A 70,603-nucleotide genomic window follows, 5' to 3' on the forward strand; every position below is an offset into this window, starting at 1 on the left:
CCTAACGTTATCCCTACCCCTACTCCACACCTCTAACCCTAAGTCATAAACTGAACCCTAACCGTACCCTAACCCTAACCGGGGGGACCGTTGGGGAGGAAGGGGGGGCTGAGCAGTCCTTACAGGTGGAGACATAGATGGCGGTGCAGATTGGGGTGAGCTGGGAAGGTGTTGGACAGAGATGGGAGCTGAGGGGTCCCATGAGCAGAGGGATGAACTGAGGGAGATGGGGTGCAGGATGGGGAAGGTCGTGATGGGCTGGGGGGTGTTGGGGAGGGAGGAAGCTGAGGGGCCCTATAGGAGGCAGCATGGATGGGGGAAGGGTAGAGATAGGGTGCAGGTCGGGGTGGCCTAGGGGGTGTTGGAGGGAGAAGAAAGGAGGACAGAGAGGCCCAACAGATGGGGGGATAGATGGGGTGGTTAGGATTGGGGTGGGGTGAGTAGGGATGGGGGACTAGGCATGGGGTGCAAGTTGTGATGGGCTGGGGGTTGAGGGTTGGGGAAGGTTGGGGCGGGCTGGGGGCACTGGCTGAGACGTGTCAGTGCCAAACATACCTCAAAACTACAACTCCCAGGATGCGTCGCTCATGACGGGAGCGACTCGCACAGAACGAAGCCGAATCCCCTGGTGTATCGCTGTTAGCATCCTGACCGCTGATGTGACTTCCTTTTCCAACAACTTCCGTTTCCGGCCCCCTCTCCGCAAACGGAAGCTGTAACGCCAAAAGTGCCTCCCGCCCAAACAGAAGGCAGCGGGCACTGCCATGGCCGCTAGGAATAGCGGGCACCGGACACTCCCTCTCCCACGGTTCCGCTGGCCCTGCGGTGGCTGATGGGAGATGTAGCCCGGTGCACACTACATCTCCCAGAAGCCACTGCGGCACGACTCCTTTCCTCCGCCCCCTTCCCAGCCCCAGCGGGCCTTAGCTGAGCACACGGCAATGGTGGGGGCTGTGGATGTACTTGTAGCACCTTAGAGGCTGACTGGCCACTCAACGTCACTGCCGCTCAAAAGGAGACACGCGGTGTAATACCCTGACTGGCCATTTGGTGTCACTACTTCTCCATGGAAAACACGCTCTGTGCATTACCTAACCTGGACACCAGGTGTCACTACTGCTCCAAGGGAAACACGCTCTGTGCATTGCCCTACCTTGCCACTGGGTGTCACTGCTGCTCCAAGGGAAACGCCCTGTTGCTGCAAGGGAAGCACACTCTGTGCAAGACCCCGACTGGCCACTGGGTGTCACTGCTGCTCGAAGAAAACCTGCTCTGTGCATCACCCATTTTGGCAGGAGACACACTGGGCACACAGTGTGGGGGGGGGGAGATGGTGGTCACCGTTCCAATTGGCGGAGCAGCACACAGGGTAGTCCCCCAGCTGGCCAGCAGGGGTCACTGCCTCAATATGGGTGGATGAGGGAGCGGGCACTGCCTCACTTAGACCACCCATGCAGTGTGTGTGTGTGTGTTTTTGTGCGCATGTGTGGTGCCGTCAGGTGGGACAGTGCCGTGTGTGTATTCGTCCATTCCCACCCCCTCCCCCATTTGGTCAGTGACCCCTAGTGGCTATTTCACACTTTCAAAAAAGAGTCAAATACCACTGTCATGGAGTAATTTTATTTAACATAGAGCATTTTTCATTAGCAATGTAGAACCCTCACCTTGCCAAGCATCTGCCCAAGCTGGTGCAGTCACTGATGACAGCAAACACCCCAGAACATACAGATCCAAAGGGAAGCAGTTTTAATGTGAAGCAATGAGATGCCATCTGAAGAATGTAGTGAGGGGCTGTGGGGAAGCAGATAAAGTGCAACTAACTTCAATGGGGAAAATCATAATCCACCAGGGCGAAAAACTGACTCCACTGGAGTGATATATACCAATGTGATATATACCATCATGTGCCAGCAATTCCCCTGTGCCATGTACATTGGCCAAACTGGACAGTCTCTACGCAGAAGAATAAATGGACACAAATCAGATGGCAAGAATTATAACATTCAAAAAACAGTCGGAGAACACTTCAACCTCCCTGGACACTCAATAACAGACTTAAAAGTGGCAATTCTTCAACAAAAAAACTTCAAAAACAGACTCAATTGAGAAACCACAGAACTGGAATTAACTTGCAAACTGGACACAATCAAATTAGGCCTGAATAAAGACTGGGAGTGGATGGGTCATTACACAAACTAAAAACTAATTTCCCCATGCTAATTTTTCTCCCTGCTCTTACTTACACCTTCTTGTCAACTGTTTGAAATGGGCCACCCTAATTACCACTACAAAAGTGATTTTTTCCTCCTGTTGATAATAGCCCACTTTAATTGAATTGTCTTGTTAGAATTAGTAAGGCAACCCCATCTTTTCATGTACTATGTGTATATATATATCTTCCTACTGTATTTTCCACTCCATGCATCTGATGAAGTGGGTTTTAGCCCATGAAAGCTTGTGCCCAAATAAATTTGTTAGTTTCTAAGGTGCCACATGTACTTCTCATTATTTTTGCTGACTCCACTGGGAAATCAAACCAGCTCCAGCAAGCCTGAGATTTCCAGAAATTCAGGATTGGAGCAAGAATTCTCCCCCTCCCATTCATTGTCTGGCAATTTCCAAGGAAGGGCAAGGTTAGAGAGCCCTGCATGAACACTCCAGCCCACTGTGACCAAATGCACCCCTGTATTCACACCCTACACATTATTGTAACAATCTTTGGAAAAAATATGCCTTATGAGGTGGCATTTGAAACTCACCGATCAATACTATCATGGTGAAATGGCTGTAGCAACAGTCTGTGTATTGTTATGAACTACCAGCCCCCCCCAGGGTGTGAAAGGCACAAGTTCCAAGTAGCCTGATTAGGTGGAACTGGTCAAGCAGGCCTGTCCTAAAGAAAGGGGTCTGTGTTTGCCTCAATTTTCATATCAGCTGTAAACAGATTCCACAGAGGACAAGAGGAGGAAGACTGAAGCAGTATACACAGGTGAAAAGAAACAGCACAAAACCTCCTTCCTCCACCAAACTCCACGTTTCCTTGCTTTCAGCAAGAAAGAACTTTACCTTAGGTGAACACTCGGGAAAAATACTTTTCAAAGGGTGACCAAACTATAAAAGTGAATGGCAAAAACACACAAGTTCTCTCTTCCTACCCATCTCCCTTTCACCTAAGATGATCAGAGAAACAGCTGTTGGGTCCTGGAAGCAGATCCTGACCTGACAGTTTGGGCAGCCATATTACTGGAACCTGTGGGAAGGAACTTCACAAGCCTAGTTTGTTAAGTTTAGAAATGATTTTATCTTTATTTTTTTTGTAACCATTTCTTATTTGTGACAGACCCAGACCAGTGGGGTACAGAAGTCTGGTAGAAAGCAAATATACTGGCCACTGAATGAATAGTTTTCTGTTCCCTGAGTGACCAGAGAAGGGGCTGCGCTAGAGCAATCAGGAACCTGCTAGAACCAATTAAGACAGGCAAGCTAATTAATACACCTGGAGCCAATTAAGAACATACTAGAATCAATTATGGCAGGTAGACTAATCAGGACACCTGGTTTAAAAAGGATCTCCCATCAGTTAGTAGAGGGTATGCAAGGAGTAGGGAGTGAGAAGGCATACTGCTGGAGGACTGAGGAGTACAAGTGTGATCAGGCTTCAGGAAGATGATCCTGTGGTGAGGATAAAGAGGGTGCTGGGGGGAGGCTATGGGGAGGTAGCCTAGGGAGTTGTAGCTGTCACACAGCTGATACAGGAGACATTGTAGACAGCTGCTAACCACAGGGTCCTGGGCTGGAACCCGGTGTAGAGGGCAGGCCTTGGTTCCCCCCAACTCCTGATTGGACACAGGAGGAGTTGACCTGGTCTATGAGCAACACTAGAAGGGAAGGTCTAATCTGGAAAGGGATCTGGCCGGTCCCCCGACTTCCTAGGTAGGACAACAGAGACTGCGGAGATAGTTCTCTGTTTCCCCCATGCTGTCCAGTGATGAGGTTGGCTGAGTGAATGGCAGGCTTGAGCCTTTAGCAGAAGAGGCCAAACTGAGGGCTGCTGTGAACCTCTGAGGTGAACAAATCTGCCAAAAAGCACAGGACCCACCAAAGCAGAAGAGGAACTTTGTCACACATTTTAATGCCTCATTACTTTTATTCACTTAACCTCTCTTTATACTTGTTTTATTCTTGAACCAAAACTAATACAGGGTTATGAATTGTAAATTTAATTATCCACTAAGTGGCAGATTTGTGTGTATTGACCTCCTAGAGGTACAACAGACCTAATCTATCTGGCCTGTCCCGGAGAAGGCTGGACTGCGCACAGCATGTTTGGGAGTAAAGGTCAGGACAGGGTGTGTTGGGATCACCCTGCATGTAGTAGCCCAGGTCTGATGGCAGCCAAAGTGTGACTGGTGAGTGCTGACAAGCTGCTGGGATCAAAGTTGTAGCCATACACAGACACGTGGGGGAGCTGCATGCTGACAGGCTGTTTGTGAGCTACCCAAGTCAGAGGCTACAACAGTGAAACATGGTGAGGCACCCCCATTGCAGGTCGGGTGACACAGCCCCACACAAGTCAAGATTACACCCTGGAACATCATACCTGGCTTATAGTAAGAGCCCCCCCACCCCACTATTGTAGTGTTATAAACGCTCCTCATCAGAATCTGTTACTTTGCTGTTGAGGGCACTGGAGTGAGCTGACCATGTACAGTAACAGGGGCAAAAGGAAGGCAGGACTGAGGCTAGGAGACGGCACTCAGGGGTCAACAGCCAGGTCTAGGGGTCGGAGCATGCAGCCAGGGATTGGAGCCTGAACTGAAGCCCTGTGACCGAAGGCCTGGGTTGCCTGGCCAGAGCTGGGGATCAGTGCCCAAAACAACGCAGCTGGAGCCTGGTGTTGGTTCCCTAAGCCCCATGGCTGGAGCCCTGGTCCACACCGCCAGGTTCCCTAAGTCCCACTGCTGGACCCTGCCTCACAACCAACCCAGGGCTGAAGCCCAAGCTGCCCCCTCCCACCCCACATAGGTAGAGAACTCGTGTTGCTCCTGCAGCGTTGTGTCCCACCTGTCTCAAGGGGCAGTGCAGGGCTGTGCATCCAGGAGCCATAGGAAGTGGGGGGAGGGGCCGATGCTTTGCCATCCCCTCCTCCCGTCACCGCTCAGGAGGCTGTCGTGACTGTAGGAAAAACCTGTGGTGGCTGCATGCGGCCACAATGGCCACATTTGAGAACTAACTGGACAATTATCTCAAGAATGTTGGTAACTGCTCTATTCCCAGATGGATTGCTGTTGCTTGGAGTCATTTATGCCCAACAGGGCCTGGCTTCTATCTCTCAGGTCTGCTCAGATCCCCCCAGAAAACAAGTCATGAAAGGAAAGTCTGCAATGGCATGGGTTCATGGTCTCGTTTCCCTAACACTGTCTGTCCAGCGCCTCAGAAGACAATCCCCCATACAGGCATAGCTACAATGAAAGGTACAACAATAGAAAACCAAGACAGGGCTGATTGTCCATCAGAGAGGACAATGAACTGTGAAAAGGCTTGGCCTTCCTGCGGACCCTCCATACTGCCCCTGACTCATGGACACTGTGATACCTACAGAGTCAGGTTGTCTTGTCACCTGATACTAAATATTCCCTGGGACTTCTAACTTTCCACTGCAAGGGAAGGGTGTGTCTGTGTGTCAAGTTTGGGAAACAAAGGATTCCCACCTTATGTAAATCCTATTTAAGGGTGGGGAGGAAGGCAAATAGAACGCCTCCTCTCCATTAACTGTCTGCCCAAGAAGAGAGACTGCAAAAGCCACCTGAAGGGAAGGCAAGAGGAGAGTCCAGACTGAGACCAGGGTCCAGTCTGAAAAGGAATATAACTGGAATTCTGAACCACAGAAACTTTGCAACCTGTCTAAAATAACATTTAGTTGAGAATTTACATTTTGTAACCTGTTTCTTCAGTATATTGAGCTTAGCTTGCATATTTTACTTTAATTTGGCCAGTAATCTGCTTTGTTCTGTCTGTTATCTATTAAGGCTTGTCTACGCTGCAAAGTTCTTGACAAAACTGTTGTCTTTCACTGGTACTTAAAAAAGCCCCCCTGCAAAAGACAAGCTTTGCCAACGCAAGTGGCAGTGTGAACGCAGCTTTGTCGGCAGGAGCATTCTTCTGCTGACAAAGCTAACACCGCTCATGGGGCTGGAAGTATTTTGTCGGCAAAAGTGCCGACAAAGTACCGACTGAGCATTTACACATGCTGCCTTTTTAGCAACAAGGCTGTGTCGACACAGCCTTGTCGCTAAAAGCTGTGTGGTGTAGAGAAGTCCTCATATTCACTTAAAATTCACCTTTTGTAGTTAATAAACTTATTTCTGTTTATAATATAACCCAGATCATGTAACTTCTAACGGTGGGGAGGGCAAGAAGTTGGGCATATCTCCCTCCACATTGAGGGAGGGGGCAAATTTCATAAAACCTTTGGGTTTGTACCCCTTAAAGGCAGTGGGCACCAGAGTGTTTGGGAAAGTCTCTAAGGCTGAATCTTTCCAGAGCAGATCGATCTGTCTGTTGGATGTGGCCCTGCCTGCGTGCTTGTCTGGAAGAGGCTTGTGAGCCTAACCCAGCAAGGCCAGGTAAAGGGGACCCAGGCTGGCAGAACAGGCTGACTCAGTGGCATCCCAGCACAGCAGGAGACACCCCCAAAGGGCCCAAATCCATCACAACAGTTACACAATTTTTAGCCAAGCTTTTTAATTCAAAGAGATATTTTAAGCCCCACGGTGGCTGCCAGTTAAATCTAGGGTAACTACTGTTTGAAATGTATAAATATTAGAGCTTTGGCTTTTGCCTGAAGAAAAGATTAATTTGAAAGATATTTTACAAACAATGTGTTAATAATTTGGCACATCCCTCAAAGTTTTTATTACTGGGGGAATGAATAATTATCAATAAAAAGTTTTTGTTTTAATTTCAACTGTTACTTTCCACATTATTATCCTCACTCATGAGGACTTTTGGCTGCTTGTTTATACGTTTACTATGAAACAAGTTTTTTAATGTCCTTATGGTGTATTTGTAAGCCTTTCCATGGAGGTAAAGCTATTGAAATAGAAAAGCAAACAGGGTGAGCCAGTGAAATTGTTGAGTATGCCATAAAGCCTCTATCACACACACCAGTAAATGGCTATTGGAAAAAATCCTTTGCGTGGTTCCCCATCTGTAATATGGGGATGATCACACACTTCTTCCTTTGAATCTGTGAGTGAAAAGCCCTGCCAAGAACTTAATCAAGCTAGTCTGATTATGTAAATTCTTGACCCCAGTTCTCAGACACACCTTCAAAGTCTATTTGCCTTGGTACAGGTAGAAACATCAAATACTAATTCACATTTACTGGAAAACTTGTTTATTCTGCAGACTTCCTGTTCAGTGATTCCAAAGAGGTCTGATTTATAAAGGTAGAAATCTGTGCTTTACACAACCAGGCCCATAAAGTATTTGGCCCTGTTCCAGCAAACACTGGCGCACATGAGCAGCACTAAACACACATATGCAGTCGTTGGGTGTTTCCAGGCCCATCTCCTGCAGCTGGGCAACCCACAGGCAGATGTTCACATGGTAATGTTACCAGGGAAGGCTGCAGCTGGCAGGGAGTGAGTCTAGGCCTCAGCTGGAGTGTGCAACACCCAAAATAACCCAAAACTGCCACTGGCAATCAGCAGGCTGGGCAGAAGGTGGAGACTGCAACTACCATGATACACTGGGACCCAATGGGGTGCAGCAGACAGGTTTACGTTAATCTGCTTACATTAAACTATGGGCACATCCTGTCCCAGCAATCTCCAGTACCCCACTTACCATCCTAACAACTGTGGAACTGGAAGTGAACAAAAGTTAAATTGCCAGATCAAAGCTCTCATAGTGGTAAATTAAAAACAGTGACTATAAATTGTTTGCCCCAGCACTGAGTCTAATATTGTTTGCCTGTGCACAGTAACTGGAAGTAACTTGCCCTGGTAACTACTGTCCTATGTGGGATAGGTTTCAGAGTAGCAGCCGTGTTAGTCTGTATTCACAAAAAGAAAAGGAGTACTTGTGGCACCTTAGAGACTAACAAATTTATTAGAGCATAAGCTTTCATGAGCTATAGCTCACTTCATCGGATACAATGCATCCGATGAAGTGAGCTGTAGCTCACGAAAGCTTATGCTCTAATAAATTTGTTAGTCTCTAAGGTGCCACAAGTACTCCTTTTCTTTCTATGTGGGATAGTGACTGGAAGCCATTTGTGCTGTTGTGTGCTCTAAAAGTATTCCTCCGGCTGTAATTTGCACTAGTTCGTGCTCTAATAGTGTCCCCTGGATAACTGTGACCAAAAATTATTTGCCCCGGTACATGCTCTGTTTCACTAGGAACAGTACCAGAAGTTTTAGCCCTGTTACCTGCTCTAATAATGTGCCATCAACAACAGTTACTGGAAATTTCCATGGTCATTGAGCAGAAGCTGTCCTGGCTCTAGTGCTGGGGCTATTGGGATGGGGGAAGTAATGGAGATTCCCTGGGGAGGGCTAGAGGGTATTGGAGGCATTGAGAATGGGGGTGGGGGTTGAGAGTGGATTGGTGAGGGTGGGCCTGGGAAGGTCAGCAAGCCACAGAATACACCTCCCATGGTGCAGAGAGGGCTAGTATGGCGCAGCTCCCTGAGCAGAGCACTGAGACTAGGCCCATGCGGCCAGGAGCGGGACACACATACAAAGGGTGACCAGATGCTAAATTCAAAATACTGGGACCGCCGCGGGGGGGAGGGGGGGGCTTTTCAATTGTTGCACTCATCCGGCACGTTTGGCAGTGGGAAATAAATCTTGCTGACGAAGAAAGAAGTACCTGCCGCCAAAGTGCCACCAAAGACCCAGACATGCCAGGTGAGTGTAACAATTGAAAAGGCGCTCCCCCTGCTGCACCCAAAACAAAATATTGGGACAAATGGCGTCCCAACCATCCTTCGGTTGGCACACGGGACAAACTGGTCAATATTGGGACAGTCCCGACTTTATTGGGATGTCTGGTCACCCTACACACACACATCCCCTACATTGTGAGATCATCACCTCATCTACAGCACGGAGAAGCCATCCGCTCCTCTGACCTTCTTGTGATGGCAATGCCTAACTCTATCTTAACACTAATCCTTAACCCTAACCCTTAACTCCAACCCCTCATGCTAATCCAACCATAACCCTAACCCCTACAGCCTAACCCTCTAACTGTAAAGCCTCACCCTAAACCATAACACTCACCTCTCATCCAACCATAATCCCCTAACAATAACCCTAACCTAACCACCTACCCCTCACCCTACCTCTGACCTCTAAGCCTGACTCACCCTAACCTAACACTAACCCTAACCGCAGACCTTGACCCTATCTACCTAACGCTAATCTCACTCTCAACCTACCCTAACCCTGACCCTAACTCCTCCCCACTAACCCTAAATGCTAATCCCCACAACCCTAATACAAACCCCATCCCCCCACCCCTCACTATAATCCTTGATAATGTCCCTGACCCTAATCCTAACAGTAACCCTAACTTTCACCATGCCAATGTCCCTGACACTAAATCTTAACCTTACCTCTATCCTACCCCTACCCCCTAATCTTAACCTTCACCCCGATGCTGTCCCTAAACCCTGACCCTTAACCGTAACACTACCACTGACCCTCATCCTATACCTACCGTTAACTAAACCCTAACATTAACCTTAAACCTAACCCCTACCCCCAGGGCCGTCCTTAGGCTTTATGGGGCCCTACGCAGTATTATTAAACTGGTGCCCCTATGCCCCACAGCAGCCCAAGCTCACAGCCCAGTGGCAGGGCAGAGGGAGGCAGCAAAGGATAACAAAATGCCTGGCCCACCTCACAGTGGCGGAGAGTCACAGTTCCTCGCAGAGACCCCCCCGTACCCTCTCCCTCACGCAGAACAGATATGCAGAAGGTACCTAATTAAAAGTACTAAACTTGGGAACAAAAAATGTCAGACACAGGTTTTTTGATATGCCCCGAGGTTTGTCAGACATTTGTTTGCAAAAACTTTGTAGTAAGGGTGAATCAGCTGTCCTGCTGAATACAACATTAAATATTATGGAATACATGATGCAGCTCTTCTTTTTTTCTTTTTTTTTTTTTTTTTTTTTTTTACATTTTCTTAATCAGTATCTCTAAGCTGATTTTATATTTTAAATGTACTCTTAAGCCTTCATAAAGTAATCATTCAAGATTACTACATATTTAACTAGCTGAAACAAAGACATTATTTTAAATTAATCAGTCATGGAGATTTAGTGTGTTCATAACAATGTTCATTGTTTTTAGAAAAAGGAACACTAATTTACTTTGTGTGATCTCCATAACAATAGACAGGTTTATGAAATTTCACCAACTTTAAAAAACGTTTCCAAAGATTTTTGGTATAACAAAGGATTTTATATCTTACTAAGGTACTGATTTTGCTGGAGGATTCTCTTAAAACTACTTCATCAGATAGAAGTAAAGAAAGGGAAACTCTTTGTCCAGCTATCTGGAAGGAAAGGGTGGTTGTCCCTTAAAGGGACCTCTTCAATGGGGGGGGGGGGGGGTGAACAGAGAAAGGGATGGACAGGAAGACTTTGGAAGCACAGGTTTGTTTTTGTTTTTATTATAGTAATTAGAATGTGTATTTTAGATAAGAGGTTTGTGTGGTGTTTTTTTTTTTTTTAACACACAAATCCTTCAAAAGACCACTATGTGTGAAGAGGCAAGCATTTAAGGCTAAAGAGGATTGTGCATCTAAAAATCTATACAAGGATTTTTTTAGAGATGTGATTTTATAATCTTCACCAACACACTAAAAATATTTTTAAAGCAAATTTTAAACTAAGGTCCTGTAGACTGACATGTTCTGAGTAAATTAATGCACAACTGTTTTTTTGTCAGTAAAGTCAGAAACTGATAGTATATACCTGGGGTTTGGCAAATGCCTGTTAAATGGCTTCATTACCCCTTGAATGGCTCTTTAACAGTTTCAGTGTTGTGCTAATAGGTCTGGCAGGCTGCCACAAGTACTCCTTTTCTTTTCACTTTTAACTACTAGATCCCATTCTGAGGAAGACTCACCAGGCTGCAGCAGCCAGCTGTGGGAGCCTGCCGGAAGGGACAGAAAGCTAGATGGGTGGACGCTAAGACCCAGTGGCGCCCCAAATTTTCAGGTGCCCTACGTAGCTGCGTATGCCTAAAGACAGCCCTGCCTACCCCTCACCCCATCCTAATCCTAACCTAACCCGATCCCTAATCTTAATCCCTATCCCGACCCTTTCCCTCAACCCGACATTGCACCCGAAACCTCAGAATGCATATTTTATACAATGGTTATTAGACTATGGTGTATGATTTGCATACATGGGTATGTCACAGGGAATTTAGCGACCAATGAACGGCAAGTTGGAGGCTGGAAGACAAAACTAACTGCATCAACCATTTAGTGTCAAATTGTTTAGGACTGTGGGAAATGGGAGCAGAAAGTGTAAAAGTATAAATATTTATCCCAGTTCCACCTGCCTTTCCCTTTTCTCCAACTCTTCCCCCATTCATAATGGTCATTTGTTTAAACCTCTGTGCCTGTGACAGGTTTCAGAGTAGCAGCCGTGTTAGTCTGTATTCGCAAAAAGAAAAGGAGTACTTGTGGCACCTTAGAGACTAACAAATTTATTAGAGCATAAGTTTTCGTGAGCTACAGCTCACTTGCATCCGATGAAGTGAGCTGTAGCTCACGAAAACTTATGCTCTAATAAATTTGTTAGTCTCTAAGGTGCCACAAGTACTCCTTTTCTTTGTGCCTGTGAGTGATTACAAACTTGCTTGGCAAAGGCACCCAGAGCAAGTTCCCATATTAGTGAGTTGGGGGCTCAAGCCAAAATTAAAGAGAATCTTGTAAAAGACGGATCCCACCTGGGATGTTAGCAGAAGGATTAGCTCACCCGCCCCTTAAAAATATCTCACTTGAGTAGATGGAGGAAACCCAAACACAGCAACACTGGGTTTAGCATAGGAGGATCAGGAAGCAAAACTGACCAAACTAGTTTCAGGGTTTGGTTTGCTTCCTTGTTTTCTTGTGATGAAAGCTGTGCTTGCATTTTTCACACTTCAAATGGTTTCATTTCTCCTTACCACTACCACCCACCACTTCTACTTATAGATATTTCCCAAAGTTCAGGCAGGTTTGGATCTTAAGTTTTGATTTGGCTTTATATATGCAGAAAAGGTTGCAGCATTGTCGCTACAATGATGCCAGTGGTGCAGTAGTGTGCCAGGACCCACAAGATTATGGGAACCCAACCAACTGGAGCAGCACTCCAGCACTTTGCCTGGTGTCACAATGCTATTCACTCAAATTTGGCCCCACCACCTCTATTATGATAGGGGGCAGTGGGGCTAAATTTGCCTGAGTGGATTTGCAAGTTGGGCATGGAGTCACAGTGCCACTCAAATTTGGCCCAGCTGCCCTTAATTATGATGAAGAGTCCAGGCCAAACTTGAGGGCACTGCAAGCCCGTGTATTAGGTGACAATGCCATTCATCACTCAAATTTGGGGGCTGGCCATGGGCATGTGCAGAACCTCTGGATAGCTAGGAGCAGGAGAAACTGCCCAAGTCCAGGATGAGAGTAAAGTGCTGGGTGTGGGGTGAGTGGGGGATGAGTGGCCAGGAAAATCCCAGGGCTGGTGGCTGAGGAGCTGGTGGGATGAGTTCTGGCTGAGCTTTGGGGAGTGGGGGGGGGAGGCTGGGGAGTGAGTGTTTGGGGGAGAGGGTGTTATTGGGGGGGATGGGTGAATGAGTTGAGGAGAAACAGGATGTTGGGACAGGGGGTAGGCTGGGGGCTGGGATGTTAGGGTGCCTGGGGGCTTTTGAGGACTATGACCTGGAATTGCGATGGGGTCCCTAAGCTATTCTTGCATCAGTGCACTTTGGGGTCTTATTACACCAGTGATTCTGAGAAATATAACCATGCAAATTCTTGAGGATGGGTGATATGACTCAGAAAATAGAAATGCCAAGATTGAGGATGTAATGGATTAGTCTGGTTAGGTGATGCTGAAGACAAATGTCTTACAAACTTTATTATGTTATTACTTAAAACCAAACACAAGGTTTTTTTTTTTTTTTTTTTTCAAAGTTTCTCATCAGGTCTTTCCTGATCACTAGGGCCCTACCAAATTCATATCCATTCTTGTCCATTTCACAGACAGAGGGTTTTTTAATTGGTCAATTTCACGATTTCTGATGTTTATATCTGAAATTTCATGGTGTTGTAACTGTGGAGGTCCTGACCCCAAATGGGATCATGAGGGGGTTGCAAAGTTGTTGTAGGGGGGGTCCCAAGATTGTCACCCTCACTTCTGTGCTACCTTTAGAGCTGAGCTCTAAGGTAGCACCCTCCCAGCTTCATGCAGTTAGAGGAGCTTCCTGAAGGTGGAGGTGGGTAGGATCTCCCCCATGCTGCAGGGAGTGTCCCAGCCAGGGGCTCCTAGCTATTAGTCCAGGCCAGGGACAGATTAAGGCAGGGGCCCCTGGCCAATTTGGGGGGCCCCCAGGAAAAAATAGGTGCCCCAGCCCCAGAGAAGCCCCAGGGCAGAAGCCCCTACTGGGTCACCCCGAGCCCTGGCAGAAGCTGCAAGGGAAGAAGCCCCAAGCCCAAGCTGCCCTGGCTGAGGGGTAGAAGCCCCAAGCCCCAGCTGCCCTTGCTCTGGCTGCAGCCACCAGGAGGAAGCCCTGGGTTTGGTGCCTGAGCCATGGCAGGAGCTGCAAAGGGGGGGGTGTGGGGGGGGGAGATGCAAAGGCCAGAGCCCAGGCTGCTCCAGCTGCAGGAGGAAGCCGCACCTGAACCTGGAGCTGTGGCAGGAGCTGCTGGGGAAATGGAAGGCCACAGTCCAGCTCCTGGGCTGCTGCAGCACAGAAGTGAGGGAATACCACCTTCATTTCTGTGCTACTTCCGGAGGTAGGTCTGATCTCCCCACCAAGAATAGCCATTCAGGAGAAGGACAATTCTTGTCCCTCCCCAGCATGGCTGGACTAGTAGTTAGGATTCCCGGGCTCCCAACAGCAGGGGAGATCAGATTTCACGGGGCAGGGTTGATTTCACAGTCTGTGACAGGTTTTTCATGGCTGTGAAATTGGTAGGGCCGTACTGATCACTAGCTCCAGATTCCATCAAAGGCATCATGGGAGTTGCAATCTCTGTGTTCTGCACCTCCAGAACGCTGCTCCCCACCAGTCCCCAAGCATTGTGGGAGTTGCAATCTCTAGCTTGCAATCTTCCCCCCCCAACCTCCTGCAGCTACCTCATCCTGCTCCCCCACCATTCCCTGGTTCACCCCACAACCCCCCCAGACCCCCACATTCTCCTGGGCTCCCCAGTCCCTCCCAACCAACCAGGCACCCCCTCCTGAGTCCCAGCCCAGCCCCTCCCAGTCCTCCTTGCTCCCCCAGCCCAGGAATACCCACTCATCCCAAGGGAACTCCACCCTCCCAAGCACCCCATCCTGAACATCCCCAGGCCCCTCCATCTCCCTCTCCCCTGCTATTCTTATACCTCTCACTGCTCCACCACTCCAACTTGCCTGGGTCCATCCTTAATTCCCTCAACCACACCATCCCACCTCACTGCCCCATACCTTCCTGGTCAGCCTGCTTCTTAATGCCCTACCCAGGCACCCCCCACCATATTTCCCTCAGGGTTCCCCCAATCATCAAACCCATCCACCCTCCTGCCCCACCATGAACCTCCACTTATAAAATCTCCCACCTACTTGAGCCCCCCCATTCCCAGGCAACCCATTTCAAGCCCTCCCCAATATCCACAAGGCTCCCCCATCCATATGGTCCCTCCCACCCCACTCCCTCACCCAAGTCCCCACTATCTTCTCCTCTGTCCATTCCCAAACCCCAGAAACCCTGTGGTGGGGGTTGGGGGAGGGTGTGCACTCATCTTGGTCTGTGTGTGAAATTCCAGGGTCCCCACAGGAGTTCGTCTGCCCTGCCTATATTACACTAAGATGACAACCCAGCAATGGAACACACACTCATTTCTGAGGTTCAGAAACTGAGTTAAGTCTAGTACTGGGAGCTAAGACCCTGAGAAAGTGGGGGGTGGGGAGGGGTGAGGGAGGAGCATTGATGTGTGCTGAACTGGGTAGGTATGACGCACTCCTTCACTGAAGAATTTCCAGGTTCTGGATTTCCTGGTCCTGCCCAACTTTACAAACTTACTTATTTACATAGTGTTTCCTCAAATATTCTCCAGTAAAAAGGAGCTCCAGCATTAGAAATGCCCTCTGTCCCTCTCACTGTTGGGCTCATGAGAGGATGTGGAAGGAGGTGTTGTCTGTGACCTTTTATCGGGCTGTTTTCTCAGAGTTCCTAGCCACCTCCATCTACGTCTTCTTTGGCCTGGGCTCAGCCCTCCGCTGGCCCTCAGCCCTCCCCACAATCTTACAGATCTCTATTACCTTCAACTTGGCTGCAGCTACTGTGGTCCAGATTGCCTGGCACGTCAGTGGTGCTCATGTCAACCCAGCTGTGACTATGGCCTTCCTGCTTGGCTCTCGTATCTCTTTGGCAAGAGCTGCTTGCTATATGGTTGCCCAGCTGGCTGGAGGTATCGCTGGAGCAGCCACGCTGTATGGAGTGACGCCTGCAGAGGTCCAAGGAAGCTTGGGCATTAACACGGTGAGTTCTTCACCTCTCTTTTTGGTAGTGCTGATGAAAGTGAATGACCATTAACATTGCTGTGAGCCAGACATGTGCAAGCTTCCCAACCACACCTCTTTCGGTCCCCTCACTCTTGACCTATGTGGCAACCCAAGGCTGGACTAGCAGGGGTAATATGTAGCTATATGTAGTGACAGATAGCAATGTCAATGCCCCTCAATCCTGACCTAAACCCTGCTGCAGGAGGAGAAACTGCCAACCATGCTGAATTATGTTGTAATTCTAAATTAAGGAGGCCAGTGCTGTGGTAGGTATGAATTGAGGGGGATCTGTGGTAAAAATCACTGCCATCTGCTCAAGATGGAAACATAAATGGGCTGATCTTTACAGTGAAACCTGCCCAGTGACCAGCTAGAAATGAATGCTCAGTACAGGCAGGTTTTTAAATACAGGTCAAACAAAACTATACTAGATACCTCATGGATCTGTACCTATTTAAGTCAACCCAAAGAAGTGGCTAGTGGAAGTGCTTACCCTTAGTAAAGGTTTCTGCATGTACTAAGCATTTATTACTGTGACTATCGCACTTTTTACAGATGAGAAGTGAGGCTCAGAACGAGGAAGAGACTCACCCAAGATATCAGAACAACTTAATGGACTCCACAGATAGGACCTACAGCTGAGCATTCCTGCTGTTTACATATGTTTCAAATAATTTCCACGCATTTCCAGCTAAGTGGATTTTAGTTGCATGAGTACTTGCTGCCTCTCTGCTTTTTCATGCTCCCAGCAACATAGTACCTAAGCCATAAGGAATAGATTTTCAAAAGAGCTCTGCACCCTAGAGCCCCCATGGTTCTCAATTGATGTGCATGTGTAGAATTCTCTGTTGTTCTCAATGAGAGCTGCTGGATGCTGAGCGATTCTGAAAATCTGTCCCCTATAGCCTACAAAAACTGGTTACTACTGTTCCAAAATCTGCCATCGATGCCTGATCTGTACATTCTGTGCTTATCACTCCTACACTCGGTCAGTTGGTACTGCATGGCTCCAAAATTAAGGATACAAACCATGAAAGATCCCCTTAGCCCCACTGTTATACTTAAGTCTCCCAGGAGCTTGTGTCCCTGCAGATGCCTGCTTTTGAGGTGGATTGTGTGAGGCAGCAGCATTACCTAGTGTGGCTGGTGGGCAGAAGCTGATGGGCTGCTGTGGTCTCCTAAGAAGTCCCTTTGCCATCCCTTTCCCCAGGTGCGGAGCAACATCACTTCTGGACAAGCAGTAGCTGTTGAGCTCATTCTCACCTTTCAGCTGGTTCTTTGTTATTTTGCTTCCACCGACAGACACAGAAATGCCAACTCCCCAGGCACATTCATTGGCCTGTCTGTTGGTCTGGGACACCTGATTGGGGTAAGCTTGTTAGGCACTGCATAAAACATGGAGGAGGTTGTACCTAATGGTTAATTAGAAACAAATAAAAAGTATGCACTCTAATTCTGAACACCCTGCCTCCCAAAAGCGCTGCTTAGAGGAGGGCAGGAGTGCTGGCTGTGGGGAAAGCTTATTGTTATGCCAGGCCCAGTCTCTCCCAGTACAAGATGCTCGCTGTGGGAGGAACTCCCAACTAGGCCAATTCTATGCATCTCCCATCATACAGCAATAATGACTAAACTATAAATCAGTAGAGAGAGATTTGTAACTGTCTAACTACCTGAACTACAACCAGAAACATATGACAAATCAAACATGAGGTTCATTTGGACTTCATTCATCTTTAGATCGTGTCATTCTCCTAATACTTTCTTCCCCATTTCTGTTTACTAGATCTACTTCACTGGCTGCTCCATGAATCCTGCAAGATCCTTTGGCCCTGCTGTCATAGTCAATAAGTTTACTGTTCACTGGGTAATATCATTTATGTCCTTTCCCTTTCTGTCCCAGGGGTCACTACCATCTCCAAAATACCTTGGGTGAGATGTTGAAATTTGGCCTTATTGCACCCCAGGTTTCTAGGAGCTCCTTATATCAATGTACTGAGACCCAACAGTGAGTAACATGGGTTGAGCTTTATCAATTATGTCTGCACTGAATGTGATCAATCCAGCACTTACTAAATCCCCAACTCCTTCCCCAGCAGGCACTGGGCTCAGTGTAAAGTCTGGGAAGGACGCATAGGAGTCAGTCTCCTCTTTAGGTTTCAGAGTAGCAGCCGTGTTAGTCTGTATCCGCAAAAAGAAAAGGAGTACTTGTGACATAAGCTTTCGTGAGCTACAGCTCACTTCATCCGATGAAGTGAGTTGTAGCTCATGAAAGCTTATGCTCAAATAAATTTGTCAGCCTCTAAGGTGCCACAAGTACTCCTTTTCTTTCTCCTCTTTAGATGTTCCAAAGGCCTGGAAGGGAAGGTCCCCAGGAGTCTGAGTTAGCTGGGTGTACCACTTTGCAGGCAGGGACCAAGTTGTTTACATCTTCTTGTAATCGGTCAGTGTTTCACTGTTAAAGGGCTAGCTACACCTTTTCCCCCTCCCACTATCTGGTCTGTGAGTGTACCACCTCTTGCCTTCACTTCTCTTGGGGGTGAAAGCTTGTGATTCTTCTACTCTTAGCTTGGGGTCCCTTGTATACCAACTGCTTATTGTCACATAGGCCTAGTTCAGTTTAATCACCTGCTTGTGCCTCCCTTCAGGAACCCATGATCAGTGACATTGACCAACAGGCCTCTTAAAACAAAGTATTTTTATATAGCAGTTGGAACAAACATAAGAACAGCCATACTGGGTCAGACCTATGGTCCATCTAGCCCAGTATCCTGTATCTGACAATGCCAGGTGCTCCAGATGGAATGAACAGAACAAGTGATCTCTCTCCTGTTGCCCATTCCCAGCTTCTGACAAACAGAGGCTAGGGACACCATCCCTGCCCATCCTGTCTAGTAGTCATTGATGGACCTATCCTCCATCAATGTATCTAGTTCTTTTTTTTTTTTTTTTTTGAACCCTGTTATAGTCTTGGCCTTCATAATATCCTCTGGCAAAGAGTTCCACAGATTAACAGTGCATTGTAAGTAAGAAATACTTCCGTTTGTTTGTTTGTTTGTTAAACCTGATGCCTATTTCATTTGGTGACGCCTAGTTCTTGTGGTGTTTACTTTTGCCACACCCATCATGATTTTATAGGCCTCTATCATATCCCCCCAGTAGTTGAAGGTAAATCGTGATACTGGAGAGGGCTCCAGTTCCAGTGCCTCCACATTTCTTGGTACCAGTTAGCTAGCCTCTCACCCGCAGCTGTAGCTGCCAGTGTCTTGGCATCCTCTTTAGTTTGTCAAGAGCTTCTTCCTCCAACTAGTTATTCCTATTGAATGTTCCAAGCTGTTCTTGTTTTCAGTATGGGGAGCACTTATCCATTTTGACTGGGAAGGAAAAGGGGATGGAGCCAGGAGTCTTTGCAACAAGGTTTTCGGTACTGAGGTTGACATGGTCAGTGTGATGGATTCCACACGGGGTGCCACCTGGAACTGGGGTACCACTGAGCCCTCTGACCCACCAGCCTGGGCTCCTTCTACCACTGTGCTGCTGTAACAAGCTGCAAAGCCCTCCAAGCTTGCACTTTCACCAGCATTTACACAGGTAGGGACACACCCAGCTGCAGTTACATGCAGGCTCTCTAACCACCAGCCTAGGACCCCAGAGCAGTACCATCCTGCTCTGGTCAAAATCTGGCCAATATATGGGTTTAACACCTGGTCTTCACATTGAGGGAGAGGCAGAGGACCATGCACACTTGTGGTAACCAAGATGAGATTTTCCCGACTCCTTAGTCAAATGCACACTGGTTTGGATTAAAACATAAGTTTAAGTGTTTATAAGAGATTACCTAGTAAATAAACAGAACCACAAACTGATTTTAACATACTAGATAAGTAGGATATGAATTAGCAAATTCTCACCATAAGTGATAAACAGGCTGTCAGATTCTTAAGGCACAAGCTGCCTTTGCTTTGCAGCTTGGGTTTCCCAGGTTTTCATATACAGACTGTATAGTCTGTTAGTCTATAAGGAGGTGGCACAGGACTCTTTGCAACTTTTACAGATCCAGACTAAATGGCTACCCTGCTGATACTATATACAAACTGAAAGAAAAGGACTACTTGTGGCACCTTTAGAGACTAACAAATTTATTTGAGCATAAGCTTTCATGAGCTACAGCTCACTTCATCGGATGCATTCAGTGGAAAAATACAGTGGGGAGATTTATATACATAGAGAACATGAAACAATGGGTGTTACCATACACACTGTAACCAGAGTGATCACTTAAGGTGAGCTATTACCAGCAGGAGAGCCCAGGGGGATGAGGGGGAACCTTTTGTAGTGATAATCAAGGTGGGCCATTTCTGGCAGTTGACAAGAACATCCGAGGAACGGTGGGGGTGGGGATAAACATAGTTTTACTTTGTGTAATGACCCATCCACTCCGTCTCTATTCAAGCCTAAATTAATTGTATCCAGTTTGCAAATTAATTCCAATTTAGCAGTCTCTTCTTGGAGTCTGGTTTTTTTGAAGTTTTATTTGTTGAAATATTGACACTTTTAGGTCTGTGATCGAGTGACCAGAGAGATTGAAGTGTTCTCCAAGTGGTTTTTGAATGTTATAATTCTTGATGTCTGATTTGTCCATTTATTCTTTTACATAGACTGTCCAGTTTGACCAGTGTACATGGCAGAGGGGCATTGCTGGCTCATGATGGCATATATCACATTGGTAGATGTGCAGGTGAACGAGCCTCTGATAGTGTGGCTGATGTGATTAGGCCCTATGATGATGTCCCCTGAATAGATATGTGAACATAGTTGGCAACGGGTTTGTTGCAAGGATAGGTTCCTGGGTTAGTGGTTCTGTTGTGTGGTGTGTGGTTGCTGGTGAGTATTTGCTACAGGACAGGCCCAACAAAGAAAATAACAGAACGTCACTAGCCATCACCTTCAGCCCCCAACTAAAACCTCTCCAACGCATCATCAAGGATCTACAACCTATCCTGAAGGACGACCCATCACTCTCACAGATCTTGGGAGACAGGCCAGTCCTTGCTTACAGACAGCCCCCCAACCTGAAGCAAATACTCACCAGCAACCACACATCAGAACCACTAACCCAGGAACCTATCCCTGCAACAAAGCCTGTTGCCCCCTGCACTCCTGCTGCTAATAGTTCACTTTAAGTGATCGCTCTGGTTACAGTGTGTATGGTAACACCCATTGTTTCATGTTTTCTATGTATATAAATCTCCCCACTGTATTTTCCACTGCATGCATCTAATAAAGTGAGCTGTAGCTCACGAAAGCTTATGCTCAAATAAATTTTAGTCTCTAAGGTGCCACAAGTACTCCTTTTTCTTTTTGCAAATACAGAGTAACACAGCTGCTACTCTGAAACCTGTTATATACAGGCTGGGTTCTCTGCTGTCAGGACCTCAGTTGCGTACTAAATGCAGGTACTTTGAGGACAGTGGGGTATACATTGACTAAATATTGTACTTGAGGTCCATATTTTTGAGATTTGCCTGTTGGGAACCCACCTGGGCAGACCCAAGACAATGAAAGTGTGGGAGGGTCACTCTGATGACAATGCATATTTACTGAGGTGGGGTAAGAGGCCCTCACAAAAGCTGAGGAGCAAAAGCAGAGATATTGTATGTTGCTGTGTTATTGTGGGGCCTTTTTTTGTGATAAGGCATCTGAGGGGATCATAAGTTCTAGCTGAAAAGGCTATGGGGAAGTAAGAAGTGTGATTCTAGACAGTGATTTCACATGGAAATAGAAAACAGAGCCAAGCAGCAGCTCTAGTTACCTGAGCAACAGGCAGAGTAAAGCAACCCTTGGGTTCACCCCGCAGGCTACAGTTTGTAGCAGAATAACAGCAAAGTAAGGGCGATTGCATGCACCAGGCTGGGAGCAGAGGAACTCACACCAACCCTGTGTGTCAGAGTAGATGTTAAAAGTGTAATTATTTATCCCAACCTGCCTTTCCCTTTTCTCCAATTACTCCCCCACATAAAGGTCATTGGTTTAAATCTTTGTGCTTGTGAGTACAGACTTGCCTGGCAAAGACACCCAGAGTGATTACAGATGCCTAGAATATTGGGTTGGGGGCTTAAACCAAAACTGAAGAGATGGCCCTAAAATAAGGACCCAGGCTTTGTCACTGCTGGTACATTGCAGAAACGTTACAAACCCCATGGCCTTTGAATCCACCATAACTAGCAGTTGGCACAAAACAACTCACTCCACTATACAGAGGGGCATAAAAGGCCCCTCCTGTCTGTCCAACCTGCCTTTTTAATTAATTAATTTTATTTATTGGGAGGAAATGGCCACCTCTCAAAAAAAAATCAATAAAAAAAGTGAAGATGTAACTTCACCAATTTAAAACGCTAGAAGTCTGTCAGTCACAGTGAAGATGCAGTCTTGCTATCACAGGTGGTAAGAGGAACTGAAGGAAGGGCAGGCTTGCTTCACCTTTTAATCCTTTGCACAGGAGCATGAGGAGGCAAAAGGTGCATTTGCAGCCTTGCCAGACACTGAAACTTTTCAAGCTTATACACATGGAATACAGGCATACCAACATATTCAAAGAATAAGTTATTTGGGGCTACAATTATTACCTAGCACAATGGAGTCCTGGCTTCTAGGCACTATCACTATACAATTAATAATAATATGCTATTTGTCTCCCTCTCCTTATCTCTGCAGATTTTCTGGGTGGGCCCCATGACAGGCGCGATCCTTGCTTCTCTGATGTATAATGTACTTCTCTATCCTGACCTGAAGAGTATCTCGCAGAGGCTGGCAATTCTAAAAGGCACCTTTGACAGGGAGGCAGAAGATATGGAGGAAGCAAAGCAGAACAGGCAGCCTGTGTCATTGATCAATGTCGTACAAAGGGTTTAATCACACAGCATCCCAGAGACAAGTGGGTATCTTCTGAATAGGCCTGCATTCTAGAGTCGGCCAGGTACCAGCCCATGAGCTGGCAGAGCACGATGATATTTGATGGTATCTGGTGAGTGCAGGATCATGGTAGGAAGAGACCTAAGCACAGACAACTTGTGCTTTCTGATGGGGGGGGGGGATGTAAAGGGGAGGACACATGATCACCCCACATGTCTCCTCTGGGAGAAACTTCCAGCCCCATCTCCCTGGTCCAGGGCAGCCAATCCTGCCAGCTCCTGTGGGGGTTGGGGCCACAGCAGCAGGGAGCACATGCCTTTGGAGAGGCCAGGGAATCTGCTCCCAGCACCTTCCCCAGTGACCCCTGAGCCCAGTCCAGGGGCCACCGCGCTCTCCCCACCTCACCCGTGTAACCTTCTGTCCTTCTCCTGCTCTGCCTCTCCCCCACCCCAGCACATTCATCCGCTGTCCCTGGCAGCAGGGCACGGGCGGGGAGTGGGACAAAGCTGCTTCTCACATGGCTGAAGGTGGCTGCTCAGGGTCACTGCTCTGTGCAGTGCAGCAGCTGCCTAAGAGAGCCTGGCTGGGGAGATGGCGGCTGCAGGTCTGCTCCTCACTCTGTCAGGATTTTCTAAAAAATGTGGCAGGGTGAATTTTGTTGCTTAGGAAAATTAAAAGCTAATCAGGGAATGCTACTGAGTCATTCTATTTAGGACCTCAGGCACCGTTTGAATCATGTGTTCCCCTCCCCAACAATGAAAGGCCAATGGATCACTATATTTATGAAGGCTAGGCTCTAAGCCCCATTGGTTTAATTGAGAAACCTACTGCTGTCGTAATAAAGAATAAGACTGGTCCCTTTCCTGAGTTTGTGACTCTTGAATTTACCCTGGGTATTTCATCTTCCTGAGAAACTTGAAATCCATCATAAATACACAGTTTGTTGAACAGTGAACCCACTTTATCACTCACTGCATCAGGCTGTGGATACATTTTACAACGCACACTTCAGTCACGTACTGAGCATCTTTAATGAAGGCCTAAGATGCCATAATGAGCTAACTACCTATAACTATTAGCAATATAATTGATCAATAATTTATTAATTTGGTAAATAAGATTAATGTATCAACTATGTCTGCACTGCATGACTACACAGCATTGACTGAACACCCTCCCACCTGCCATATCCTGCTCCAACACACATAGGGCTCAGTTTAACAGCTGAGGTGGATTCTCAAGAGTTAGTGGCTTTTTTGTATGATCTATGTTCCCATGACATTACAGCCAATATGGGAGTTTTGAAAGCTTATCCAGGCATTTCACTTATTCATGGGAGCCGTATTAAACCAAGGAATTTCCTAGCCCTTCTCCTCCAAGGCCTTTCTTCTAATAGCCATGAAACAGGGAGCAAATGTCTGTCAAGAACCCTTGATGATTTCTCTTCTACAGGGCTGGTCAAGCCAGCAGAGTCCAACAGCCATTGAATGACATTCCACTTGCTGGCAGTTTACATTTCCTTTGTTTTTCTTGGAATCAGTTCTGTATTTATAACTTTGTAAGTAAATTATTTTGCAAAAGCCTTTTCAGAGTTCTTTACACTGCCCCTAAAAACCTGACTACTAATGTGATCAGACCACTTGTTATGCCAGAGGATAGATGAGAGAGCTAGAAAGTGTATAGGTGCATCACCTTACCACCAGCAGGCCTGGATCTACAAAAGGACTTGGGAGCCTCGAAAAAACTGGAATAATGAGATCCACAAAACCTGAGTCGGGTGCCTGGCCCCCTGCACAATGACTGGGGGAAGACAAGCACCTAAGAATGGGATTCACAAAAGCCACCATGCAAGGCAAGGCACTCCCTACATTAGCCAATGGGAGATGCCAACACACAGGAGGATTTGTCCTAAACCTCACTCCTGTCATGAAGTTAGGCACACAAGATGCAAGTACATGTGACTGTTTGGGTTACCAGATGTCTATTTTTCAACCAGAATGCCCAATTGAAAAGGGACCCTGGCAGCTCAAGTTGGCACCGCTGTCCAGGCCATTAAAAGTCCAGTTGGCGGTGCAGCAGGAAGCTGGGCTAAGGCAGGCTCCCTACCTGACTTGGCCCCATGTTGCTCCCAGAAGCAGCCACCAGGTCCCTACAGCCCCTAGGTGCTTGACGGCCAGGGACTGGGAGGCTCCGCACACTGTCCCATGCCCCGAATACTGGCTCCACAGCTTCCATTGATCACAGGGGCTAGAAACCACAACCAACAGGAGCTGTAGGGGGCTGCCTGCACCCACAGCCTGAAACCCCCTCCTGCACCCAAGCCCCTCATCCCCAGCCCCACCAGAGTCTGCACTCCCAGAGCCCATACCCCCTCCCGCACCCCAACCCCCTGCCCCAGCCTGGAGCCATCTTGCACCCCAAATCGCTCATCCCAAGCCTGCATCCCTAGCCTGCAGAGCCCAAACCCCCTCCCACACCCCAACCCTCTGCTCCAGCATGGTGAAAGTGAGTGAGGGTAGGGAAGAGAGAGCAACAGGGGTGAGGGAGGGTTTGGAGAAGGGGGTGGGGTGTGGGCAGGGCCTCAGAGAAGGAGCAGGGTTGTTCAGTTTTGTGCAACTAGAAAGTTGGCAACCCTAAGTGGCAACAACTACTCGCTGTGTACAACCACAATGCTTTCAAAAATGTGTTTGGCTCACTCTCTTCTGTGAGTTGTAGCTTGCCTCTTCCAGCTGGGTCCAAGCAAGCTGAGGACTACAACTCCCAGAATGCCCAGCAGGCTATTGCAGCTGCTATGGGATTCAGCCAGCCCAGGTAGAATCTGAGAGTTGGGTAACAGCTGCTCTGATCCACAGATACCCTGTGGCATCTGAGCTGTGATCCGCAGATATCCACACCTGTGGATTTGCAGAGCTCTATGTACACCATCCTCCCTGACCCTTAAAAATCCTAGCTCCCATTCCTTTGTTGTAACCTCTCTAGACTACCTTCCTTCCCCTTGGATCATGCTTGCCCGTAGCTGTATATTTTACAAACCAAGTAGCGAAACTGTCCCTCTGAAACTGGCTCATTTGATTTATCGATTGATCACTAGCAGAGAAACAAGTGACATAAGCAAAAATTGCTCTTCTCACAATTCTCAATTTGCTTCCCATTGTTTTACTTCTCATGCGTTCTGTTCAGACATCATAATGATGCCAATAATACTTTGCACATCAACTGCTAATACTACTTTGTAAAGCCAATGATCATCAAGTGCTAATTAGTTAAGCCTCAGAACATGACTTGTTCCTCTTTGTTTTAACCACTTTCAAGCTTGTCTGGTTCTTGTGACCATTTTTAAAACCAAAGTTCCTCAGATATTTCTTCAGACTTTCTGGGATGCTTCTTCTAAGTGGGAAAGTCTAAGCATATTGAAAAGGAGTACTTGTGGCACCTTAGAGACTAACAAATTTATTAGAGCATAAGCTTTCGTGAGCTACAGCTCACTTCATCGGATGCATCCGATGAAGTGAGCTGTAGCTCACGAAAGCTTATGCTCTAATAAATTTGTTAGTCTCTAAGGTGCCACAAGTACTCCTTTTCTTTTTGCGAATACAGACTAACACAGCTGCTACTCTGAAATCTTTTCACCATGCTTTCCAGTCTTCCTGACCTTGCTATTTCCTCATGATTGCTGCCAATTTTAGACATTAACAGAAAATACTAGGAGCGTTAAATATGATACATTTCTCCAATAAAATGGTTATCTTGTATTTTTTCCACCAAGATACAGAAGAGAGAACGACGAGAGAGAAAATGTCTGTCTGGGTAATAATTACCTTGTCAATCTTTTTGTCTGAAGCTCAGCAGATGGCAAATATCCCCTCTACTCAGAACTTTAATGGTCAAGTTTTTATTGCCTTTCAGGATATTTGCAAGAGCTTTTTGTGCAATTTTTACAAGGATTTATATACATCAGGTTGGAGCATAAATTTAGGGGATTAAAAGGACACTGTCAAAAAAAATGGCTACCAGCAGAAACTAACTGGACCCAACAGATTTCCCAACTTCAAGGTACTAAAGATGTGTTGATTTGTTAATGCCATATTTAAATGAAGTCTGTAACAAAGGTTTAGGGATGCAAATTGTGTTTAAGGGAATGTAATCTAGATTACAGCAAGGGACTGGAAAACTATGTTTCTATTTTAAGTACTTGTATAGATACTATGGTAATAGGAATTAAGTATTTCACAATTGTTTTGTATTTATCTTCATACTACCCCTATGAAGTAGGGATGTACTATTACCCCTATTTTACAAATGGAAATGGAGGCACAGAGTTTGTCTACATAGCAATGCAATACCCATGGCTGGTCACATTAGCAAGTGCAGCTAAAAGGGGAAACACTCTAGAGATGAACAGCTTTAGGGTGACAAAAGTAGCCACATAGGGTGTCTACTTTAGACAGCCATAGTTCTGTGTGACAAAGTTCCTCCTCTATCGTGGTGGGTCTTGCGCTTATTGGCGGATTTGCTCGCTTCGGAGCTTCACAGTAGCTCTCAGTTTGACCGTTTTCATGAACCCACAGTCCAGGTCAACTGCTTTTGTCTCTGACAAGAGAGTTGGGAGAATTTGGGGAGAACCCGGACCCGCCCTCTACTCTGGGTTCCAGCCCAGGGCCCTGTAGAATGCAGCTGTCTAGAGTGCCTCCTGGAACACCTGTGCGACAGCTACAACTCCCTGGGCTACTTCCCCATGGCCTCCTCCCAACACTTTCTTTATCTTCACTACAGGACCTTCCTCCTGGCGTCTGATAATGCTTGTACTCCTCAGTCCTCCAACAGTCCGGGTTCTCACTCTCAGCTCCTAGTGCCTCTTGCTCCCAGCTCCTCACATGCACACCACAAACTGAAGTGAGCTCCTTTTCATAACCCAGGTGCCCTGATTGGTTCTTCTTGATTGGCTGCAGATGTTCTAATCAGCCTGTGTCTTAATTGTCTCCAGAAGGTTCCTGATTGTTCTGGAACCTTCCCTGTTACCTTATCCAGGGAAAAGGGACCTACTTAGCCTGGGGCTAATATATCTGCCTTCTATTACTCTCCTGTAGCCATCTGGCCTGACCCTGTCACACCTCCTATAGCACTTCAAGCAAATGGAAAAGTGGAATAAGATTCCTTATACAAGCTGTGCTATTTAATAGGTTTTCTGAAGTTTCAATATGGAGTGGATTGCTTACCCATAAAAGGCCATCTCCCCTCCTTTCTTTTAGTTCAAGATGGCATCTACTTCTTTAGTATGATAGCATTTGTAATTATGTCATCCCAATCCCAAGTGACTCAAGCAGAACTCCTTGTGTCATGCATTCTATCAGACTTTATGAAGCCCTGAAAGGCACACTTGCGTAATTCTCAATCCTCCCTTCATCTCTAGGAAAATATAAACAATCTAAACCTAAGTTCCCTCTAAACTGCATGGTTGCATGGCTGCGCAGCTGCCTATTAAGCCCCATGCAGGGGCTCAGGGCTGCAGCAGGGAGATGCGCTTCTTCCCCAGCACGAACCTGCCCTGGACTTGCTGCAGCCAGGAGAGAGGCACCTCTCCCTCAGCACCCAGCCCAGGTGCTGCTGCCAGGGGAATGAGCTGGGTGGAGTCCTCTCTTCCAGCCGTAGCCCCTAACAGCCTGTACCCCAAACCCCTAGTCCCTGGCCCCACCCCAGAGCCTGCACCCCACAGCTGGAACCCTCATGACCCTGCACCCCAACCCTCTGCCCCAGCCCTGAGCCCCTCATCCCCAGCCCAGAGCCCTCACCCACCCACCCCAATCCTCTGCCCCAGCCCGGAGCCCCCTTTCCCCACTTGGCCCCCCACCACATGTATTTTGTTATGTGCACCAATATGGAGGTGACATCACCTCCATATTGCTGCACAAAATTCATTCCACACACAAGTGGGAAAAGTTAGATGGAACACTGATCTGTACTAATACCACAGACTGGGCAAGAACAATTACCATTCATGTTAAAACAGATCAGTAAGGATGGTCAGAAACTTACCCTGACACAGATACCACACTGAAGTGTAGGCAAGCCTGTAATAGGCAATGGAGGGCAAGATGATCTGCTGACACTTACAAGATTGTAGGGGCCTCTCCCCTCACCTACAAGTCCATAGACTTCTCTTCTCCCTCAAGTTGTTACACCTGTTTATTTCTAACCTCTGCTGACTCAGAAAATCTATTTCCTCACCCACTTCCTTAGTACAGTCAATGATATATCGGATCACATCCTGGGTAGGCAAGGTGAAAATATTTGTTTCCTGGACTGTTCTGGCAGTATTTCAAAGGGGGTGGGGAGGAGTCTTGGGGGGGGATTGCTGTGGGGGGCAGCAGCAGAAAAAGTAAGAGTGGAGAGAATCTCAGGCCTAGCATGAACTTTGGTCTGAAACATGCCATGTTAAACACACAAATGAGGGAAATGCATTAGCCAAAATACAAAGCAACCTGGGCCTCATTAGAAAACTGATTTTACTTTTTTCAGATATACCAACTGTACATGATTCTTATAGGCAGAAGTCAGTACAGTTTCCAGGAACTTAATACAGAGAAGCAATGTTTAGAAGCATTGGTAGATGTTTAACAAGTCTTCTGGTGCAATATTGGGTTAGGTAAATTAGCATCCCCTCTCATATCCTGGAATTTGGAAAACTGTCATTAACAAACATGTCCATCCCAAAAATCAAGAAGGGTAGTACGATTTTTAAAAGCACTCACAGTACCAATCCAATAATTCTTTGTGCTAGTATCTGCAGACAGTCTTATCTATAAAACTTTTCTTTACAGACAGCAGATATTTTTAATGTAGTTCTGCTGTATAAGTCATATACCAAGTGGCAATTCATTAAGAACAAATCAAACTCACTTTTGTAGAAGCAGAGGCCAAAATTACTGGCCTGTACTCAAGACAGATACAAACTTCAGTACCATATTTACAGGCTGAGCCACTTTATAGTACACAAATAAGAGTCTCAAGATTTATGGCAGGTTTAGGCGCATTATGGAACACTGGTTTTTGTAATTTTTCACATGGCCAAGTTTTAAGAGTTATCACTTTCTAAAGTCACTGGCTTCACTAAAAATAGACTTGCAAAAGGAAGAACAAGTGTTCCTCAGCATTCACTGCTTCCCAATAGACGGGATCAGTACTCTTTCCCCAAAGGATTACGGTAGTTCTCCTGGAACAAGGTAGGATTACTGCTGGTGCAAAATGCTGCCTTATAGTTTTCAAAAAGTGTTTAAATGGAACTCCAATAAGGTGCTCTTAAACAGATGGAGAGCAGCTTCCCATTGAAAGATATATATTTTCAAATTAAAATATTTTTGTGGCAATTTGCCCTAACATACTGACTAGATCTTGCCAGTTACTTTTCTCGCTAATGCTAGATGTAACATGGCACTAAATATTTAATAAAATACATTGCACAATAAAACTCTTGATTAAAAATCTCAATTAAGCTAAAAACAAGTCATAAGATTACACCCTAGTACACAGGCTGCCGAGAGTAGAGAAGAGCAGTTAGTCCTTTATTGTAGTCATGCATGTATGGGCTGTAAACGTTATAAAAAGGCTGAAATTCCATGTCCATTTTACTTCAGCATAGGAGAGGCAAAGAAGTATCCCTGGCGTCCAAGGTTGGTTGCTGACTTGCTTTTGCTCCCAAATCTAAACAAACAGAAATAGTAAGGATCTGTTCTAAAGCAATAATTCCCAGCCCTGCCATTAGAGCACCTCCTTGTGATGGACTAGTGAATTAGCACTTCTGCATGTACAGTGACATCTTTTTTCACCATTCTGTGCTTTTTTAACACTCCTTTTTAACTTTGATTTGTATGTGGTCCCCCCTCCCTGCTCATGAGGTCACATACTACTTATGATGGGGCTGCCTTTTGTTGGTTCCTAGAGTCTGAAGTACAGGCATTCTGTTTAACTTAGTGCCATGGAAGCTAGGGAGAAAAGCTTGGACCTGTACACATAAGCTGTCCCTCTGACCAGCTGCACTAAGAGCCATGGAGGAGCAGGGATGAAAGGCAGGTGGCCTTCATGGAGCCACCTACTGTTAGGAAATTTGCATTGAGGAAGGGCAGATCCAAGCCCCTGTAACTTTCTCAACCCCTTTAGTTCTCTGCCATATATTCCACCCCACCCATGGAGTAGTGCCCCTCTCCACCCCAGTAAGCAGTTGATTAGTCTCTTATAAAAAACTACTGTCATAAATATAAAAGGGAAGGGTAACAACCTTTATGTATGCAGTAACAAAATCCCTCCTGGTCAGAGGTACAGAATCACTTACCTGTAAGGGGTTAATCAGTTCAATTAACCTAGTTGGCACCTGACCAGAAGGACCAATGGGGAAAGAAGATACTTTCAAATCTGGGGGTGGGAGGGAGGTTTTGTTTGTGCTCTCTGGTATATAAACACTCAAATATAGTGTATGATATTATTTGGACTGAGACAGTAGCTCAGACGGTCTACACTACCACTTTTGCCTGTATAACTTGTGTCACTCAGGGGTGTGAAAAAAGCACCTCCCTGAATGACATATGTTACACTGACAGATGCACTGGGGTGAACAGCTTCTCCTGCCAACATAGCAACCACCACTTGAGGTGGTGGTTTTATTATGCTGACAGGAGAGCTCTCACCCATCGGCATAGAGCGGCTACACAACTGATCTTACAGCAGTGCTGCTGCATCAGTACAGCTGTGCCGCTGTAAGTTCTCTAGTGTAAACGTGGCCTTAGCATTTGATTTTACTATCCCAAAGTACGCAGCGCCACTTACTTCGGGGTAGTCTTGCTGAGCGTAGATCGGACCTTCTGGGACAGGGAGCTAGATGAAGGAGTCTTTGTCAGTTGCTGTTCCGGAGTAGTGAGAGGACCCAGCATGCTCACTTCCGACAGAGGAAACAAGAATCATATGAGAACAGGCACATGGTAACTCACATACCAATGTTTCTTCTTAAACTAAGGTAATGGGATTATATTTTGCCCTGTTGACATATGGTAAATCAGGATAACTCTGCTGAAGTCCATGGTGGGACTCCAGATTTACACAAGTGAAAACAGCAGAACTGGCCCAATATGTTCTATAAAAATAGAGGCACAACAACAAAGCTAAGTGAAGTACGAGTCACTGCTTAGTACACGTTGTATGTAAAAATGTGTTAGTCTTCCACAAGATTTGCTGAAGTTTGAAAGAAGCTAGTCTTTCCTGTCATAAGCTGCTTCACACCCCATTCCCCCCAAAAATGCCCTGGTAACATCGCACCAATTGACAATGCCACAGCTAGATATGTAACTCTTTAAAGCTTCTTCATAGCTTGACATTTGAACTTGCAGCACTAAAGGCAGCAGATGCTACAGATGCTTGGTTATCACAGTGAATGGTTACAGTTAGGCCTAGGCTGGGGACTAAGAGCAAAATGTTATGTCCTCACTATGAAAAAGTAAGACTCCTCCTGAGCCTGGGAGGTGGGTAAAACTGACCAAAGAATGCCTGTTTTGAAATGCCATTAGAGAGACGAAATGGGCGAGATAATATCTTTTGTGGGACCAACTTCTGTTAGTGAAAAAGACAAGCTTTCAAGCAACACTGTGTAGCTGGAAAGCTTGTCTCTTTCACCGGTTGGTCCAATAAAAGACATTACCTCACCTCACTTGTTTTTCTATTATCCTGGAACCAAAATGGCTACAGCATTTGAAATGCCATATCAGGGATAAAGAGCCATGACCATCAATGTCAAAGGCTGTATGATAACTGTAAGGTGGAAGAGAAGGAGTAGGAATTATGCAGTTTGGCAAGCCTGTTCCAACATAATCTAACAAAAGGCTTTGATCTAAGGTCATTGTTTTAGTTAGAATGGATGTTTGGCCATAGCTGAAGATCTGATAGAGCAACATTCCAGGGCTACCTTTAACATCTGGTGTTCGAGGAGTGGAATAAGCATTGGAGTTTTCAATTATATGCGCTGGGTCAATGTTTTCTTGCTCCACCATCATGAACTGGCTCCAATATTCCACTGGCAGTGACAGCAGCCGCTCTACCACCTACAGAAATACACTTTAGTATGGTGGGGAATTGTGTGCTAGAAACCTACAACTCATTCAGCCTAAAAATGGTATCAGATGGGCCAAAGGACACTAGCCCCCAGGCGCCAGTATAATCAGATTCTTTAACAGGACACTTCATGCGTCTTGCATCCACATTCTACCTCAAGGTGTCATTGCTAATCACCTACCTTGGGTTGTCGTTTAGTGTCCTGCAAGAGTGTCATGGGGTCAGGATCTGGCACAGCATGGGCAACTATTGTGGGACCAAAGACTTTGGACAGGTTGGTGATGTCCATTTTAGTGTCTGGGCTCTGAGCCACTCTAGACAAGAAAGAAAGAAAAAGAAAAGGACATCGAGTAAATTTTGTTCACAGATAGAAAGCCCTGATAATGTGAGCGGATGTCAATTATATCTGAATTTGCAAACAGTCCCAGGTAAAGACTCACGTCACTCAATCCCTGTAGAAACAGAACTACAGCATCATCTCTTTTTCCCCATTTCCAGAACTCCTAACCTGGCTGAACCCACCTCTGAAGATGAATCATGAGGAAAGCAAGTGTGTCTCTGTTAGCCTGAGGGAGTTCACCAACGGCCTGGTACATGGCAGCCACACTGTTGTCTTCATCCAGAATTTCTTTAAATACAAAAAGAAAGTGATTAGAGAGGCCTGTGGGACCATTTTCCTCAGACAGCAGTATGTTCCATGACAGTGCTGGAGAGTGTTAAGATTCTGGGTCCCATGCTCCTGAGTTCTAATTCTAACACTGATACTGTCTAACCTTGAGCAAGTCATTTAAACACCTGTGCCGTGGTTTCCTTGTCTAAAATGGGGCTAATACCAGTGTATCAGAGGTTTTGTGTTATGAGGCTTAAGGGGTGTAAAATGCTTTGAAATCCTCTGGTGAACAGCACTGTAAGTATTGTGATCTCTCTGTTGGATACTGATTTCAAAGGTTTCAGAGTAGCAGCCGTGTTAGTCTGTATCCACAAAAAGAAAAGGAGGACTTGTGGCACCTTAGACTAACATTTATTTGAGCATAAGCTTTCGTGAGCTACAGCTCACTTCATCCGCCAATGGCATTTGGCTCGCCTCACCTGCTGCCTCCATAAAAGTTTTGTTTAGCCGGAACGTGAGAATGGGTTCCTTTAGGCTGCGCAGGAAGTCTTTAAGAAGGCCACAGATGGCATGGATATCATCCACTTTGCTGAGCAAGGGCACAGTCTTCCCTCGAAGGAACTTCTCCTTCAGCTCTTTCACTGTCCGGTCACAGCCAGAAATTCGGTATAGGCCTGTCTGTTGAGAGCAATGCCTAAAGTCAGGACTTCACCTGCCCAAACATCTTGAAAAGGTAAAGTCTAGATTCTTCAGTAAAAGCAATCTCCTGTCCCCATTATAAACTGTGATATCTCTGAGTAGGGACTGTAACTTGCTCATCGTGACTCGTGTGTTGAACAGCACTGTGTACATCTACAGCATCATAAACAAGAGATCCTCAGGTTAACCAACTGTGGCTCTAATATAACAGCCAAATTCGTTTCACTAGCACCCCCACTGATTTCAGATGATTCTTACCTCACGTAGCCCCCGCTGCTCAATTTCATTTACACAATGAACTATAATGGAAGGAATCATTGGCGGAGTCATGGGCACAAAGTCCACCAGCATCCCCTAAAAGAAGGAAGAGACTGATTTTGCAACATTGACATTTACAAGCTTCAGGACACTGAAAATGCTCAGGAGATCCCATCAGATCTAGGCTTAGGAATAGTCACTAGATTCTCATTCCCCAGACTCTCAGAGGTAGGTGCCATGGGCACAAAGAGAGGACAAACACTATGTAGTCTGGTAGAGAGCGCTAAACAGTATCTACCCAGAAGTCCTCCATACAACACATTCTTACTTTATAGGAAATGGAGAGCCAAGAACTAAGTTTAACTTAACTCCACAGGTGCAACACATCTTACCATACACTAGAGGCTCGGACAAAAGACTCCTGCTTCTCAAGCCAGTGGAGAATGGACCATGCAGCAGATATGAAGGGAAAGGAGGGCAAGCAATATTAACATTTAATAAATCAGATAACTCTGGCACCTATATATCAGGATCTTAAGTCCACTAGAAATGTCTAGACGGCATTCAGCTCTTTATAGCAAACGCAAGGAATACTACTGTGAGTGGTCAAAAAAGAGGAATCTAGCCTGAAACAAGCAGGAGATGCCTAAAGACAAGCTTAGCTGTGCCATTATTCACCAACCTGAAAGCATCTTAAGGCTCCAATTTAAGCAAAATAACTTTGCCAATAACTTCAGTTGACAGATGAGGCTGCACTGGAAACACTGATACATGCAGAGCCAGAAATAGTTTCTGTGACTGCTTGCAAAATCAGAACAAAATACCTCCACCACATACTTTCAGATCCACAACATACAATTCTCCACCCTCCAAAAAATCCACATTCCTACTATTCTTGGCTTTATTTAACAGTCTCATTTATGTATTTTTATTAGATCTGTAATCAAGCAGACAATCCACATAATGCAGCAACAAGTTAACCAGTGTATAAGATTCCTGGAGTCCTTATGCAAGGTCTAATTCTCCCAAATGGACATTAGCCCGTTTGTTGTTGGCAGCTACAGGGTTTAAAGCTCGTCTCTCAGGAAGCCATACCTCTCCAATTCTGACAGGAGTTCCTGTTAACGTTGGGATGCAGGGAAGGGGACAGCGGTCTCGACATTCTGGGTGAGTCACCACACGGCAGTCCCTGCACTTTAGGGACAGTTTCCCAAACTTTACCCGCTTTCCACATGGAACGCACGACTCTGGTTTGATAACCTAGAAATAAAGAGCCTGTGTGTGAGGAAGCGGTAATAATGCAAAAAAAACAAGAGATACAGTTTAGCTGCACAGGTATATTGAATGAGAGTCTTGTTCTATATTGATGGTAAAGCACAGATACCATCATGTCAAATTTGTAGAAAGAATAATGGGGTTGGGAGTTAAATAAGCCCTTGTCAACAGTTGGTGATTTTGCTTCTAGCAAACCCTGCTCATTTATTTTATCATCTTAGTTCCAGCCATCATGACATCTCTTACAGTCATTGGGACATACATGAGAAGTTTAAACTCTGGATCTCAAGGGCTTAACTGTCAGCTATTAAACTTCAGCATAGCAGTGCAAGAAGTCTTTCACAGCAGAAACTAAAAGATATATACCTGCCTACAGGGCGGTCCCTAGGGGCGTGCGGGGCCCAAGACATTAGAAACTCTGAGCCTATCTACCAGGGGATGCTCCTCCCAACCCCGGCTCTGCCCAGGCCCCATCCCCACTCCACCCTTTCCCCCAAGGTCTCACCCCCACCCTGCTTCTTCCCATCCCCACCCAATTCCACGCTGTGCCCTTGTTCCTCCCCCCTCAGCGCCTCCTGACACCATGAAACATCTGATCCACGGCAGGCAGTGAGAGGGAGGAGGTGGTGGTGCTGGAGGGAGGTGGAGATTCTGGTAGGGAGGCTTCTCCACCCGCCTCCTCACTCCCCATTCACCGCCTCACCTCCCCGTCTCATCCTGATTCGCCATACCCAAGGGACAGCTCTGCCTGCATATATCTCAGGGCATAGCTGAAGACTCCGGGTCAGAGCCCAGAGCTGAAACTGGCAACATCAGATTAGATAACTGACACTGTGCACCAGCCTGCACTAAGAGGGATGTACAGCAGTAGGCCCAGTGAATCTCTTTCAGGGCTGACTATAATCTACCCACAAGAGAACTGAAAGGGGAGAGCTGCTCAAGTTCCTACTGCCTGTACACATACCGTCTTTGATACAAATTCATGCAGCCTCATCCCTCCATTGCTCTGAGGAGTGTTAGATCCATCAGTTTCAGATCTGGATTCCAGCTGCCTACTGCCCAAGCTTGAGTCACTATTCCAGGGCTGTAAACTGGCTGAGAAAGAGAAAGAAAGAGAGAGAGATGTGTAGAATAATTTTCCAGTCTTCTGTTTTCAGTTTAAAGACTATATAATGATTGAGACAAGTTTCCTGGAACCGGCAGGAGATTATTATGAATGACAGAGATATCCATGACCTAACAAGTACTACCAGTTGCACCTGGCATCTGTGTTATGCCAAAGGTAGTGCACCCAGCAGAGGCTGTTACAAGATACAACTGGCAATTAACAGTTAATTATGCAGTTTTGTGTTCCTATCTATCTCACAGGCTATCATTCTTGCAGACATGCTTTCCAAAGCCAAAACAAGAAGTACGGTGTATTAGAGTGTTAAAACTGAAAGCAAAGCCATGTTACTTTTGAAAGCAATTAAAATCAGAGAATAAGGGCAACATGCTTCAATTATTATTGCCCAGGAGCAGCACATCTTGGGTTAACTGAGAGAATAAGCATTAATACAGGCACATAGTTCTTATATTGGATACACATTGAGTTACCTCTAATCACTCTAGTATACTAAACTTCTTTGAGCAATTATTTTGCTTATGAATATATAAAAGCAATGCTAGAAACCCCCCCCCCCACTCCCTGCATTAGATTGATCAGAATACCTCCACACAGAAAAGTTTTAGCAGTTAAAGTCATTTATCCCTGGAAAAATCATGGAGCAGGTCCTCAAAGAATCAATCCTGAAGCACTTAGAGGAGAGGAAAGTGATCAGGAATAGTCAGCATGGATTCACCAAGGGAAGGTCATGCCTGACTAATCTAATCGCCTTTTATGATGAGATTACTGGTTCTGTGGATGAAGGGAAAGCAGTGGATGTATTGTTTCTTGACTTTAGCAAAGCTTTTGACACGGTCTCCCACAGCATTCTTGTCAGCAAGTTAAGGAAGTATGGGCTGGATGAATGCACTATAAGGTGGGTAGAAAGCTGGCTAGATTGTCGGGCTCAACGGGTAGTGATCAATGGCTCCATGTCTAGTTGGCAGCCGGTGTCAAGTGGAGTGCCCCAGGGGTCGGTCCTGGGGCCCGTTTTGTTCAATATCTTCATAAATGATCTGGAGGATGGTGTGGATTGCACTCTCAGCAAATTTGCGGATGATACTAAACTGGGAGGAGTGGTAGATACGCTGGAGGGGAGGGATAGGATACAGAAGGACCTAGACAAATTGGAAGATTGGGCCAAAAGAAATCTAATGAGGTTCAATAAGGATAAGTGCAGGGTCCTGCACTTAGGATGGAAGAATCCAATGCACCGCTACAGACTAGGGACCGAATGGCTCGGCAGCAGTTCTGCGGAAAAGGACCTAGGGGTGACAGTGGACGAGAAGCTGGATATGAGTCAGCAGTGTGCCCTTGTTGCCAAGAAGGCCAATGGCATTTTGGGATGTATAAGTAGGGGCATAGCGAGCAGATCGAGGGACGTGATCGTTCCCCTCTATTCGACACTGGTGAGGCCTCATCTGGAGTACTGTGTCCAGTTTTGGGCCCCACACTACAGGAAGGATGTGGATAAATTGGAAAGAGTACAACGAAGGGCAACAAAAATGATTAGGGGTCTAGAGCACATGACTTATGAGGAGAGGCTGAGGGAGCTGGGATTGTTTAGTCTGCAGAAGAGAAGAATGAGGGGGGATTTGATAGCTGCTTTCAACTACCTGAAAGGGGGTTTCAAAGAGGATGGCTCTAGACTGTTCTCAATGGTAGCAGATGACAGAACGAGGAGTAATGGTCTCAAGTTGCAATGGGGGAGGTTTAGATTGGATATTAGGAAAAACTTTTTCACTAAGAGGGTGGTGAAACACTGGAATGCGTTACCTAGGGAGGTGGTAGAATCTCCTTCCTTAGAGGTTTTTAAGGTCAGGCTTGACAAAGCCCTGGCTGGGATGATTTAACTGGGACTTGGTCCTGCTTTGAGCAGGGGGTTGGACTAGATGACCTTCTGGGGTCCCTTCCAACCCTGATATTCTATGATTCTATGATTCTATGATTTGGAGACAGCCAGGAAGAGAAGGCTAAAAGCAAGAAGTTCAGTTTTTGTTCTTCAATTTGATTTTCTCTGGGCTTGAAATAACTATGGTCTGTTTCAGAGGGTCTGAAAGGAAAATGCGCCCATGTTGAGTTTTTTCTTTTGCCTTGATCCCATTTAAAGATCCTTCTGTAACCCAACTTTCAAAAGAGGTTTATTCTTTTTAAAGAACAAGCTAAATTTAGAGTTTCCACTACAGCCAGGATTAGGAAACCTGAGAGAGACTATTATTTGATTACTAGCTTTCAACATACCAGTTTAATGCTAATTATAGGAGAAATGGGAAGCAGCAGGTGGAGGGAACAAAGATTTTCTTGGAATTTTGTTTCCATCCTCCTTACTTCATCCTCCTCTCCTAGATATTAACACTTACTAGCCTAGTTAGATTTAACAAATAAAGAGATGTCAGAGAAAAACTGTGTACCTAATTTATTTATTATGAAGTTGGTCATTGTGAAGTGCGGTTCAGCAAACAAGTTCTTGTCTTTGCTGTTAACTTTACTAGTAGCCATTAAGATCCCTCAGACTACCCTTTTTCAAAATAACTTTTCAACATAATCATCCCCATTTCTATCAGTGTCTGCAGAGACAGGCAAATAAAGATTCATGAAAATTAATGACAAGTAACAGCACTGTGCATTAAAACCAGGATAAGGGACAGCCCACAGACATACATATACCTACCTGTCTTCCTCCGGCTTCTGAGATGATAAGGTATAGTCTGAATAGTGGAGATAGCTTCAATTGGGCCACCATCATTAGGGACCGTAAGTGTCGTTTTTGCAACTATAGACTCGTTTCCCTGAAATGAAAGAGCTATATGATTAGCAATGGCAGTATGATGTGGCAAGGGATATATAGCTTTTATTGGCCCCAGCAGATCACTTATATTGAATTAATGTGTACAATTTAACCAGATGTCTAACTTAATCTTGTGTCAAATGCCAGAGGTACAGAAAAGGAAGATAATTTCCAAGTTATTATGCGACTGGCATTAGCAGTGACTCCATGAGATGCTGTCCTGTGAAACTGTTACACTAGCTCTCATTTCAAAGAGTATCCTACTGCATTTGGCGGCTACACAAATACAGCCACCTCTGACAAGAGATTTTAGATGCACACAAACTCAGCTGGGTTTACATACCTGGTCCACTGTGGAGCCAATTGATCGGGTTTTTTTTAAAGGACCTGGAGGGCCTTCTATAAACTGTCTGGAAGAACGCTGAAAAGAAAATGTGTGTTAAACAAGATTGGGGGTGTCAAACCTAGAGCATCACACTGCATTTGTGTGTGATGCTCTAGGTTTGACGACCCAGGGGTCGGTCCTGGGGCCCGTTTTGTTCAATATCTTCATAAATGATCTGGAGGATGGTGTGGATTGCACTCTCAGCAAATTTGCGGATGATACTAAACTGGGAGGAGTGGTAGATACGCTGGAGGGGAGGGATAGGATACAGAAGGACCTAGACAAATTGGAAGATTGGGCCAAAAGAAATCTAATGAGGTTCAATAAGGATAAGTGCAGGGTCCTGCACTTAGGATGGAAGAATCCAATGCACCGCTACAGACTAGGGACCGAATGGCTCGGCAGCAGTTCTGCGGAAAAGGACCTAGGGGTGACAGTGGACGAGAAGCTGGATATGAGTCAGCAGTGTGCCCTTGTTGCCAAGAAGGCCAATGGCATTTTGGGATGTATAAGTAGGGGCATAGCGAGCAGATCGAGGGACGTGATCGTTCCCCTCTATTCGACACTGGTGAGGCCTCATCTGGAGTACTGTGTCCAGTTTTGGGCCCCACACTACAGGAAGGATGTGGATAAATTGGAAAGAGTACAACGAAGGGCAACAAAAATGATTAGGGGTCTAGAGCACATGACTTATGAGGAGAGGCTGAGGGAGCTGGGATTGTTTAGTCTGCAGAAGAGAAGAATGAGGGGGGATTTGATAGCTGCTTTCAACTACCTGAAAGGGGGTTTCAAAGAGGATGGCTCTAGACTGTTCTCAATGGTAGCAGATGACAGAACGAGGAGTAATGGTCTCAAGTTGCAATGGGGGAGGTTTAGATTGGATATTAGGAAAAACTTTTTCACTAAGAGGGTGGTGAAACACTGGAATGCGTTACCTAGGGAGGTGGTAGAATCTCCTTCCTTAGAGGTTTTTAAGGTCAGGCTTGACAAAGCTCTGGCTGGGATGATTTAACTGGGACTTGGTCCTGCTTTGAGCAGGGGGTTGGACTAGATGACCTTCTGGGGTCCCTTCCAACCCTGATATTCTATGATTCTATGATTTCCTGAAGGTCTGGGGTAAATTCCACTGCAGTGTTTGCAGATATTGAAGTCCATAATGATTTCTATTTAGCAAGGATATGAAGACTTGTGAAATAAGGCAGCCTAACTGACCAGTAGAAACAATTCAGCATACATTCTTCCCAAGAAGTTTGACTGGCTAACTCAGTGCTCTACCACCAAGACCTTCAGGGGAAGTAATTTTCCCTCTTCAACATGAGGAATACTATTGGAAAACACAGAGCAAATACCAAATCCTCCCCCAACAGGACAGTTATCTCTTCTGATGGTTCAGTCCCCCTTCCCTACCCACCCCACATGCTGACTACAGGGTAGTAGGACAAATCCTGAGCCCACTATTATGATGGGAACACGTAATTTTGATTTTCCCCTATTTCATGTTAGCAGAAAGATGCAGTAGATCCACCAAGAAGCTTCACTCCAAGAAACTTCCGCTTGTAAGCTGCAGGTGAGAGTAGAATGGGATGTGGGAATTCACTCCATCATCTCCAGCTGACAAGTGAAAGTTACTTCTAAAGCTTTCATCTGAATCCACACAATGCTGAATTTTTGGATGCAAAAAATTAAGGATTTATTCATCTAGGTAGTCCAGTTCTATAAACTAAGTCAGAAGAAGCCTTCCATCTCTTGCCCATGGTGCAGATTAAAGTGCATTTCTGGGTGGTCTGATCTGACTGAGCTTGGACAGTGACCACCAGATCAGAGAGTCTATTATAATAGCTGAACTACCACGAGTAGCCACAGTGCTACCTATTACTCCTGACTGCTCCAACCACTTAACAGGAAAGAATGTATCATACCCGTTTCTCTCTTTTCTTCAGTCTGACAGCCTTCACCAAAGAGGAATCCCAATCCTATAGGTAGGACAAAGTATTGTGTTAGCATAATGCAGATACCTTTCCGACTTTATCCATGTCTTTCATTAAATCAATTTTAAAGAACGGTGGAGCAGCAAACTTTTAGGACAAATATAATACAGGTTCATCTTATCATCCAGTTATGAATCTAGTGTTTCCTCTGGCTCCATTTGTGATTTCTGAAGGGTTATAACCAGGGAAGTCAGTTTCCCTGCAGTTCCCTCACCTCAGTGCTCATTAAGATTCTGATAGCAGGGATAGAAACAGAGGTTCAGAATTCTCACTGGCCTCTACTACCTCCTCCACCCCTCAGTCATTTCTTACACTCATTGCTCCCTTTAAATTTCATGCTGGAATTACTAAGACTCAGACTTTAAGGGTCAGAAGGGACCATCATGATCATCTAGTCTGACCTCACCCACCTATTCCTGTAATGGGCCCCTAACCTCAGGCTCAGTTACTGAAGTCCCCAAATCATCTTTTAAAGCCTTCAAGTTACAGAGAATCCACCATTTACACTAGTTTAAACCTGCAAGTGATCAGTGCCCCCATGCTACGACTAGCAGGGATGGCCAACCTGTGGCTCTGGAGCCACATGCGGCTCTTCAGAAGTTAATATGCGACTCCTTATATAGGCACCGACTCCGGGCTGAAGCTACAGACACCAGCTTTCCAATGTGCCAGGGTGTGCTCACTGCTCAACCCCTGGCTCTCCCACAGGCCCTGCTCCCACTCCACCCCTTCCCACCCCCTCCCTTGAGCCTGCCGTGCCCTTGCTCCTCTCCCTCAGAGCCTCCTACACATCATGAAACAGCTGATCGGGAGGTGCGGGGAGGGCACTGATCAGTGGGGTTGCCAGTGGGCAGGATTGCTGATGTGGGGGGACTTCCAAAGCTTGGTGGTAGAGCACTAAGATGTGAGGGGGCTGCGGACATATTACTGGGCTCTTTGGTACATTGGTAAATTCTGGCTCCTTCTCAGGCTCAGGTTGGCCACCTGTGCTACAGAGGAAAGTGAAACCCCCCTAGGGTCTCTGCCAATCTGACCCAGGTGAAAATTCCTCCCCAACCCCAAATATGGCGATCAGTTAGACCCTGAGCACATACGCAAGACACACCAGCCAGACACCTGCAAAAGAATTCTCTGCAGGAACTCAGAGGCCTCCCTATCTGGTATCCCATTGCCAACCATTGGAGATATATGCTGCTAGCAATTGCAGATCACTACATACCAGTGTAAGCTGTCTCATCATACCATTCCCTCCATAAATTTAACAAGCTTGGTCTTGAAGCCTGTTAGGTTTTTTTGCCATTCCACACCAGACGTGAATCCCTAGTTATAACACCACAGTACTTGGTTTTCTGTAGACAGAATGGTAACTAGAGACTAGAAACCTGATCTTGTGATATCACACCCCCCCCACTGATTAGAACACTAAATTAGAACACTCATATCATAGGTCTGTAAGGAGAATCAACATATAAGGACACTATTTAATTTTGCAAAAGGAAAAGGAGTACCGGTGGCACCTTAGAGACTAACAAATTTATTAGAGCATAAGCTTTCGTGAGCTACAGCTCACTTCATCGGATCCGATGAAGTGAGCTGTAGCTCACGAAAGCTTATGCTCTAATAAATTTGTTAGTCTCTAAGGTGCCACCGGTACTCCTTTTCCTTTTGCGAATACAGACTAACACGGCTGCTACTCTGAAACCTATATTTAATTTTGCTTAGCAGTGCAGTGTTTTTATGGTTGATATTGTAAGACACTGCACTGCTGAAACAACAATATGGGGAGTGAAGATAGATAATTCTCAAAGATTGGAGTTACATTACCAGTGACTCGTCAGTCTTGTCAAAGCTGATGTCTGATAGAATTGAACCAGATTCATCTATTGTTGAAAGTCTAAGAAGTAAAGTAAAAAAAAACCTATTAGTCTGTGGGTTTCATTTCCAGTTGACCTCATGATTCCAGGGCAAGTTTACTGACCAGGCAATAGCTATGTATTCCAGTTTGGAACAAGGCAAGACCTTGATGCTATGAATGTAGCACTAATGTAGTATAAATATAATAATGATTTTTGTAATCATTTTAGTGCCTCTTGAGCCTCCTTATTTCTGCTATAAGGAATATTTCAGTGCCATTATATAAACCAGTGACATGACCTCATCTGGATTACTGTATTCAGTCTCAAAGATATAGCAGAAATATATTTTTGTAATGATTTTGAGAGGATATCAAAAACTTGTAACTTGTAAATGCAATTACCTGCTTTAATTAGATTGAGAGAAATAAGAAATTCTTATAGCTTTCGATAAGAACAGTTAAAGTTTCAAATTTTTCAAACTAAAATAATTTATGTTATGCATTAGATCACTTTGAGGAAGAGGTCATGTGACAGATCCTGGAATACAGGATCACAGGAGAAAAAAAGCTGATAGCTTTGGGGTATTGCAAAGGAAAAGTCAAAAACTTCTACCATAGTTGAAGATTACCGTAAAACTAGGGACCAGATACCCAAGAGTTTAAGTATTGGTGCTAATCAGTTGTTTCCCTTATGGTCAGGTTGCTACCTTCCCTACCTTCTGTTCCCAGAACCTCCAGTGGAAAGTTGAGGCCTGTTAAGGAAGGCCAGGGCAGATTTCTGTTCTTCACTTAGCTGAATGCTTCCAGATGCATCACACATCAGTAGCTCCCGAATCAGTTGGATCTGCCGCTCCTGTAAAGCGGAAAACATCAGTAGTAGCTAGGGGAGATAGCTTCACTTCAGATTTATGGGAGACAGGCAGACCATAAGACATTTAATACAGCTAATGCAGGTAGGCTTTGAGGAAGTTTGCTACTCCAACAGCATATTAAAAGCCCAAAAAGCAGAAACTGGTGTCACAGCTTCCAACTGGTAACAAACTCAATTTAAAGTAGCAGCAGTGAGATTCTTCTGAATTAAATCACTATTCAAATGAAGGCTATACTCTCTTGCAATAGAAAACAATTTATTGAGGTCTTATTAGGTGCCATTATTGTCTTCCATAAATCCAAGTAGCTTAGACCTTTTTAAACTGCTGAGAAACACACAAAAGAATTACATAGAGTTGAACAATTCCAGTCTGCTGAGGAAGCCAATATGGAATCTTCCAAACAATACATTAGGATGAATTAAACTCCATACTAATCTTGCCAATATGCTTCAATTCCTACCTGCAGGATTATAAATGTCTATAGTTACTAAGCCCTAAAGAGCTGGAGAGACACTGTAGCAAAAGGCCTCACAGAAAGTCACAAGATTCCCAACAGAACTTCCTGAAATTTGTTGATGTCTCACAATGCTGCAGTGACACAAGTAGTCATAAAAAGAAAAGGAGTACCCGTGGCACCTTAGAGACACGGGTACTCCTTTTCTTTTTGCAAATACAGACTAACACGGCTGCTACTCTGAAGCAAGTAGTCATGGTTTTGTGGCTCTCTGCAAATCCATGTGATATAGCATTTCTCTTCATTCCTGCCTCACACATGCCATTGGTGGGAGGCTGTCTATGTCCTTTCTACCTGAGATCAGGAGAGTGAAAAGAGTTCCTATCAGGCTCATTAAACTCCCAGAAGAGCTGCATGTAGCTTTGAAGCTACAAAGTGAACTCAAGCAGTCAGACCCACACTGAACACTCCCAATACTCTAATCAGATGAAGGTGCTTCATGTGCCATTTCCTATTGCCCAGTGTCATTAAAATCAGTGGAGTCTTCCATTTGGTTATATTTGAAGGTGATGGTACCGTGGAAAACATGTATAGCTATTAAATATACTACAAGAATTAATATTTTTGTGCCCACACATTTAGGTACATAGAGGGCTCTTTTGTAACTTTCCGTGCCATAGACAAGTCCACTCAGAGAAGGATGTGGAAACACTCATTTAAGTGAATCTCTATGGAATTAAGGCAAAGCCTGTTCCACACGAGTCACATCACAGGTAACATGATACCCACCAGCTTCTCACAGTCTGCTTCAGCTCGCTGTCTTCGCTTGATCTCCACATCCACCTGATTGCGAGCATGTTTCAGCTTTACATCCAGTGCACTACACTCAGTTTCCGTTTTCATCAGAAGATCCTTGTACCTGGCCAGCTCATGATCTGCCTTCTGCCACTTCTTTCTGAACTCTTCAAAGTTCTTTGCCAACTGGATAAACTCTAAGAGGACGCTTAGTCTTAACAACAGTGAATCAACTGTCTTAACAACTCTAGAATCAACCAGTCGATTGTTGGTGACCACTGGTCTAGCTGATGTCCCCAGCAGTTACATCAGTTCCCCATACCATTCCTGTTTTACTGGCAATCCAGTCTCTAGCATGTAACGTAGACTTCAATATAAGAGAGTCACTCCCCAGGTTTTATATGTTATGTTAAATCAGCTTAAAGAAAAAGATGACCTTCCTGGCAAGTTGTCAGACATCCGGCCAAAACTACTGCTATTAATGTAACATGTAGACAGACTACATTATGGTCACAGCTTAGTACACCAGAAAGACTTTCAATAGCAGATTCAAATACAATTGCTGTAATATGCTCCAGTAAATGTAGATTAGTATTATGGATGTCTGGACCTGCAACTCCATTCAGCTAGATAATTTTACTTTCAAATCAATATTTGTATAAAGCCAATTTCCTTTAGCTGTTTCACACTGCCCTAAAGGGAATATAAATGTTCCACCCTGCAAAGCTACAGCAAGAAGAGATTTCACAAGGTTGCCTTCAGCCAGTGTTTTCCGCCCTGCTATTTATGGAAGCAGTTAGTCCCAGACAGTATTAATTTTGACATGGGCCCAAGGAGAGTTTGTTAACTATTGGGCCCCCCCTAAGGTTTTCACCCCTTCCTTTGGTACTAATTAGCTTACTCCACACACACACACACACACACACACACACACACACACACACACACCCCTTGTAAACTCCCAACTTTGAAATTTTGTGTGCAAGAAAATCAGGATGCTACAGCATGATGCATTCTTCCCAGAAGTTCAGCTGGTCACTTCAAGCATCCAGTCAGAGCAAATGAACCAAGTTTGCTCCCAAATCTATGTACCTGGAAGAGCACCACTACCTACAAAGCCATCTTTAGCACTCGGGGCTGAAGTTGAAATGAGCTAGTAGTAGTTTATTCTTGCACTGAACAACATACACGAGTTAACTGTGACATGACTTACGGTATTCATTTCCTTCATTTAGAAATTCTGACTGGCGCACGAGTTGATCAAACAGATTCCGTAAATTCAGCATTGCAGTCTCCATCTTCCTGCCAAGAAATGGAGGGTTAAAGTGATCTATCCAAGTTTTTCCACTCCTCTAGACACAGAAGTCATTGACAGCCTAAGACAAACCTTTGCTCTAAAGTCTCTGACTTAACATTTGTAGCCAAATACAAAAGTCTCTCAAGAATGCAGTTTCAAACAGCTGTATGTTTCTGATCTTATTCCTTGAAGAAAAGGTCTTCAAGTATCCCCATAAACTGAAGATGGTCGAGACAGCTTTGTACAGAACCACTACATTTCCCACCCGCAAACACTCCAATGCTTCAGATAACTTGCAATATACTGTAGGGCCTCATACCCCAACAAGACAATCAGGGATTTCCTGCCAGTTTATTATTTTGAAGGTATACAAAATGTTCCAATTCCAGACTAGGAAGAATATAACTCTTCAAAAAAAAAAAAAGAACACCATTATCCACACAGTTTCAGAGCTACATACATAAAAAATAAAAAATGTTCTTGGGAGATCTTTGGGTAGATTTGGATTTTGCTTCGTTTTTTAAATTACTGTTCTTATTGAAAAGATCTTTTAAAATGCTGGCCATGGCAGTACCAATTACATGACAGGAATGATCAAGACAGAAATTTCTAGTTTAGCAGTGTAGAAATTACTTCTCTAATGCAGGTTTCTGCTGGAATGCTTAAGAGAACTCTGGCTAACATGTTAATACCAAGTACAGGCAGATGATTACATTGTAATATGTCCTGGCATCCAAGCTACACAACACACCACCTCCACAATTAGAAGGGCAAAAGCAGTTTACACATAAAGCACTGTGAACAGGCATGCTTTAATTCCATTCGGCAGGGAAAATTTAAACTTTTTAGAGATCTGCTGATACCTCAGAAGAAAAATTCTACTGGAAGAATGTTATTCTATATTTCTGTTCTTTCACTCTACACTCTTCATTAGTAGGGACACCCAAAAGATAGGGGGACATCAGTTTTTAAATGTTAATATGTTCTCCTGCTTAATTATGTTCATTTCATCATGACTGATGTCAAACCAGTGTTACAGTGCAGAAAAGCCTTATTAGCAAGTAATTTTTAGTTACAGGAGTAAGGCTTTGCAAAGACTGGACCTGGATTATGAGTTCAGATACCAAACCAGCATCAGAAGCAGATGAATCCTCAGATCTAATGTTCATGAAAATGTTCTTAGTAAGGGTAAGGGAAGAGCGTAATACGATAGCAGAATTATTTCGAAATGCTTTCCAGTGGACTGATTCTCATAACCATATACCTGGACTTCAGCAAGGCTTTTGACACAGTGCCACATGACATTCTGATAAGTAAGCTGGAAAAATGCAGGCTCAGTGGAACTACCATTAAGTGGCTACATAATTGGTTAAACAACCACAAACAAAGAGTAACTATCAATGGAATTATGTCAGATTGGAGGGAGGTCTCCAGTGAGGTTCCACAGAGATTTGTTCTGGTTCTGGTGCTGTTCAGCATCTTTATTAATGATTTGGATGTAGGAATACAGAGCATACTGATCAAATTTGCAAATGTCACAAAGCTGGAGAGCTTAACAGCATTTTGGAGGATACAGCTAAAATTCAGAGTAATCTTGATAAGTTGGAGAACTGGGCTATGACAACAAAATGAAATTCAACCAAGATAAACATAAGGTGTTACGCTTAGGGAAGAAAAACAAACGCACAAATAAAGAATGGGAGATAACTGACATGGCGGCAGCACTGCTGAAAAGGATCTGGGAGTTATGATGGATCACTACCTCAACATGAGTCAGCAATGCAATGCTGTTGCATAAAAAGAAAATGCAATTTTAGGTTGCATTAACAGAAGCATGGCATGCAAGTCACAGGAGGTGACAGTATCACTGTACTCAGCGCTGATTAGGCCTCACCTGGAGTACAGCGTCCAGTTTTGGTCTTTAATGTACAGAAAGGATATAGAGAAACTGGAGAGGATCCAGAGGCGAGTGACAAAGATGATCAAAGGGATGGGATGCAAGACATATGAGCAAAGGCTGAAGGAACTGAGTATGTTTAGTCCGAAAAAAAGGAGACTGGGGGAGACATGATAGCAGTCTTCAGATATTTGAAAGGCTGCCATAAAAAAAAAGATGGAGAAAAGTTCTCTCTTGCCACAGAGGACAGGACAAGAGGTGATAGGTTCAAACTACAGCACAGCAGATTTAGCTGAAAACTCAGTATTAAAACTGTAAGAGCAGTAGGACAATGGAACAGACTGTCTAGGGAGGTTGTAGAAGCTCTTTCACTGGAGGTTTTCAAAAGGAGGCTGGATAGCTATCTGTTGGATGCTTTAGAAACAAAAAAATTCTGCATCTTGGCAGGGGGTTAGACTAGACCTGAACTCTTTGGTTCCAAATCCAAAATGATATGCCTCTTAAGAATCAAGCACTAACCAAGAAACTCTCCACAGCAATCTCATTTCACCAATAAAGAGCACTAGTGGGTTAAATGTCCTTCGAATCACTTCAGCAGCAGTTCTTTTTATGGGTTTTTAATGGGCAAGTCTCCTGTGGTTATAAAAATAAGTGTAAGAAAAAAATTGAGTACAATTTTTGATTACTTAAAAAATTTAGAACCAATCAGTGGCTTCACTGGCTACACAATGGGTCCTTCCACATCAACCAACGGAAGTTGGAAAAAAAATCAAACAGGCTGCAGGTAGAAGTGCCAGCTCCTCTATTGGGAATCCGAAGACCTTTCTCCCCACACTGTCCATTTAACTGAAATGCACACTTTACTATTCCCTCCTCCCAAAGCAACTTTGCAGACATAGAAAACAGTACACCACCGCCAGTCATTCCTATCCATGGCTTTTTCCTCTGCTAAGCCCAACCTGGCTGTGTTCCTGCATACAACGTCCTGCCATCTAGCTGGTGGTCACACTAAGTCAGACTGACCTTAGCTGTGTTTGCTAATTTTCTTTGCCATCCTATCATCCGTTTGTCTTCTACAGGCTCCACACTTTATAGTGATACCATTTATTTATACCTCACCTGACAGACATGTTGCTAGTCAGCCCTAAGAAAACCCTGGGATTCAGGTCCCCGTGTTCCAAGGTTTATGTAATAAGATGTAGGTGGCAATATGTGTTTACTTACAGAAGTGAGCACTCTTGCAGTAGAAAATCATTATTGCATCACCAGCCTATCAGTGCCAGCTCTGCAGAACTATCTGAAGCCTTCTTATTTAACTAAGAGTGTCTCAATCACCTCTTGGAACTTTGCAGTCATCTCATTAGTTGGCAAGCCTATCTCATATTTCTGCAGGTGGAGGATTATTCTCAGTAGAGAAGGATTAACAACAAGTCCACCACTGGACAATGACATGGAATTTGAACATTCCTGTTCTCAGCATGAGTGCTTAGTGCTTCACTCCACAGTTCTCTCACCAGTAACACTTATGGGATAACATAAAGGTATACTAGCAAGCCCTGCAGTACATCTATGAGAGCTGCATTCTTAAAGTGTAAGTAGATACACCCATTCCACCATAAATAGAACCCTAACATAGTCTAAATCCTACTTTCCTTATTGACAAGAGCAGTCCCACTGAAATCAATGGGATTACCTCAAACAGCTAATACAATCCCAATTTACATAGGAATAGAGTTCAGATGTTTATGAAAGAAAGTTTGGTTAAAATTTAACTGTTCCTCCCCCCACCCCCATAAAATTACTAACTTCAAGAGAAACAGTGTTTTTCAGCTGGTTAAATGCCTTTTACCTCAACACCTAAAAAGCATGTAGGCAGCATGTACAGCTGCCTGAGCAGTAGCACTTAAAATCTACATTCACCAAGTTATTTTCTAAAGGTACAATAATCCAGGTTTAGAGAGGAATGAGTGAAGAATTTCAACCACTTAAAAATATAATAGACAATATGGGGTGAGAGAAGAGTCTGGAGAAAGCAAAATGCAAAACAACATTTTAAAAGGGTTGATAGTGTATTTAAAGCATCAATCACCCAGGCACCTTCTTAAAATATAGTATTTACAGTGCTTTCATGGAGATCCAGACCTAAACATGAAACAGGAGATGGAAGCCAAGCAGTCCTAACTAAGGGGTCAAAATTAATTTTAGTTCTCTCACAGGCTCATTTCAAGGTAATCCATGTCCTTAAAACAAAATACCACAATGCTGGGCAACTCTTCTGTTCCACAGTTAAAAGGGAGGTGCCTCTTCCAGACTATAAATCACTCTTTCTTTCTCTACACAAGATAGAGAGATCCAAAAGGTCTAATTTAAGCCTTCTCATACATTTACAATGTCAACTGCAAAGATGCCTCTAAGTAAGAGGAGTGTATCTGAAAGAGTCATTAGGATCCCACTGAAAGAGCTACAAGTTTATTTAAACCCAAGGATCTAACAGAATTTCAATTACGCCTCTAGAGAAAAACACCCATGCAGTGCATTCTAAACATCCCGTTGACAGGTACAGGTTCACTCTGGGACGTCCAAAACACAACTGTCTTCCCCTACCAGGAATACAGCAATGCCCACCACGCAAAGGGGCGTTCCGCAGCAAGGCTCTCCCAAAATAGGACCCCGCCTGAGGACAGAGGCGGCTATTGTGGTCATGAGGCTCCCTGAGGTTAACCCACCCTTGCCCGATGGGGGGAGGAAGGGTCAGTACAAAGATTCAAGTCAGGGCACGTTCCAGCTGCGTGGAAGGCATCGCCAGCATCCTCCATCGCCCTCCCGCCGCCAGGCCTTCCCGTCCCCTCGGGGCCGCGATACCACGGTGACGGGGCCTAGCCGTGCTGGGAGATGCCAGCATCAGAGCGCGCGGACCTGCTTCGGCCAGCTCGGACCGGTTCCTGCCTGACGGGCACCGACCCCGAGTCTCGGAGGGTCAGTGCGGCGCTGCGGCCGGAGGGCAGGCCCGCCACCACAGCACAGGGGAAGCCGATCCCTCCGCACCAGCTTGGGGATCACTCAGGGCGGGTACTCGCCCCCGCCCCCACAGCGTCACCCGGGAGGGACCCCTCGGCCCCACGCCCGCCAGACAGGGTGACCTCAGTACCCCGCTACTCACCCTGGCCGCCTCACGCGCTCGGGGCGGCGGTTCTTCAGCAGCCGGCAGGCGCTAACCGTAGTACAACCTCTGCGTCTACCCCGCTCCGCGGGGCGGCCTCGCCCTCTGATTTGAATCCTAACAGCAGACCAATCACAGAAAGCTATCCGCCCCTTCTCTGCCATTCATTGGTTCCGCTTCCACACGTAGAACTGGCACGCTGAAGCTGACCTGAACACCATCTTTGCTGAGGTCCTGGTCTCCCGGCTCCACCCTGGTTTTCGTCAGCGAGGGCAAGTGTCGCAACGGAGACCTCAGCACTTGGAAAAAGAAAAGGAGTACTTGTGGCACCTTAGAGACTAACAAATTTATTTGAGCATAAGCTTTCGTGAGCTACAGCTCACTTCATCGGATGCATGATTTTCTTTTTGCGAATACAGACTAACACGGCTGCTACTCTGAAACTCAGCACTTGGGACACTCCTAGAGGCTTCAGTGGGCTACAGCCTATATGCAAACAAGGCACAGTCCCCACCCCAAGCATGTTGCAGTCTAATTTAAGAGCTAAGCCAGTGGTTCTCAAACTTTTGTACTGGTGACCCCTTTCAAATAGCAAGTCTCTGAGTGCCACTCCTCTTATAAATAAAAGAAAAGGAGTACTTGTGGCACCTTAGAGACTAACAAATTTATTTGAGCATAAGCTTTCCTGAGCTACAGCTCACTTCATCGGATGCATTCAGTGGAAAAAAGTTTGACCAATGTACATGGCAGAGGGGCATTGCTGGCACATGATGGCATATATCACATTGGTAGATGCGCAGGTGAACGAGCCTCTGATAGTGGGGCTGATGTGATTAGGCCCTATGATGGTGTCCCCTCAATAGATATGTGGACACAGTTGGCAACGGGCTTTGTTGCAGGGATAGGTTCCTGGGTTAGTGGTTCTGTTGTGTGGTGTGTGGTTGGCTTGGCTGTAGACAATGGATCGTGTTGTGGATGTGCTGGATGGAATCTGGAGGCATATAGGTAAGGATAATGGTTAGTAGGTTTCCGGTATAGGGTGGTGTTTATGTGACCATCGCTTATTAGCACAGTAGTGTCCAGGAAATGGACCAGTTGTGTGGATTGGTCTAGGCTGAGGTTGATAGTGGGATGGAAATTGTTGAAATCATGATGGAATTCCTCAAGGTCTTCTTTTCCATGAGTCCAGATGATGAAGAGGTCATCAATGTAGTGTAAGTAGAGTAGGGGTGTTAGGGGACGAGAGCTAAGGAAGCGTTGTTCTAAGTCAGCCATAAAAATGTTGGCATACTGTGGGGCCATGTGGGTACCCATAGCAGTGCCGCTGATTTGAAGGTATACATTGTCCCCAAATGTGAAATAGTTATGGGTGAGGACAAAGTCACAAAGTTCAGCCACCAGGTTAGCCGTGACATTATCGGGGATACTGTTCCTGACGGCTTGTAGTCCATCTTTGTGTGGAATGTTGGTGTAGAGGCTTCTACATCCATAGTGGCCAGGATGGTGTTTTCTGGAGGATCACCAATGGACTGTAATTTCCTCAGGAAGTCAGTGGTGTCTTGAAGGTAGCTGGGAGTGCTGGTAGCGTAGGGCCTGAGTAGAGAGTCTACACAGCCAGACAATCCTGCTGTCAGGGTGCCAATGCCTGAGATGATGCAGCGTCCAGGATTCCCAGGTTTATGGATTTTGGGTAGCAGACAGAATACCCCTGGTCCAAGCTCTAGGGGTTTGTCAGTGTAGATTTGTTCCTGTGCATCTTCAGGGAGTTTTTGAGCAGGTGGTGTAGTTTCTTTTGGTAGTCCTCAGTGGGGTCAGAGGTTAATGGCCTGTAGAATGTGGTGTCAGAGAGTTGTCCAGCAACTCTCGTTCATATTCCGACCTATTCATGTTGACAACAGCACCTTCTTTGTCAGCCTTTTTTATTATGATGTCAGAGTTGTTTCTTGTGGCACCTTAGAGACTAACAAATTTATTAGAGCATAAGCTTTCGTGAGTTACAGCTCACTCACGAAAGCTTATGCTCTAATAAATTTGTTAGTCTCTAAGGTGCCACAAGTACTCCTTTTCTTTTTGCGAATACAGACTAACACGGCTGCTACTCTGAGAGTTGTTTCTGAGGCTGTGGATGGTGTTGTGTTCTGTACGGCTGAGGTTATGGGGCAAGTGATGCTGCTTTTCCACAATTTCAGCCCGTGCACATCGGCGGAAGCACAAAGGTTTCAGTCCGTATGAGTTTTGCCTGCTTTGGAGTTTAATTCACCTCCTCCTTCTGAGGATGATTTCTGTCACAGACCATTGGGGGTGCCACAGTCCGTGGTATAAATCTTCAGGCAGGATTGTTCTACAGTATGTTTTCTTGTATGGTATAGTCCAGACTTATTTTTAAACAACTGTGTCTAAGGAGAGGTTTTTGCTTTGTGTTCTGTGTTATTGATTTGTTTAAAGAGTCTATAGCCTGATTCTAATCTAACTCACACCTGTGTAAATCAGAAATAATCCCACGGAAGCTGAATTAAACTGGTATAAATATTCTAAATAGAAAAATTGCTTGTCAATATCAGCAGAGAAGGAAGGGCCCAGTCCAAAGCGCATAAAAGACAATGGGAATCTTCTTATTGACTTAACTGGCTCTGAATCAGGACTTTTACAATAGAATCCTTGTCAATAGCTGCATCAAAGGAATGTAGTGGGTAGTTTTTTAAAATTAATTTACGATTTAACTCCAATCAAAATATAACTAAGTGGAAGAGGAGGTATAAAAATTGATGAGTGAAAGCTTTCTGTTTTAAGCTCAGGGGATCCATAGATTTTAAGGCTAGAAGGCATGATTATGATCATCTAGCGAGTCTGACTTCCTGTATAACCCAATCCATAGAACCTCACCCAGTAATTTCTGCATCAAGCCCATAACTTCTGTTTGCACTATAAGTTTATACAATATTTTAACATGTTAAAGAAAATTAAGATTTTTTGTTAAATACCAGGACGAAGTATGTATATTATTGACTGATCCAAACTCAATTTGACATCTACCAGAGATCATTCATCTTTTACTGAGTCCAAAGTGGACATAAGCAAGCAAGAGAATACTAACGGGCTGACTTGGCTACATGCACCATATAAAGCCATCCTCACCAAAGGCCTTTTTACCCATTTGAACATGTTTACTCAGTTACTTTTCCCCCTGCATTTAACATCAAACAATACTACCAAGTAACAGTGTATTAAGGGATCCCCATCACAAATGCAAGATATTTAGAAACTACAGCAAACTTTTGTATGGTGACCCCTTTCACATAGCAAGCCTCTGAGTGCCACCCTACCACTTATAAATTAAAAACATTTTTATATATTTAACACCATTACAAATGCTGGAGGCAAAGCGGGCTTTGGGGTGGAGGCTGACAGCTCATGACCCCCCATGTAATAAACTCACAACCCCTTCAGGGGTCCCGATCCCCAGTTTGAAATCCCCTGAGCTATAGCAACTGAGGCTGTGATGTTGGAAGTCTCAGAAGCTGATTGAAGTCTGCTGTGATGATTAGAGATCTTCAGGAAAATCCCAAGTGCTGAAGAATGAGATAATGGTGGTTCAACAGAGGGTATCCTCTGTTCTGAGTCAGAAGTGATCCCCATACCAAATCTGGTAGTAGGGTGCCCTTTGTAGTAGGGAATGGTGTGGGTTAACTCTGTAGGGGGTGCTTATCACCACTGAGAGAGTATTGATTCCAATGCTACAGTGCAGTACTAGTTCTGCAGAGAATGACATTGGTGACTCAGTAGGGGGTGCTCTTTTCTTTGCCTCAGTGTTTACGTCCCAGTGCTTAGGGTGTGCTCAGTGCAAGAAATGGAGTAGGTGACAGTAAAAGGCACTGATCTCTCTGGGGCAGTATTGACCCAGTGCTCCAGTATAGTCCTGGGAACACTGTTCTGCTGGAGGTGCCATCTTTCAAATGAAATGGCATACCAGGACTATTATTTCAAATAGTCATTGCACATCATTGGCAGGATCTATAGCACATCTTTTTGGAAGAGCAGGGGCATTAGCATCAGTGTTCTGGCCAAATTCAAGTTTCAGAGATTACATTCTACCAGTCGTAAAATGCCTCTGTTGTTTCAAGTACATACAGTGTTGTTCCTCTCGTCAGCTGTTCTCTAGTGTTGCTGCATTTCACCCCAGACATGTCTGATTTCAGAGATGAGAGAAGTGATTTCTATATACAGTCTGCAAAGCACTTTGTGATCCTTGTGGATGAAAGGCACTATATAAATGTAAGATCATTATCATTGTGATTAACATAGCTCTTAAGCAACACAAACTATAGCCATGATTTATTGAAATGTGGCATAATGATACCTTATTAACTAAATTCCAGATTTCTCTAAGAACTTTAAATAACTCCCCAGCAGATACTTCTTTTGCAAACACTTCTACATTTTGGTGGGTTTGATTTTTCAGATTGTTGCACGATAACTGCACCTTCCCAGATGGTCACTGAGGTGCCCATAAATAGAGGATTTAAGTATGTATGTCATTTTCAAAGAGAGACATACAGCGTATAGTTCAGGTTTCAGAGTAGTAGCCATGTTAGTCTGTATTCGCAAAAAGAAAAGGAGTACTTGTGGCACCTTAGAGACTAACAAATTTATTAGAGCATAAGCTTTCGTGAGCTACAGCTCACTTCATCGGATGCATTTGGTGGAAAAAACAGAGGGGAGATTGATATACACACACAGAGAACATGAAACAATGGGTTTATCATACACACTGCAAGGAGAGTGATCACTTAAGATGAGCCATCACCAGCAGCGGGGGGGTGGGGGGAAGGAGGAAAACCTTTCATGGTGACAAGCAAGGTAGGCTATTTCCAGCAGTTAACAAGAATATCTGAGGAACAGTGTGGGGGGGGGAGAAATAACATGGGGAAATAGTTTTACTTTGTGTAATGACTCATCCATTCCCAGTCTCTATTCAAGCCTAAGTTAATTGTATCCAGTTTGCAAATTAATTCCAATTCAGCAGTCTCTCGTTGGAGTCTGTTTTTGAAGCTTTTTTGTTGAAGGATAGCCACTCTTAGGTCTGTAATCGAGTAACCAGAGAGATTGAAGTGTTCTCCAACTGGTTTTTGAATGTTATAATTCTTGAGGTCTGATTTGTGTCCATTCATTCTTTTACGTAGAGACTGTCCAGTTTGACCAATGTACATGGCAGAGGGGCATTGCTGGCACATGATGGCATATATCACATTGGTAGATGCGCAGGTGAACGAGCCTCTGATAGTGTGGCTGATGTCATTAGGCCCTATGATGGTGTCCCCTGAATAGATATGTGGACAGAGTTGGCAACGGGCTTTGTTGCAAGGATAGGTTCCTGGGTTGGTGGTTCTGTTGTGTGGCTTGTAAATTATCCCGGTGAAATAGGCTAGCGAAAGGCTCTGAGTCCTCACTCCCACTTCCTTTACCCAGAGGCCTGCCTGACCTTAAGGGCTCCCCTTCCACTCTCCTGTGTGGCAGAGTCCTCGTAACCCCAACAAGTCTGGGCCCAGGATTCCTGGGGGGCTTGACCCCCAACCTTGTTGTGGTCACTTATGGTAGGGGATAGGGCAGGGGTGGGCAAACTTTTTGGCCCAAGGGCCACATCGGGGTTGCACAACTTTATGGAGGGCCAGGTAGGGAAGGCTGTACCTCCCCAAACAGCCTGGCCCGCACCCCCTCCCACTTCTGGCCCCCCTCAGAAGCCCCGATTCCAACCCCCCCCCCCACTCCTTGACCCCTGACTGCCCCCTCTCAGGACCCTCTGCCCCCCAGGACCCCATCCCTTATCCAACCCCTCCCCCCTGCTCCCTGTCCCCTGACTGCCACGACCCCTATCCACAACCCTGCCCTTAACCACCCCCCAGAACCCCACCCTCTATCCAACTCCCTCTGCTCCCCATTCCCTGACTGTCCCCCCACCCAGAACCTCTGCCCCATCCAACCGCTCCCTGTCCCCCGACTGCCCCTCAGGGTCCCCTGCCTCTTATCCAACCCCCCCGCTCCCCACCACCTTACCATGCCGAAACCAGCCACATCGCCGTGATCAGGAGCAGCGGGCCAGAGCACTGCCCGTGTGGTGGCGTGACTGTGGGGGAGAGAGGGGGCAGCAGGGGAAAGGCCGGGGACTAGCCTTCTCAGCCGGGAACTCAGGGGCCGGGTAGGACGGTCCTGCGGGCCTTAGTTTGCCCACCTCTGGGATGGGGTGTCCCCACTCCAGGGTGCTCTCTCTGCACTGGATGCTTTCTTGACCCCACTGATCATTACATACAGTTAAAAGCAAATACAATTTATTCAACAGCAACCAATTTAAAAAAATAAGTAAAAAATGGGAAAGGTTAAAGTAAAACACATAACCCCGCTCTGTGGCATGGGGACACCACAAACAGCGTCTCTGGAATGTAAGGGAAGTTCACAGTCTGTCCTTCAGATGTCCCAGGCCTCCTTCTCAGGCCCTGATTGTGCTGCAGGGGTGCTCTGGGTTGGACACTTGCTCTGATGGTGCCCACACACCTTCAGGCTCTAGGTGGCAGGACCAATCTTCCCAGAGTCAGCCTTCCCCACTCCCTATCAGGGTTATGCTCCCCACTCCAAGTCTGGCCTGCAAGGCCTCTTGGCTGGGGGTGTCTCCCTGCGCTGGGCCCACTGCTCAGGGCCCCGCTTGCTCTCCCCAGCTGCTCACCGCATCTGTCTCCAGACTGCTCCAGCCCCAGCTCCACTCTGCCTCAGCACTGATGCTGCTCTGCCTCCAGTTCCCTTGGCTGCTTTTTCTGGCCCCTCTGGCTCTGGTTGCTGCAGTTCTCCTCCCAGCACAGATCAGCTCTCTGGGCTGCTTCTGTGGCTCTGCTCCCAGCACTGACTTGCTCCCTGGCCTGCTTCTCTCTGGCTGGCGTGACCCTGCTCCCCAGCTCAGCTCAGGCCCCCGCTCTCTGCTTAGCTCACTTGGCCCCACTCTGTTCCCAGCAATTCCAGCTCACACTCTGAGGACTGAATCCCCCTGGCCTCCTGAGTCCCTCATTAGCCTGCCCACCATGTCAATCTGGCTGACCTGGAGCATTGGCCTCTCCCCATTGTTTCTGGGGACTGTCAGTCTCAGGGTTCTGATTGCCCATCAATCCTTCCCCTTTCTTTTGGTACTGGGAACTAGCAATCAAAAAACCCACACTGAGTTTTATTAAGGGGCAAACAGTCCCCTTACATTGGGAATATTTCATTCTCAGCCCTTCCCAGGGCCTCGTGGCCTCACCCAACTTGAACAAGAGAAGCATCAAGCTGGTTGAAATGTTAGTTACTAGATCAAAACCAAGGAACAAGCAGAGGACCAGGATTGTTAAGTCACAGGCCTGCAGCTCCCTCCCAGTTTTTATAACTTCTCACTCAAAGGGAGGAGAACTTGGAAGGTTGCTTGCTCTCTGCAACTGTTACCTCAAAGCCTAAAAGAGAAACCAGCTCTCTAGGGAAGCTGCTCATTCCACAGGACCCAGGAGGATTTCTAACCCTGCTTCCAAAATACATACTACTGCAAAATTACGGGGGGGGGGGGAAGGGAAAGTATCCCATGACCAATCCCAGAAGTCAATCAGAATTCAGGGAGAATAAACATGGGGGTTGATTCTTCACTGCCTTAATGATTATGCATAGTCTTTTACGCTGTGCCAGTCACACTGGCAATTGTTTACTTCCACTCCACACACATATGAATTATGGCATAATGTGCAGTGCCACAAGGGAATAAGGCGCGCAAGGTGCGATCTGCTCTCACTGAAGTTAACAGGAGTTGAGAACATTCAGTGTCATACAGGATCAGGCCCCACTCTGGGATTATCAAACAAACACACACCAAAGTTTGACACAGCATAAGTCAAGTGATCACAACACAAAGTTCACACTTCAAACAAATGTCCCCCCATTGTATCTCCCCACAATCCCCACTCCTCCGTCCACAGAATGTTGATGAATGTTGATGACATTGTCACCAACAGGGTTATCTGTATAAAGGAGACTAAGATCTTTGGGGCTGGGATAATCTGTAAAGTAGCAGGCCCATCTATTGTGATGCATAAATGAGGAGTCATAAGTGCTGTTGGGTGGTGAATGGGCGTGACCTTGACATTGGCTGTGGCACTGGGTGTTGTTGGATTTGGGTTGTGGGGATGTTGGGTGATGGCAATAGTAGGTGTTGGTTGATGTTGAGTATTGGCAGTGGGGTGGGGTGGATGGTAGAGGTAATGGGTGCTGAAATTTAATGGTTGTGGGGGGTGACTTCTCCAAACCTCCTGCATCCAGAATGCTGTTATCCAAAAACAGGGTCACCCTTTCACAGCATTTCTAAGTTACATTGAACTTTGTTTCAATCATCAGAGGTTAGTCAGTGTCCTCTGCAGTATTCAGATGACTAAGGCTGCACTGTAATAAATACTATTGAGCTTTATCACATGCTTCAGCCAGCTGGAAAATAGACAAACAGTAGCATCAAACTTATTTTTGAATCCTGCTGTACTTGTTTTTATGAATCAGCTCTTCAGTTTCTGGCTGGCTGCTGTTTGTATTTTCCTTTAAAACATTAAATATCTGTCAAAAAAGGGTTCCCTGTATAGCCTTATTGGCTGCCGTAAGTCCCACCCCAGCTCATTCATGCTGTTTGCTTGTCTTTCCCATTTCAACACCCTCCCACCACCACATGGTGAAATCACCAGGATGGTTGTCTAGGCAGACTAAAAACTCAAATTAAAAATGGGACCTCAGTAAATTCATTTATTCTGGTATCAATGGATCAGCTTTTCCTCTCACTCACACTGGTGTAAATCAGGAGGAACTCAATTGAAGTCAATGGAGCACATTGGTGTAAGTGAGAGGAGAATCAGCCCTCACTATGGGGTAGATCCCCAGGTGGTGTAAATCAGTTTAACACTGCAGTGTAGCTGTGCTCATTTAGATCAGCTGATGTTCTGAGGCTTTATCTACAGACAGGGGAAAAGGGGACTTTAATCAGGCTATGTACAAATATACCCATCTGAACACTGGTAATTGTTTCAGATTTTTGCGAACAAGGCTGTTTTTCTCCAGTGCTGTTGTCTATTTCCATTCCATCTCTCTTTTATTTCCCTTCCAATCACATACACAAATATAAAAACACCTGCATAAGTGATGAGGTAATAACAGAGTTCAAAGACTTCTTGTTTCTGAGGGAAGTTTTAGCAAATGGATTTATCAGAGGTACCCCAGGGCCTGATTCACCACTGCCTGGCATCTCAGACACTTCTACCTCTGCAAAAGAAGTGCAAGATGCTACTACAGGATGAGTGAGTGGGGAATTCTGACTTGGTAAATGATGACACAAGATCTAAGTCACATATATCACATTAACCCTTATTTCACCAGTGTTGAACAACAGGTCCTAAAATCTGAATCCTTTGCTCCCACCCCAATCCCACCAATATCTTACACATTGCCATGCAGAAAGCTCCTGTAGGGACTGCATGCACACATCTAGCTCTTCCCACCCACCCCCCTTCATCCTCTGCACTTGTACAATAGAACTGCATCAGTTTCCACTGACAGGGAAACATTTGCATGCCTAGGGAAAGGGGCTGGATTTGACCCCAAACACTGTATTTTGACTCCTGATCCTGCAGTCTCTATATCACTGAATTGTTCTTACATAAGCATCCCACTGAAATCCGTAGCCTCATGCCACCTTCTCACTTTGCCCTTCAGCCTATGTTTCAGTGATTGGCAAGTGCTTGGCTTAGGCAGTGAAGCACCTCCAGGAAGGTGCTGGTGCCTGCAGCCATATGGTATTTTCCACAGCTGAGGCCCTGTATCCCTCTCTGTTCATAGAAAGCCAAGTTCAGAGAAGGTGGCTCCTGTGGGAAAGCCAGGAGGATTAAAAATTCACATTTTGCATTGATTAGAAGCTGCATAAATTACTAATTATGACCTGGAGCCTTCAGTGCAGAAGGAAGAGGGGTTGCTGAAATTTCTACAATAAATCAGGCTCAGCTGGGAAAGGCCTGAAACTGACAGCAATAGAATCAGCTTTAATGAACAAGTAAATTTGTGAACCATTTGTGTGTGATCCCACACGTGTATGTGCATTTGGTGTGTTAAGTATGTATGGTGTGTGTATGATGTGGGTGACTGTTACGTACTGTACATGTGCACACAGGTGTATGTGTACCTGGTATGTTATATATTTATGTGGGGGACTGTATGTGAAGGGGTCTCTACTGTATGCTAGGTATGTGGGAGGTTGCTGTTTCCTGAATGTGTGCATTTGCACATGCATATGTCTCTGATGTGTTAATTATGTTTGAGAAGTGTGTGAGTCTGGGTCCTGGCTTGTAAGTTGTGTGTGTGACTGCGGTGGCTGTGCATGCAAAAATGCATACTGAGATTTACATGTATGAAAGGATAACAAGTCCTTTAGTGTGAATCTATGGACACAGATCATCAAATCCACACAAGGATGTGTGTTAACAAGCCCTCTATTCTCTGTGTGCATATTAAAGGGACACTGACATCTTGTGAGAGAGCGCCCTCAAAATGGCATGTTCTAAAATTAAAAAAATATCCTTTACAAATGAAATATTGTATAAGGATTTTTTTGCCCTTCTGTTGTTGTTCATAAAGGTCTTTTCAGCAAGGGACAAACTAACTCTATAGGGGAAACATGAAACCAATACTACAAAAGTGTCCTCAGCTGCCTAAAGGAATCAAACACAATGTAAGATTTTTTTCCTTCTCGTATCATTTCATAGAATCATAGAATATCAGGTTTGGAAGGGACCTCAGGAGGTCATCTAGTCCAACCCCCTTCTCAAAGCAGGACCAATCCCCAACTAAATCATCCCAGCCAGATGGTTTTAGTCATCACAGAGATTACGTGTAACAACAATTGGTCAAAAAGAAAAAGAGTACTTGTGGCACCTTAGAGACTAACAAATTTATTTGAGCATAAGTTTTTGTGAGCTACAGCTCATTTCATCGGATGAATTTTCTTTTTTCTTTTTTTCTTTTCTTTTTGCGAATACAGACTAACACGGCTGCTACTCTGAAACAATTGGTCACAAATTTTCAGACAGATACAATTATACGTAGCATTTATATAGTGCTTTACATTTTCAAAACACTGCACATGCATTTGCTAATTCATCCCCATAGCACTCCTATGAGCGTGGTGGGTGAGGCTCCTTACTTCCACTCTACTAACGGGGAACCTGATGTGACTTCCCTGGGGCCCCATACCCAGTAAGTGGAAGCACCAGGGTTAGCATTCAGGACTTGCTGATTCCTAGCTACATGCCTCCCTTTTGTTCTGGGATTTTTAAACTGATTATGTCCCTTTAGCACTCCCTCCTCTGTAAAATGGGGATGATAATGCCAGTTAGAAGGTGCTGTGAGATTTAGGTGGTCTACACTACAGACCTTACAGTGGCTACAGCTGGATCACTCTAAGGTCTCCTGTTGTAGCTGCTCTATGCCAGCGGGAGAGAGGTCTCCCACTGGCATAATTAAACCACCCCCAACAAGCAGCGGTAGTGTCTCCCACCAACAGCTCTGTACACACCAGCACTTTTGTCAATGAAACTTATGTCGGTCAGGGGTCTGGGTTTTTTCACACTCCGGAGCAACAAATATAACAAGAAGTGGGACAAAGTAACAACAATTTATAAACAAATCATTGAAGCCTGTCTAGGCTACAGGCAGAAGAGAAGGAAGGAGTGGATTACACCCAGCACATGGAACGCCATAGAAACTAGACGAGCCATGAAGAAAAAAGTTTTAGACACAAAATCCCAGAAGTTAAAGGACAAATACCACAATCAAGGCACACTGGGAGGTCAAATGCCTTGTGAGAGCAGACAAATGGCATTGTATTGATAATCTGGCAACACAAGCAGAGAACGCAGCTGCTCATGGTGAACAAGGAACTGTCTACAAAATGACGTGGCTTATCAGTGGTAAATGACAGATGCCAACAAACACTCTCATCAGGAACAAACAAGGACATCTATTAACAACTGAAAAAGAACAAGAAATGTGCTGGACAGAGCATTTCAAAGAATTGCTGAACAGGGAGCCACCTTAAGAGGAAGCAAACATCCAGGAGGCAGAAGAAGATCTTCATATCAACACAGACACCCCAACCAAGGAAGAGATCATTCAAGTTATCAAATCCTTAAAAAATGGGAATGCTCCTGGCAAGGATAACTTGAATGCAGAATTGTTCAAGGTAAATCCTAAATTAGTAGCATCTATCCTGGCTACTCTATTTATATCAGTCTGGGAAAGGGCCAATGGGGTTATAGTGAAGATACCAAAGAAAGGAACTCTCAGTGATTGTAATAACTGGCGTGGTATCACACTTTTATCTGTGCCAAGCAAAGTATTGTGTAAGATCATAGTCCAGTGTATATCAGAGGCAGTTGATAGCATTCTCAGAAAAGAGCAAGCTGGTTTTCGGAAAGGGTGTGGATGCACAGACCAGATCTTCACTCTACAAAATACAATAGAACAGAGTTTAGAATGGCAATGGCAACGGCAACTCTACATACATTTAATAGACTTTGAGAAGGCTTTTGATAGCATTCAGAGGACCAGCTTATGGCGCATTCTGCAGGCATATGGAATTCCTTTCCATATACTCAATGTCATCAAAAGCTTCTATTTCAACTTTACATGCAGTGTTGATCTCAGTGAGCTCAGTTTTGAAGTCAAAACAGGAGTACATCAGGGGTGTATCATGTTTGCAATCCTCTTCAACATTGCCATTGACTGGGTAATGCGGCGTACAACAGAAGACATGCTAAGAGGCATTACATGGTCACTCTTCTCCTCCCTTGAAGACCTGGACTTCGCAGATGATGTCACTCTCCTATCACATACCCAACACCATGTACAAGAAAAAACAACTCGACTCAACACATTCAGTCAACAAATTGGACTGAAAATCAACTGCAATAAGACAGCTATCATTGCCTCAGCATCACCAGTACGGATAGAGGATTATGTTCTCAACAATGTAGAAACATTCACATAATGGGCAGCATCATCAGACAGGATGATGGAACAAGCCAGGACATTCAGAATAAAATCAATAAAGCCAGGAACACCTTCAGGAGCTGGAACTCATCAGTCTGGAAATCATCAAAATACAACACCAAAACCAAATTGAAGATTTATCAGAGCTGCATACTTTCAACAGTACTTTATAGTGCAGAATGCTGGGGAATGAGAAAGTGTGACATGTCCAAATTGTCTTCATTCCATACAACCTGCCTCGGAAAAATCCTCTGTATCTTTTGGCCCAGAACAATCCCAAACCAAGATCTATTGCAGGGGTCTCAAACACGCGGCCCGAATTATTTCCTGTGGCCCGCCATAGGTGCCAACTCCACCAGCAGCCAGGCTCCTCTCCCACCGCTTGCAGCGTGTCACATCTCTACTCTTCCGGCTACCTCCCAGCGCTTCCCGCAGCCAAACAGCTGTTTGGTGGCGATTAGGACTTTCCAGGAGGGAGAAGCAGGGACACAGCGTGCTCAGGGGAGGAGGCGGAGAAGAGGCGGGGCAGGGCGGGGATTTGGGGAAGGGGTTGGAAGAGGCAGAGCAGGGGCAGGGGCAGGGCCTCATGGAAGGGGTGGAGAAGGGGCGGGGCCGGGGGCAGAGGTGGCGCTTTTGTATCTTTTTATGAAAAGGTTTCAATGATTATAAGTCAAAGCATAACAAATCAGAGTTGTTACCAAAAGAAAAGAAAATATAAGCATGCAGTCTAAACTCTCAACCCTATTAGATTGAACAGCAACTAGATTAAGCAGTTTTTCTCAAACCACTGGATATTTCAGTCCTTAATATACAGGTTTGTTCCTTAAACCTGGACCAATCTCCTGTGTTGGAGTCTTGTCATCTTCTCAGCATCCTGGTTTCTTGCAGCAAAGGTGGGGGCAGGAGAAGGGCTCAGTATGCATCCACTCTGTCTGTTTTATACCCTCGGCTTTTGCAAACAGGGACCGCTAACAGGGAGTTTTGAGAGGGAGTTCTCCAGGTGAAGGAGGAGCAAATACGAGACCCTTAGGGTAAGTGGCTGTCTGTAGTGTGTGTTTGGGGGTTACTTGCTGTGTGCTGAGCTTGTGTTTGTCTGTGTGTTTGTTTGCGAAAAGGGAGTTTCGAGAGGGAGTTTGGAAGGGGAGTGGGAAGGGGGCGAGGTACACTTGCCATTCTTTAAAACCTTTAAACTAAACTGTAATCAAAACTTCTTGATTTAAACAAAAACCCTATCGTTAACCTAGGTAGCTGTAGGAGAAAATGCAGGCAGAAGCCCAGCAGCAGAGTGGGGGCTATCCTGTTTATTGCACTCAGTGTAGCATGTATAATTACCTGCCCTGTGGGTGGGTGGCATATGTGTGTATTCGTTGTATGGGCTTTGGAGGTCAGGGTGGCAGAACTGGAGGAGCTAAGGGAGGCAGAGAGGTATGCTTATGAGGCTTTCCTGGACACTGTAGATTTGTCCCACCTCCGGTCAGACAGCCTCTGCGCTGTTAAGGAGGATGAAAGGCCCAGAGAAGGAGAGTAGTCAACGGGAACAGAGGGAAACCTTCCCATAGTTGGGACCCTCCTTCCAGAGATTCCCAAACCTAACCCTAAACCTGAGCCGTCCCCTAATCTGAGGAATTGTTACAGATTGAAGTATCACTAGAGGAAGTTTTGGAATTAATTGAGAAACTTAACAGTAACAAGTCACTGGGACTAGATGGCATTCACCCAAGAGTTCTGAAAGAACTCAAATGTGAAATTGCGGAACTATTAACTATGGTTTGTAACCTGTCCTTTAAATCAGCTACTGTACCCAGTGACTGGAAGATAGCTAATGTAACGTCAATTTTTAAGAAGGGCTCTAGAGGTGATCCTGGCAATCCAGACCAGTAAGTCTAACATCAGTACTGGGCAAATTAGTTGAAACAATAGTAAAGAATAAAATTGTCAGACACATAGAAGAACATAAATTGTTGTGCAAAAGTCAACATGGTTTCTGTAAAGGGAGATCGTGTCTTACTAATCTATTAGAGTTCTTTGAGGGGGTCAACAAACATGTGGACAAAGGGGATCCAGTGGACATAGTGTACTTAGATTTCCAGAAAGCCTTTGACAAGGTCCCTCACCAAAGGCTCTTACGTAAATTAAGTTGTCATGGGATAAGAGGGAAGAGCCTTTCATGGACTGAGATCTGGTTAAAAGACAGGGAACAAAGGGTAGGAATAAATAGTAAATTCTCAGAATGGAGAGGGGTAACTAGTGGTGTTCCCCAAAAGTCAGTCCTAGGACCAATCCTATTCAACTTACTCATAAATGATCTGGAGAAAGGGGTAAACAGTGAGGTGGAAAAGTTTGCAGATGATACTAAACTGCTCAAGATAGTTAAGACCAAAGCAGACTGTGAAGAACTTCAAAAAGATCTCACAAAATTAAAAAGAAAAGGAGTACCCGTGGCACCTTAGAGACTAACAAATTTGTTAGTCTCTAAGGTGCCACGGGTACTCCTTTTCTTTTTGAGAATACAGACTAACACGGCTGCTACTCTGAAACCTGTCACAAAATTAAGTGATTGGGCAACAAAATGGCAATGGAAATTTAATGTGGATAAATGTAAAGTAATGCATATTGGAAAAAATAACCCCAACTATACATACAATATAATGGGGGCTAATTTAGCTACAACTAATCAAGAGAAAGATCGTAGAGTCATCATGGATAGTTCTCTGAAGCCGTCCACACAGTGTGCAGCGGCAGTCAAAAAAAGCAAACAGGATATTAGGAATCATTAAAAAAGGGATAGAGAATAATCATAGAATATCAGGTTGGAAGGGACCTCAGGAGGTCATCTAGTCCAACCCGCTGCTCAGAGCAGGACCAATCCCCAATTTTTGCCCCAGATCCCTAAATGGCCCCCTCAAGAATTGAACTCACAACCCTGGATTTAGCAGGCCAATGCTTAAACCACTGAGCTATCCCTCCCCCCATGGAGAATATCTTATTGCCCTTATATAAATCCATGTTACGCCCACATCTTGAATACTGCATATAGATGTGGTCCCCTCATCTCAAAAAAGATATATTAGTATTAGAAAAGGTTCAGAAAAGGGCAACTAAAATGATTAGAGGTTTGGAATGGGTCCCATATGAGGAGAAATTAAAGAGGCAAGGACTTTTCAGCTTGGAAAAGAGGAGACTAAGGGGGGATATGATAGTGGTCTACAAAATCATGAGTGGTGTGAGAAAGTGAATAAGGAAAAGTTATTTACTTGTTCCCATAATATAAGAACTAGGGGCCACCAAATAAAATTAATGGGTAGCAGGTTTAAAACAAATAAAAGGAAGTCAAGCAGTTAAAAGAAAGAGACGAATGATTCAGACTCTGGGACACAGAAATAAGCCCATGCAGAAGCTGCGGGAGGTGATGCCTGGTGAATTATGCATGACACAGGAAAGCCTTTATCGGTGTGGACAAAGGCCTATGCCAGGCATATAGGCTCTCTGCTGTACCTGTACTTTCCTTTCGCTTGCACTTTATCTCCACTCCCAGCTTGTAATTCAGCACAAATATCAGAGGAGGCTGAAAGATTAATTTTCTCTATTTGCATGGCAAAGAGGTGGGGGGAATCTCACTCACTCCAGACTCCCAGCTGCTTAATCCTCAGACAAGCACAATGGAAGAAAAAGGCAAAATTCTATCAGCATTGGCAAGAGAAAAAAAAAACAAAGGCAATTTCATGGTTTAGGAAGTGGTGTTTGGACCCTCGCACTAGCCTGGCCTTAATATGCTTTGCAGATGGCAGCCACCCAACACCTTTATGAACACAAGAGACACTCCCATGCGAGGCAGTTCACAGACTCATCCCTCCTGCCTTCTTTATGATGCCTTCCTCTCAAAGTTCTTTGCCATGCCCATTTATGAGCTGACCACACCCACTTTTCTAAGTGCCTGCATGGAACTTTGTTCCCCCTCTACTGTCTGGTCCTCATAAGAGGATAAGTGTCTATTACAACTGGCAGCGTAGAGAGTTGCTCTTTTAACTCAAGTGGTAGAGGCTCATGTTGTTAGAGCAGAAGGTCTCTAGGTACAGACTCTGCTGTTAACCCAACTATGGGATTTTTTCTCTCTCTCTCTCTCTCTCTCTCATCTCACTGTTTTTCTCCTGTCTCTGTCTCCAGGGATCAGCAAAGCCTCCCCACGTGAGTAGAGACACCACATTGACACCACAAATCGTGGGATGTGACACAGTGAAGATAAGCCATCTGTACCCACATGCAGTGAAAGGAGCAGAGCAGATCTCCTTATGGCTCCAGTGCAGAGGAATATATTTAAAATCAGAGCCATTTACAAGGAAAACAAAGTATGTAAAACTACAGAGCATGAACTCCAGAGACCAGGGGAAGATAACAAGGAAAAACACACAGCAAGGGGCGTCCAGGGGCTCTCAGATGATGCTTGCATTTGAAATATGGCAGGGGAGTGGAACATACATTCAGGAGCATTTGGCCATAATGCTTTAACATACTTGCTGAGATGTCAGTTAAACCCCTTTGCTACTTCATCTCATCTAAGTATTTCTGCCTGTTGTCATAATGGACTTGCAAATTCCATTAACCCCCTTCTCTGCAGTCTGTGGGATTCATGGGCTGATGTGCAATCAAAAGAGGCAGTCTGATCTGGGGATGCCAGAGTGATGAATGTAGTATAAATGCCTAGATAAAGAGAAATAGAGTAGACTAGATCTGATAGAAAAAACAGATAACTGGATGGATAGACAGATACTGGTAGAAAGCTTAGACTAGTAGACTCAATAGTGGTTTAAGTACCAAAAATCATGAAATTAACACTTCTGGTTCATCTCATGTCTTGTACCAATTAAGCCTAATTAAATGTCATGCTGACTCAGCTCAAGCCACATGATTATGATCAGTGACTTCCACAGTCTATAAACATATCATGGTGCTCTATGTGAAGCACTGTACAACAGTTAATCCCTTTCCTGCAAGTGTCACAGTAAAGAGACAACAAGTGTTCCCAGAAGGGAAATCACAGCCCCAGGTAGTCCATAAATGAATATTACTGGAACCTGTTGCATTTTCACCAGGTACATGGAGAGATGTTTGCCTCTTTTCTAGATATGATTGCTTGAAATACCTTTGCAAATGCTTCAAAATTAGGCCAAAATATCAGAAAGAGAGAGAGAAAAAACAAAAATGGAGTTCTGGGAAGTCAAGCCCAGACTTCACACAGTAGTTCTTCATAGTATAACTGTTTCTCTCCTTTC

At 45.2% G+C, this 70,603-nt stretch overlaps 2 protein-coding genes across 3 annotated transcripts; one reads left to right on the top strand and one right to left on the bottom strand.

Moving 5' to 3' along the window:
* The first annotated feature begins 15,387 nt into the window (after nucleotides 1–15,387).
* AQP6 (aquaporin 6) lies at nucleotides 15,388–24,318 on the top strand. The gene is made up of 4 exons (XM_038378845.2): nucleotides 15,388–15,755; nucleotides 16,989–17,147; nucleotides 17,562–17,642; nucleotides 22,490–24,318. The coding sequence occupies exons 1-4, from the start codon at nucleotides 15,393–15,395 to the stop codon at nucleotides 22,685–22,687; spliced, it is 801 nt and encodes a 266-aa protein (XP_038234773.1). The 5' UTR covers nucleotides 15,388–15,392; the 3' UTR covers nucleotides 22,688–24,318.
* Nucleotides 24,319–29,172: 4,854 nt separating this feature from the next.
* On the bottom strand, nucleotides 29,173–52,516 carry RACGAP1 (Rac GTPase activating protein 1). Of its 2 annotated transcripts, none has more exons than XM_038379219.2 (17): nucleotides 52,257–52,516; nucleotides 47,116–47,204; nucleotides 45,897–46,099; nucleotides 44,498–44,634; nucleotides 43,751–43,820; nucleotides 41,858–41,911; nucleotides 39,897–39,974; nucleotides 39,437–39,554; nucleotides 36,586–36,716; nucleotides 35,442–35,606; nucleotides 34,347–34,442; nucleotides 33,869–34,067; nucleotides 33,302–33,407; nucleotides 32,961–33,093; nucleotides 32,634–32,769; nucleotides 31,505–31,613; nucleotides 29,173–30,385 (listed from the first exon to the last, which is right to left on the bottom strand). In XM_038379219.2, exons 1-17 carry the CDS (start codon nucleotides 52,418–52,420, stop codon nucleotides 30,310–30,312), a joined length of 2,064 nt encoding a protein of 687 aa, XP_038235147.1. In that variant the 5' UTR covers nucleotides 52,421–52,516; the 3' UTR covers nucleotides 29,173–30,309. The 2 variants fall into 2 exon arrangements, with proteins under 2 accessions (XP_038235147.1, XP_038235148.1); XM_038379220.2 differs by having other exon boundaries at nucleotides 47,116–47,200; nucleotides 52,257–52,359.
* Between the last annotated feature and the right edge of the window lie 18,087 nt (nucleotides 52,517–70,603).

This window comes from Dermochelys coriacea, chromosome 20, assembly GCF_009764565.3.
Source record: "Dermochelys coriacea isolate rDerCor1 chromosome 20, rDerCor1.pri.v4, whole genome shotgun sequence".
Classification (NCBI taxonomy): domain Eukaryota; kingdom Metazoa; phylum Chordata; order Testudines; family Dermochelyidae; genus Dermochelys; species Dermochelys coriacea.

Bases quoted from the DNA above. Each gene is read 5' to 3' on its own strand.
- AQP6 (XM_038378845.2), top strand. From the start codon at position 15,393: ATGTGGAAGGAGGTGTTGTCTGTGACCTTTTATCGGGCTGTTTTCTCA. The intron at 17,148-17,561 runs GTAAGCTTGTTA...TCTGTTTACTAG, and splicing joins GTCTGGGACACCTGATTGGG to ATCTACTTCACTGGCTGCTC. The intron at 17,643-22,489 runs GTAATATCATTT...TTATCTCTGCAG, and splicing joins ATAAGTTTACTGTTCACTGG to ATTTTCTGGGTGGGCCCCAT.
- RACGAP1 (XM_038379219.2), bottom strand. From the start codon at position 52,420: ATGGCAGAGAAGGGGCGGATAGCTTTCTGTGATTGGTCTGCTGTTAGG. The intron at 39,975-41,857 runs GTATGATACATT...TTTTCTTTTCAG, and splicing joins TGAAGAAAAGAGAGAAACGG to CGTTCTTCCAGACAGTTTAT. The intron at 33,408-33,868 runs GTGAGGCGAGCC...TTGTATTTAAAG, and splicing joins AACTTTTATGGAGGCAGCAG to AAATTCTGGATGAAGACAAC.